The sequence below is a fragment of the Diabrotica undecimpunctata genome, chromosome 7 (assembly GCF_040954645.1).
Source record: "Diabrotica undecimpunctata isolate CICGRU chromosome 7, icDiaUnde3, whole genome shotgun sequence".
In the NCBI taxonomy this organism is placed as follows: Eukaryota; Metazoa; Arthropoda; class Insecta; order Coleoptera; family Chrysomelidae; genus Diabrotica; species Diabrotica undecimpunctata.
Window position 1 is genome coordinate 97,368,069 of NC_092809.1, and position 72,089 is coordinate 97,440,157.

At 32.8% G+C, this 72,089-nt stretch overlaps 2 protein-coding genes across 3 annotated transcripts; one reads left to right on the top strand and one right to left on the bottom strand.

Annotated features, from left to right (window-relative positions):
* Positions 1-3,059: 3,059 nt before the first annotated feature.
* On the bottom strand, positions 3,060-3,584 carry LOC140446564 (uncharacterized). Its single transcript, XM_072539127.1, has one exon. The coding sequence runs from the start codon at positions 3,582-3,584 to the stop codon at positions 3,060-3,062; it is 525 nt and encodes a 174-aa protein (XP_072395228.1).
* Positions 3,585-19,457: 15,873 nt separating this feature from the next.
* On the top strand, positions 19,458-53,215 carry LOC140445624 (alpha-tocopherol transfer protein-like). 2 transcript variants are annotated; one of them, XM_072537827.1, is made up of 6 exons: positions 19,458-19,639; positions 28,925-29,084; positions 34,593-34,839; positions 40,386-40,496; positions 48,564-48,666; positions 52,981-53,215. In XM_072537827.1, the coding sequence occupies exons 1-6, from the start codon at positions 19,501-19,503 to the stop codon at positions 53,127-53,129; spliced, it is 909 nt and encodes a 302-aa protein (XP_072393928.1). In that variant the 5' UTR covers positions 19,458-19,500; the 3' UTR covers positions 53,130-53,215. The 2 variants fall into 2 exon arrangements, with proteins under 2 accessions (XP_072393928.1, XP_072393929.1); XM_072537828.1 differs by lacking the exon at positions 40,386-40,496.
* The last annotated feature ends 18,874 nt before the right edge of the window (positions 53,216-72,089 follow it).

The following is a 72,089-nucleotide window of genomic DNA, read 5'->3' on the forward strand; positions in this document are numbered from 1 at the left end:
TTTCACTATTCTGCACATTATGCATTACATATTTTTTGTAAAAAAATTTATTTCTCAAGTTATATTATGGTTTTAAGAAAAGTGACTTAAGTTGTTTCAGAACAGAAATAAAAAAAATATTTTTTTTTTAAATTGTATTGTCTGTCAAACAAAGTATACGCATTAATCATCATTAATTGCATCAGTAGTAAGCCACTGCATATTCTCTTCAAAAAATGATCTTTTTCCTCTAGTATCTAGTCCATGAGCTTGTGTATATCTTCAATTTTTTTTGATTAATTGGTACTTTACCATCCGGATAGGCCAAAACTGTTGGTAAAAATGAAATTCTATCATTTATTTTAAGTTTAAAGTAGTAGAGAAGAGTAAAAAAATGGTGGTAGTTTGAAATCTGGAAAGTGAGTCGCTAGACAAACCCCTTTTATTTATAATTTTTAAGCAACCACTTTTTAAATTCAAAAATATTCGATGTTTCCACCATTCTAACAAGAAACTTGTTGTGTGGTGTAGAATTAATTATCATTTCTGTATATAATTTGGGGTGGTAAACACGGTCAAAGTTTTTTATGACTCTTTTTATTGCCGCAAAGTTTCTATCGTTCGGCAAAAAGGAATGGCCACGTTTTGGAAAGTACTGCTTTATGGTTTTAAAACTTACAGTATTGGTAATAAATTAGTGCAAGTTTTGAGCATTTCACATTTATTATAAAATTTTAAACAATAGTATGTATATATTTATATTTTAATGTTTGTGTGAATTGTTCGATAGCTTGTAGTGGACTGTATCGTTTTTCGGTGTGTGGCAAGCGAACCACACTCCTCGTCCCGCCGTCTAAAATTCGAAACAGGTCCGGTTTTGGCAATAGCATAGAGTCCCGGCCTTGAAGCACTGTAGGGGTTCGAAAGAAAATAAACTAATTTGGCAAGATGCAAATTTTGGTCACGGAACGTTTCAATTCACTGGTAGAAGTCCTCACAGTGACGGCACGAATAACTTGATCATCACCAGTATGTAGTTGGGAAATTCGTCCTAATTTCCATTTTAGTGGTGGGATTTCATCTTCTTTAATGAGAACCATAACGCCAACGTTAATTAATTGTGGAAAATTGATGTTTCACTTAGTACGGGTTGTAAGGAGGATACATATTCCTTGGACAACCTAGTCCAAAAATTCTGCACCATTGACTGTAGTCGTTGAAATCTTGAGAGTCGGTGTTCGGCCACGTTAAGTAACTGGCTATCAGGTGGTGCCATCGGGTTGTCTCCAATCAGAAAGTCTGCGGGTGTAAGAGAAGTTAGATCATTGGGATCATGTGAAAGAGTACGAAAATTAAGCCAGGCCTCTCTCTGACACAATACTGTATTAAATTCTTCAAAAGTTAGTAAAGCGTTACCCATTACAATTTTTAAATGTTTTGTGGATTTAATTCTAGACTCCCAAAGACTCCCAAAATGGGGAGATTTTGGAGGTATAAACTTCCACTGAATACCATCTTGTGACAAACGAATAACATGAGAAGCAGGAATATTTCCCATGAGATGTGACTCAGGTCTAAGATTTACCTTAAAACATTGTATGCGAACCACCCGTTTTACCAGGTTGCGTCCCCCTAGAGGCCAAAATCTCTCTCTCAAAGCTGATAAGAGAGCTTGTGGTCCGGTATGTAAAAGTCTAATATGTTCAGAACGTACTATAATGGTTGTAAGGTGACATTTTGAAAAGAGAGAATAATTGGGTGTCTTTTACCAAAATTAAAATTGGAATGTTAGTCACACAAGGTAATACATGTTGGTAGTCGACCTCCAACACGTATTACCTTGTGTGTGGTATCGAAGAAGGGATGTAGAGATAATAGTTTGCTTCTTCTTTTAAGAGGTTTAGAAGAAAATAACTGGTGATAATCTTCAGATAAATGGTACTGCTGCATAATACAAATCAAAAAGAAAAGCGCTTGATTTTGTTCAACGACAGTTAGAGGACCTAGCTCTCTAGAGGAGCTCTCATGAATTCTAAGATTACTTATATACCTTAAAATATAAGCGAATATACGCTGTAATTTCAAAAATAAAGAATGTTTGTTGATTAACTCAATAATATAGGCGTCGAATTTGTTGACAGTGTTAATAAAGGAACAACTTCTGAAAGTTTTTCTGTAAGAATCATAGTAGATTGTTGCGTATTGTTTGTTGGCCACTGACATTTAGTTTGAACCAAACAAGAAGGTTCATGAAACTAGAAATGTGAAGAAACTAAATTTGAAGGTGTCATCCCGCGTGTTATTAAATGTACAGGATTGTCCCTAGTATTTACATAATACCATGAAGTGACATTTGACAGTTGCTGAATGTTTGCTTATCTGTTGGCGAAAAAGGTCTTCTTTAGTATATGTGGGGATGAATTGATCCATGATAGGTATATTGTGGAATCAATCCAGTAGTAAATGTTTTGGAAGTGAAAATCAAAAGAAGAAGTTACTTTGTCAACAAGTTGTGTCAGTGAAACAGCGCTAGAAAGCTCCAAACGTGGAATAGTTAAAGTTCTAAGGGGAGCGACGCGTGTTTTGGCACAGTACAAGTTTGAAGTAAAATTTCCCAATGTATCACAGCAATGTATGTATATTGATGCACCGTAGGCGGGCTGCGAAGCATTGCACAGCCCGTGCAATTGTACTGAGGTTGGGTTTGGACAAGACACTTGTCGTGGTATTTTGATAGAGTTCAGTAATTGTAAATGAGTATAATATTTAGACCAAGTCGTATGTAAGTCAGCAGGTACAGTTTCATCCCATGATATTTTGAGCTTCCAAAGCTCTTGGAGTATAATTTTAGCAGTCACAGTAACTGGTGATAAAAGTCCAAGAGGGTCGAAAATCTGTGCAGTTGATGATAGGATTTGCCTTTTTGTAATTTTGAAAGGATGAGTTGTACCACTAATCGAGTATTGTAGGCCATCAACATTGGGGTTCCAAAGTAAACCAAGTGTTTTGGTTTGGTCACCTTCACCAATGTGCAAAGGGGTTTGGCTGACATTGGATAATGCGCCTGGATCATTTGAGATCTAATTTCTCAATGGAAATCCGTAACTTAAAAGGAGACTAGTGATTTGTTTCTTAATTTGTATAATCTCATTTACAGTTTCTGCACCTGTTAGGAGATCGTCAATATAAAAATCGTGTAGAATGATATTAGAAAATCTATTCATGTTTCTATTAGACACCTCTTGAAGTGATCTAATGGCAAGAAAAGAGGCAGAAGCTAATCCGTAAGTCAGAGTGTTTAGTGTGTACACTAGAATGTTATCATTAGCGTTGGAACGCCATAGGATCTTTTGCAGGTTACGTTGAGATTCTTGTACCAGTACCTGACGATACATTGTTCCTGCGTCCGCGCTTAACACGTAGTTGTGTTTTCTAAGGCGCAGTAATATGTGGAATAAGTTGTCTTGAACGTTTGGACCGACCAACATAAGGTCGTTAAGTGAAACACCGGGTGAGCTTTTAGCTGAACCATTAAAAACGACACAAGATTTTGTAGTAGTAGATTCAGCCTTAAGCACCACAATGATGTGGAAGAAAGAAACCATTTCTATCATTTTGCTCTTCAGCCAAAGACATCTGCCCAAGATCAATGTATTCCTTAATAAACTGATGTTATTGAAATCGCTGTCTTGTTTAAAGATGTATTCTTAATCTTTATTTCTAACTGTTCTCATTCAGAGCAAGTGTCCAACTGTGGACGTCCAACAGATAAAGAAAAATGTTCCTGGAAAATCTTTAAATAAAATTTGTACTTCACTGAATTATTATTATTATCAGGAAATTTGGAACAAAATAGGTCATATCTATTTCGCACATTCAATTTTTTGTCTAAGTAATGCTTCTCTTTCCCTCTGTTATAGTGAAATCTTAGTGGGAAAACTCCCAATATGAGTCTTAATCTGTTGTATTAAATTTTTAGACTTAGCATTCGCTGAAATTTTTTTGCACATTTATCTAGTGGTGCTTTTCCTTGTACAAGAATCTTAGAAATTCTTCGAATTCTTTCATGACACAGTGTGAATTCCCATGAAAACTTTTTTGCAAAAAATAATTTTGCCACCCGAGCCTGTCACGGAGTAACAAATGTTATCTCTTCTATTCTTTGAATTTTCATTTCGATGTCGTCTCTTTTTTACTTCACACTTTTCCATAAGCCCTTGTACGTATGAATCTTGTGCATTTTTGATAAGCATGCTTCTGAATTTGACAAGTATTTAAGCTCTTACATCCTCATTAGGACTCCGTCACTGGTACACGAACGAGAAAGACGTGGTTAAAACGGCTCCGATATTTAATTCGAAAATTCGGGTAATATCGAGTTTATTTATCCACAAAGTGTTTTTCCTGCGAAATAGTGTCTGTGTGAATCGAGTGTCATTAGAAAATTGTGAACTAAATCGAGATTTTTAAAAAATCATAACAAATAAACTAAATAAACAATCAGTGCTACAAGCTCCGATCGGTTGAAGAGGCGAGTAGCGCGGTGCGGGGAACCTTCACGATAAGGACAATAATTAGTGATTATTTACAAAACAATACATTGGCGTGTAAGTGAGAATTATAACGTCAAAACACTGTTCGGAATAAGGTAAGAGATTTATAATATTTTTAACAATATGGCCGCGAGAAGAGGATTAAATCAATGGGATAGTGAAGAATCTGACGATGGTAAGAGAAAGAGGGAGAAAAAAAAAGAAGACGACCAAGATGAAAACCCTTTCATGAAAAGCAGAAAGTTAACTAGGTCTCCACCTAAGAAAGATTGTGATAACACCGAATTGAAAGAAATGATGATCGCTCTTATGAACGAAGTTAAAGGAGTACGAAAAGACCAGCAGATCTTTCAAGAAGAAATTTGCAATTTAAAAAAAGAAAATCGTGAGTTGAAGGGAAAGATAAATTTCCTGGAAAGCAGGATCGAAAAGATGGATAAACAAATTCGGAAACAAAACATTGTGATCAAAGGACACGATTTCAAAGAAAATGAGGAACTGGAAGATGCCACCAACTTTATAGCAAATCAATTGAATTTGAATGTGAAAATAAAAGATGTGCAGAAAATAAGAACCTCTCAAGGGAAACCACCAGTGGCGATAGTAAAAGTAGATACAATGAAGGATAAAGAACTTATTATGAAGAATAAGAGTAAATTAAGAGGAACGCGGTATTTCATTGAAAACGATCTAACCCAAGCCGAAGCCAAACTACAGAAAGAGCTAAGAGATATGGCGAAAGAAGAAAAAGGAAAAGGTAATGAAACAAAAGTCGGCTATCAGAAAATATGTATAAACGATGAATGGTGGAAATGGAACCATAGTACCAAAAAACTAGAGAAAATGAAAAAAAACTGAGTCTACACAGGCACAGTGGTCAGGAAAATATGGAAACGAATAAAGCGCGGAATAGGATGATGATAGGACAATGGAATGTTAGAGGGACTTTTGAAGTAGGAGCACTAAAGAACTTATCAGATACGTTAGAGAAATATGAGATAGATATTGCAGCTATACAAGAAACTAAACAAAAAGGAAATTTTACCATGGATGTGGGAAAATACGTGTTTTTCAACAGTGGAGACAATGAACGTGTATTTGGGGTGGGATTTTTTATAAAGAAAACATTTGCCAATCTGGTGATAGATTTTGAGGCAGTCACAAGCAGATTATGTAAAATAAGAATAAGAGGAAAATATAGAAAAGTAACCCTTATAAATGTGCATGCACCAACAGAAAATACAGATGAAGACGTTAAAGATAGCTTTTATGAACAATTAGAACATATGTTTTACAAAATACCATCATATGACATAAAAATAATTGTAGGAGATTTGAATGCCAAGATTGGCAGGGAGGATATATACAAACAAATAACAGGGGGAAAAAGTAATCATAGAGACAGTAATCTGAATGGAAAAAGAGTAATAGAATTTGCTTTCGAACATAATATGCGAATTATGAGCACTTATTTTGATCACAAAGAAATTCATAAAGGTACCTGGGTATCACCAGATGGACAAACAGTAAACCAAATAGATCATTTACTAATAGAAGCCAAACATATGAGAGCCATAAAAGATAGCCGAAGTTACAGAGGTGCTGATGCAAATTCGGACCACTTTTTGGTCAAAGTTAAAATGGAGCAAATAATACCCACAATTAATAACACTAGCTGTAAAAAAATAAAAAGATATAACGGTGCACTACTTCAGGAGGGAGAAGTTAAGAAAAAATTCAGGCAGCAAATTGAAGAGAAACTGAAAAGCCAGACAACAGTAAATGATATAGAAAGCAGATGGGTACAACTAGAAGAAAAAATTCAAGAAGCAGCCGACTCAGTATTAACAGGAAACAGACAATGTAAACAAACGGATTGGTATGATGAGGACTGTAAGAAAGCCATTAATGACCGAAATAAAGCTAGAATAAATAGTATAATAAGAAATAATGAAGAGAATAAAAAAGCTTATGCCGCAAAAAGACGGGAAGCAAAGAAGATTTGTAGAAGGAAGAAGCGGTCAAGTTTAGAGCAGAAACTAGTTCGTATTGAAGAAGATTTTTTACATAAACAAGTCAGGAATTTCTACCAAGAAATAAAACGAGACCGAACCCAATACAAAACCACATCAAGATATTATAAAGATGAAGAGGGGAATCTGTTAGGTGGAACAGATGAAAAATTAAGAAGGTGGGCCAATTATTTCGAGAACATATTATGTACGGACGACCAAGATGAAAGAGAACAAACGCAACTACAACATGAAGAAGTAAGGGACCCAGATGTAAATGAAGAAGTACCTACCAAGGAAGAAATTATAGAGATCATAAAAAACTTAAAAAACAACAAAGCACCTGGTGAAAATGGTATCATTGCTGAGTTTCTAAAAGAAGGTGGCGAAATGGTGCAAAAAGAAATCGCTGAGTTAATACGCGAAGTGTGGATCAGAGAAAAAATACCCAATCAGTGGAAAGAAGCAATCTTATGTCCAGTGCATAAAAAAGGAGACGTTACAGAATGTAAAAATTACAGGGGAATAGCTCTACAAGATACAGTGTATAAGATTCTGGCCATATCAATTAGAAATAAAATTAAAACAAAAGTTGAAAATTGTCTAGGTGAATATCAAGCAGGTTTCAGAGCAAACAGATCGGTAATAGACCAAATTTTTACAATGAAACAAATTTTAGCTAGCTCATATGAATTCAACCTAACATTACACATGCTGTTTATTGATTTTAGACAGGCTGTAACAGTCGTTACTTTTATTACAATTTAAATTAAAATAATAAACAATTTATATTAAAAATAATTTCAGAGACGTAGTATGGGTTGCCTAACTTTAAGTGTTCATTTGCCCATTAAGTGTGTATTGTTAATAATTTAAGTTGTCACTCTGTTCTAATTTGGTACCATTGCGGACCAGAGAGATGACAGGAGATTAGGGGGGAAGTGGAAAAATGGCTCTTCTTGGTTAATTAACTGTGAATTAAAATTCACTTTTGATCTAGAGTTTGAAGTGGTACACACAGGTGGCAGTTAGCGAAAGAAAATCCAATTAATGCATAGAATTTCCTTCACTTCAAGAAGTTAAATATTCTAAGTATACCATAACGATTTAATTGACGGTGTTTTCGCAAACTCGGGAGGTGAAGTGAGATTTCTAGCACGGAATTGATTAGCTATCTGGTAAATAATAATTTTTTATATTATAAACATTAGAGTATTTTATCTATATCCTATTATTCAGATTCATTATTTCATATTTTAATATAGTATTTTGTCCAAGGCCATTATATTTTTACTCTATGTGAAGCAAGGTCACGCTACATCCGATTGGATGGTTTTTTTTATCTACCATAATTATCTTTTTGCTCCGGTTTCTTATGCTGAAAGAAACTTTCCTCACTTCTTCTTTGATTTCTTTTTATGAATGTTGAGATTAGAAGTAACGGGGAATTGTTTTCAGCCACCTACCATGGAATTATAAATTTCCCTCAGAACATCCGAGGGAGAGTACCACTTCAACTCTAATAAGAATCAGGGTCATTTGGGACAAGCCAGGGAGTATTGTCTACTCCACCCTCATTTTTTCTCCAGCCTGCACCTAGAGGTAGGGCAGGACAGTCATTATCGAACTAAGCCAATTAGCACCAGCTCCGTGCTAATTTCGGACCTCAAGGAGGACTTCGCTGGGACACCGAAGCTATTCGGGAGTATCCTTCCAGACAACTGTTTCACCTAGGAGGACAGTTGGTTTTTACTTCAGAACTATATATATATCTTGTTTCACCAGTTATAGGTTTTTTTTATAACATATATATATATATATATATATATATATATATATATATATATATATATATATATATATATTAATTAATATAACTCCCCTTGGTGTAAGGTATCGGTAAGTTTGAGCTCAAATTCTACCCAGAGATTATCTTCCATTGTTTTTTGTATTAACCATTTATTTCTTTATTAACTTTAATTATTTCATTATTAACTTTAATTATTTCATTATTTGTCTACTTAACTAATTTTTTATATTTCATCTTGCGTTATTAACTCCGGTTATTATCCCTTCAGGATAATATACCGTTTCAATTGTTTAATTTGGCTTGTTCCCATTTATATATATTACTTATTTATTATATTTGAATTTAGAGGTGTTTAACAATATTGTTGGTCATATTGTAGGTAAGTTTGATATATTTACTTGGCTATACGTTCTTCCAACGTTAGCATTATTTTGTTTAAGGTTGTTTTAACCTAGATGTAGGTTGTACACTCTATATCAGAGTTATTCTGTGTAGTTTTCAACTTTTTATTATAGTTGTTTTCAACATTTCTTTTTTTAAAATATTATATTGTGAAATTTTCATATACTTTTTGGTAACTTAGAGATTGTCAGAATCTAAGAAGTTATATTTAATAAACTTGAATTTGTTTTGCATATAATTTTTTTTATTAATATTTCCTTACCTTTTTACATTTACAGCATTTTTGTTTATTACATCAACTTTAATTAATATTAGCAGTATACGATACCTGGAAGAGTGACCGTTACTCTTTTTAGAGTAGTATCCCTCTTCTGGCGCCCTCAGTTTGTTTTCTTTGTTAATTTTCATTATATCTATTCATTTTTCTTATCTTCTTTTCTATCTATCATACATATTTTCCTGATTTACTGTCTTTAAAAGGCATGCAAATTGGCCGTATCCATCCTTGAGTTTCTAGTGGTCATTCTCTTGCCTACATTGCTAGCCTAGCCACATTCCGTTCAATATTTTTTTTTATACTTCTTTACTTAATTGTTATCTATTTTATCCCATATATATAGACCACTCTTCTTATACCTCTCTCCTCTTACACACCCCAGTATTTTGCTACATTGGCGCCCAACGCGGTGCCTTTTCCAAGTTTTTGGTTTTAAGACAGTAGCTTTTAGCTGATTTTTTTTTTCTTACTTGAGTTTTTGTATTTTTGCTTTTTTTTACTCATATTATTGCTGATTTATTCTATCTTTAAATTTTTTATTAATACTAAACAGGTATACTTATACTGCTGTATTGATTTATTAGTTTTATTTATTAGATTTATTAGTTATTAATATTTTGAGGCCTCAGTGATAGGTTATAGTAGTACAACTTACATTCTAGGTTGAATTTTGTATTTTTATTGAGAACTTATATTTACTTACTTACCTACACATACTTATATCGTATATTATATAAACTTTTATTCCTACAGCCAACAGTATTATACTTATAGGTACTATTAATTGTTGCATATATATTAATAGTTGGTTTAGAATAGTTATAATTTACATATAACTAGAAATTATTTTGAGTATTTTAGTAAGATAACTAAGGTATTTATTTGATTATATATATATTATTTTTGCTGGCTATTTTGATCTTGGTGGTGTGTTGCTAATAACTTGGCCACATTTTTTTTCACAAATCAGTCCCGAAATTAACTACTAATCATGAAACGTTGAATCCGCCTGTTTTAAGTGATCACAGATGGTCAACTACCAATTCTTCTTTACCCAGTAGCGTTAAACACAATTCTAATGATTACAGTAGTGAAATAGTCCCATTATCAGTATCAACTTTTAGGTTTGTTGATGATGATGATATGTCTATGGTTGTACCATATAATATTTATAACCAATCAAATACTTTAGATTTGCGATTCTTTGTTGGCGATAGAGTTTTAAAGAGAAACTTTGTAAAATCAAGTAAAGGTGATGCTATTTCGGCAAAATTTTGCCAGAAATACATTCCGTGTACGGTTGTAAGGGTAATATCTCCTTTGGTATATGAATTAAGGGACAATTCGTCCAACAAACGAATTGGTCAATTTCATGTAAAGGATTTACTGCCTGATAACACCATCGACGAGGTTAGTTCTTCATCCTCAGAAGAAGACTAACTTAACACTTTCGTTTAAGCTAATCTCTTTCTCTGTTTGTCTTTAGTTTATTTTGATTATATTTTGCATTTTGGTCTAAGATTTTCTTAATCACCAGATAACGTAGGTACACCGCTATTTTTTGTATCTTTTGGCATTGGTTAATGACTTCTATAACTTATTAGATAATTAGTATGTATGACTTATCCATTTTTTTTGTATTATAAATGATGCACTTTATAATGAATTAATGTTCTTAAGTACTAATCTTCCCAGGAGAATTACTCCTTTTAACCTCTTATGATACGATGGTTGTTTAGTATATATTTACATATTTAGATTTATACTTATAGTTAATCCTATTACTGATAAGGAACTATGGAACTATGTTGTTACACTACTGGATCATATATTGTGTGTTATATTTTTGATATTTGATTCCTTAGTATTTGTTTTGATATATTTGTTCAATATTTGCCAATTTGGAAAGATGTTGTGATTTTTTTTTTATCTTTGGTCTGCTTTATTCTCACTTGTCACGAAAATCTTAAATACTCTACAATAATTTATGTCCTGATTCCATATACAGGATGGTTCTGGAATTAGTTTGGAATTTTGAAGTAGGTAAGGATGACCGGCGCGGCGTCCTTCTTATTTCTTCTTATTTATTCTTCTGAATTTTCTGTCAATGAATCTGTCAATACTCAGCTTTAGTGAATACGTGGGTTCGAGATTGTTGCTCAGCAACTGATCACTGCTGCTCAATTAGGTTCGTACTATATGTGTTTATTGCAGAGTAGGCAGATGTTTATGCCTCATAATATTTCTGGTCAGGAAATGCTCGCGACATGTCCTAACCATTCTTGTGTGATTGTCCAAATATTCCAGTTACCTTTTCACAACTTGATAGGGAAGTTTAATTAGTTCATATTAGTTATCTTACTTCAGGTTATGTTTTTTTTCTTTAACTATCCCTACACATGTCAAGTTAGTCATTTTCATTATTTAAGAGTTTAGACAAATGAGTTGTCCTCTTAGTGTAATCCCACTTCTTTCCTTAGGCATACATTGCTGTTTAGATTTAGGACTATTCCCGGATAATTCCATGCTGCGAGAACTTGTTATAAATCTACAGTTTTGTTCAAAATTGGTTGCTTGTTCTCGACATATTTTTTTTCTTTCGTTAGTAATGGTATTATAGGAAAAGTCCACCACTTATATTTTCTTAGGATTTCTATTGGGATTTTATCGGTGTCTGGTTATTCTCATACATCTGTTGTAGCCCCATGCTATAGTTAGCGAATACCAGCACCCTCAAAATTTATTTAGCCTCTGAATTCCTTTAGTCCATTTTAGACTTTAGACTTTAGGTATTTATCTTTATCTTTGGTTTAGTTCAGTTACATATTACATTACTTAGTCTGAATAAGTGTGACAATGCTGCTTCACACTTTAGGAAATTTTGCTTTATTGTAATTACTTAGTTGGCATTGGCTCATATTACCGGATGAGGGTAAGAGCTGATTTAGTTATTAGCATTAGTGAGAATTGGCCCTTTCCTGATCGTTCTTCTTTGGATATGCTCTATTTATAAATCTGGTGTCCATCGATAGTCCGATTTTGGATTCAGTGTCTGATTCCTCACTTATTTGGTTTATTTGGTTATGTAGGTTCGTATCACCAGATGTGGGTGTACGTAGACCTCATTTAGTTTTGAGATTTAGTATTGGTGTGAATAGGTCCATAAATCTTCCTGGTCGTTCTTCTTTGGATATGCTTTTATGAATCTGGTGTCCATTGATAGTCTGACTTTGGATTAAGCGTCCTATTTCACATTTATTTTGGTTATTACGTCTTTGATATACTTTGGTATGTTTACGATTTAGATTACTATTTGTGTTATTTGGTTTGGTGAGAATTGCTCCATAAATCTTCCTGATTGTTCTTCTCTGGATATATTACTATGAATCTGGTGTCCATTGTTAGTTCAATTTTGGATTAAGTGTTCAGTTCTTAACCTATTTAGTTTATGATTTCTTTGATCTTAGTTTAGTATATCTCCGGGTGAGATATTGGTTTAATTGGCTCATACATTTGCCTGGTTGTTCGTCCTTGGATATACTTAGTCTTATAGATCTGATGTCCATGGATAGTTCAATTTTGGATTTAGTGCCCAATTCGACATTTATTTGTCAGCAAGAATTTAGTTGGTATATTTAGTTAATATTTGGCTTTTAAGCATATTGTCGATTGAGACTTTGATTTTTACTTTGAGTCATCTGAGTTTGTGGTGTCTGGCGCCATGACCATTCTTTTTTTTCCCGTGATCGTTAGTTCGTGGTTATTTTTTTTTGTGTAAACTTACGGATCAACGTGGAATGTTAGGCCAGTACACTTAGTTATTGATACTTTAATTTTATGGAAAAAAATTTTGATTAAAATTTTTTTTTCCCGACTAGTAGGGGAATGTAACAGTCGTTACTTTTATTACAATTTAAATTAAAATAATAAACAATTTATATTAAAAATAATTTCAGAGACGTAGTATGGGTTGCCTAACTTTAAGTGTTCATTTGCCCATTAAGTGTGTATTGTTAATAATTTAAGTTGTCACTCTGTTCTAATTTGGTACCATTGCGGACCAGAGAGATGACAGGAGATTAGGGGGGAAGTGGAAAAATGGCTCTTCTTGGTTAATTAACTGTGAATTAAAATTCACTTTTGATCTAGAGTTTGAAGTGGTACACACAGGTGGCAGTTAGCGAAAGAAAATCCAATTAATGCATAGAATTTCCTTCACTTCAAGAAGTTAAATATTCTAAGTATACCATAACGATTTAATTGACGGTGTTTTCGCAAACTCGGGAGGTGAAGTGAGATTTCTAGCACGGAATTGATTAGCTATCTGGTAAATAATAATTTTTTATATTATAAACATTAGAGTATTTTATCTATATCCTATTATTCAGATTCATTATTTCATATTTTAATATAGTATTTTGTCCAAGGCCATTATATTTTTACTCTATGTGAAGCAAGGTCACGCTACATCCGATTGGATGGTTTTTTTTATCTACCATAATTATCTTTTTGCTCCGGTTTCTTATGCTGAAAGAAACTTTCCTCACTTCTTCTTTGATTTCTTTTTATGAATGTTGAGATTAGAAGTAACGGGGAATTGTTTTCAGCCACCTACCATGGAATTATAAATTTCCCTCAGAACATCCGAGGGAGAGTACCACTTCAACTCTAATAAGAATCAGGGTCATTTGGGACAAGCCAGGGAGTATTGTCTACTCCACCCTCATTTTTTCTCCAGCCTGCACCTAGAGGTAGGGCAGGACAGTCATCATCGAACTAAGCCAATTAGCACCAGCTCCGTGCTAATTTCGGACCTCAAGGAGGACTTCGCTGGGACACCGAAGCTATTCGGGAGTATCCTTCCAGACAACTGTTTCACCTAGGAGGACAGTTGGTTTTTACTTCAGAACTATATATATATCTTGTTTCACCAGTTATAGGTTTTTTTTATAACATATATATATATATATATATATATATATATATATATATATATATATATATATATATATATTAATTAATATAACTCCCCTTGGTGTAAGGTATCGGTAAGTTTGAGCTCAAATTCTACCCAGAGATTATCTTCCATTGTTTTTTGTATTAACCATTTATTTCTTTATTAACTTTAATTATTTCATTATTAACTTTAATTATTTCATTATTTGTCTACTTAACTAATTTTTTATATTTCATCTTGCGTTATTAACTCCGGTTATTATCCCTTCAGGATAATATACCGTTTCAATTGTTTAATTTGGCTTGTTCCCATTTATATATATTACTTATTTATTATATTTGAATTTAGAGGTGTTTAACAATATTGTTGGTCATATTGTAGGTAAGTTTGATATATTTACTTGGCTATACGTTCTTCCAACGTTAGCATTATTTTGTTTAAGGTTGTTTTAACCTAGATGTAGGTTGTACACTCTATATCAGAGTTATTCTGTGTAGTTTTCAACTTTTTATTATAGTTGTTTTCAACATTTCTTTTTTTAAAATATTATATTGTGAAATTTTCATATACTTTTTGGTAACTTAGAGATTGTCAGAATCTAAGAAGTTATATTTAATAAACTTGAATTTGTTTTGCATATAATTTTTTTTATTAATATTTCCTTACCTTTTTACATTTACAGCATTTTTGTTTATTACATCAACTTTAATTAATATTAGCAGTATACGATACCTGGAAGAGTGACCGTTACTCTTTTTAGAGTAGTATCCCTCTTCTGGCGCCCTCAGTTTGTTTTCTTTGTTAATTTTCATTATATCTATTCATTTTTCTTATCTTCTTTTCTATCTATCATACATATTTTCCTGATTTACTGTCTTTAAAAGGCATGCAAATTGGCCGTATCCATCCTTGAGTTTCTAGTGGTCATTCTCTTGCCTACATTGCTAGCCTAGCCACATTCCGTTCAATATTTTTTTTTATACTTCTTTACTTAATTGTTATCTATTTTATCCCATATATATAGACCACTCTTCTTATACCTCTCTCCTCTTACACACCCCAGTATTTTGCTACAAGGCATAAGATACTATAAAAAGAAATAGAGTATTCGAAGCACTGGAATATTTTAAATTTCCACCAAAAATAGTAAGACTGACTAAATGCATACTCAATGATACTAAAAGTAAAGTCATGTTAGAAGGACGGGTTTCGGATAGCTTAATCACTAATAGAGGTCTGCGACAAGGTGACCCGTTATCAACAGATTTTTTCAATTTGATCCTAGAGAAGATTTTACGAGAGTGTAACATCTACACTAGAGGCACAATATATCATCACAGGCATCAATGCGTAGCATATGCAGATGATGTTACCTTAATAACAAGGAGACCTGCAGAATTAAGAGAAATCTTTACTAGAATAGAGAGAATGGCCAGGGAATATGGTTTAGAAATAAACGAAGAAAAAACAAAATATATGGTGATGAGGGGAAACGAAAATCATCAAGGACAGTTCTTTAAGATACAAAGCCCAAGTAAAGAATATAACTTTGAAGTTGTTAGCCAATTCGATTACTTGGGAGTGACACTAACAAATAGGAACGAAGAGAACCAAGAAATCATAAAAAGAATGGCCAAAGGTAGTAAGAGTGCTGGGAGCCTGACTAAGATACTGAGGTCGAATATAATATCCAGAACAGCAAAAAAACGAATATATACAACAGTTATCCGACCTACAGTACTCTATGCTAGCGAGACCTGGACACTAAATAAAGATATGGAAGTAAAATTAGATAGATGGGAACGAAAAATTCTTAGAAGGATATACGGAGGTGTAAAAGAAGGGAACATCTGACGAAGAAGAACGAATGAAGAAATAATGCAAATATATGGGCAACCAAAAATAACAAGACTTGATAAAATTCAAAGATTAAGATGGCTCGGACATATAGCAAGAATGAAGGAAGGAAGAGTTCCCAATGAATTAATAAACACGGAGGCTGGTACAAAAATAAAAAGAGGCCGCCCCGAAGAAAATGGCTGGAGTCGGCAAAAGAAGATCTGAAGTCGCTGCGGGTACAAGATTGGAAAAACTTAGCTCAAGATAGAAAGAACTGGAAGAAAACCGTTGAAGCCTTGGGCCTTTGAGGCCTGTTGAGCTGAACTATATATATACATCCTCATTAACTTTTTCAAAGCAGTTGAAGCGACAACTACAAAAAATATATAATCATTTTACGTTTTAAAACTACCATAATCTTAAAACTTACCGACAGTCTCCTCCTGGTTTTCTTGCAGGTACAACATTACCTTACCTTTATAACTTTCATATTCTTCCCCACACAGCCTCGCTTTCTTAATAATTTCCTTATAATTGTCCTTTTTACCTCTTCTTTTTACTTTTTTCTAAATTCAGATCATTATTCGTCTCATTTATTGCAGCCATCCTGATATTTTTTTACAAATGTCATTTCCCAGCCGAAACAACATCAGTCGATGACTCATGTGGTTTTTGAATGGAATGGGTATTTATTACACTGTAGTTTATAACGGCGAAACTTATGTCGTTTCTGCTTAGAACGGTGCGTTGACCTATAAAAAACGGATATATGAAGAAATGTCAATATTGCCAAAAAATGGCTCAAATTGTTTCTAAAATGTCCGATTCACTTATTTAATATCGCTCTTAAACAATGGCAACAACAGTTAAAATAATTAAACTTTGTGCGAACTTTTTTCAATCTAGTTTTTGACTTTTGGCGGAAAGAATTTGTCATTAATTCCAGCAAAAGAAAGGCGTTACGTTTACATTGTAAGAGGTGTAACACTCTTAATAAAAGGTTGTTTTTGACAAGAACAAAGTTAATCTGAAAAGAAAAATAATGGATGTCTAAATTCTTCAGCGCAATACCTCTCTAGGAAAGGTTTGTGGTACTGGATGAAGTGGGTTGACAAATGACAGATGTGTATTTCGTTAAAATACAATCTCTTTGGAATAAAAATCGACCTGTTTCGTCATTTCCACAAAATATAATAAACATTGCCGTATATCAGGATGTTTCAGAACTCTTCTGTATAAAACAACACGCATAGAATGTATTAAAAATGTATAGAAGTGACAATTATCGTATTCAGGTTTTGGATGATTTCCAAAAGTTACCGACCATTACTAAATTATTAAAATAACGGATTCGACTATAAGCAGAGTTAATACGAAGGAATCCGATATTAAAAGGAAACCTGCTGACAAACGAAGACCGGAGATTCCTCAGATAATTTTATAACAATTTAACCCAATTAACCTAGTCCGAAAGTGCTTCCTAAGGAAGATGGGACCTTGTAATTCTTTTTTTTAAATAATTTCAGAACGCCTCTATTTAGAAAAACGAAAACTGGTACGATTATTTATCCTTTAGAGTGAAATCGAATAATTTTTAGTACCGATCATATTCGTCCGTTTTGGGTAGGTCAACATTTATTTTAACGCATAACTTTTTTGTATTTACCTTTTAAGCATTCGTAATACTAGATTATTAAATTTTTAATTATTCTAGTACTAAAAGCCACTCATACTATAAGTCGATAGGATACACCGTTTTCTAGAAAAATCAATTTGAAAAATTTTCGTTTTTTTGTCATGACAGTTAAATTAATATTGTGTGCACTAGTTGGCCATTACCTGTCAACAGAAGTATAACCTACGTTTTTCGTTGTCAAATTGTGGTCAGTTCGTGAAGTTTATCTTTTGATTTTTTACTTTGTGGCAGTCAAATAGAATAATTTCAATTCTACAAAAATTGTTTTTACTAATAACGAATACGCTGATATGCTTTAGTCTATTGCTAATTGAGGTGTAATGCTCGAGCAGCACAACGTAGATACCCTGAAAAATTTCACAATCCCACTCACTCAGCATTTACAGCTCTTCAACAACCATTAAGAGAAACAGGTTCAGTGGTCTCAAAAAATAATGAAAGTGGGGACGTGATGATGTAACAGTAGCACATGAAGATGTTATTTTAATGGAAGTTGAGAAAAATCCAGAAATTAGCATTTGAAGACTATCCTCCATGTATCATACAATTTCAAAATCTTTCGTAGAAAATATATTACACAAAGAAAATTTATATCCTTTTCATTTTACAAACGTACAAGCACTGCTACAAGAAGAATTCGCTAGATAAATACAAAATCAGAAAAATCAAAATGAAGATTTTTTTCAGATACATTTTGTTTTGTAACAAAGATACATTCACAAAAAATGGAAATAGGAAGAATGGAAATTTTTAATGCGCATAATGTACAACAGTATTCGTACGTTGGTGAAAATCCCCACGTTGTTTAAGAATTATGCCCTTATGTCCCTCAGCATCAGCTAGGTTTAGCATAAACGTCTGGATAGGAGTAGTTGACGATTATCTACTTGGGCCTGTGGAACTGCCTGCTCGTTTAAATGGTGCTGATTATTTACATTTCCTGCAAAATATTTCACCTGATTCGTTAGATGATGTGCCTCTAAATATTCGGCAAAACTTATGGTTTTTAAATTTAACTTTCTTGATAATAACTTCGAAGACTACTGAATTAGAAGAGGCGGTCCAGTTGCTTGGCCAACAAGGTCGCCGGATTTTAATCCTTGCGATTATTGTGTTTATTAAGTGTTAAAAGGCCAAATTTATGCATAGAGACTAATGATCATCAACATCGAGCACCTTTTGTACCTATCTACTTTTGATACTTGTTCTTTTGTGTTAGTTTCATTCCATCGTAATAAATAGTTTGTTTTTAAAACCCTTTAAATAAATTTTGTTTCAATTTGATTTTTTGCTTCTTTTCCTAAACTTTTTTTCCGAATTGTATGCCGTTTTTATTGAAACAAAAGACAAGTAATAAAATTAATTAAGGTACCTATTAATTTAACTTTCATGACGAAAAAACAAAAAAATTTCAAATCGATTTTTCTAGAAAACGATGTATCCTATCGAGTTAAAGTAGAAGTACATTTTAGTACTCAAATACCTAAAAATTTAATAATCTACTATAACGAATGCTTAAAAGTTAAAGTAAAAAAGTTATTCAATAAAATACCCGTTGATCTACCCAAAACGGACGTCTATGACCGGTACTAGCAATTCGCAATTAATGGAATCCATTCAACTCTGGATGATAAATAATTGTACCAGCTTTCGTTTTTTTAACTAGAAGCGTTCTGGAGGTATTAAAAAAAGACTAATTTCAAGGCACTATCTTCAAAGAGCTCTAGCTCCCTTAGGAAGCATTTTCGTACTAGGTGAATTGGATTAAATTGTCTTAAAATTATCTGAGGAATCTCCGGTCTTCGTTTGTCAGGAGAGTTTCTGGACACCCCGTATAGTCCGAAGTTTGTAAATATTTTTTTCATTGACAGTAGTTAACCTCTATATAGGCGATTGCCTTGAAATATCTTAATATCAAATATTTTTCAAAACAAAATATTTATTTTACCTACGGTGAATCATAAAGAGTTTAAAAATGGATACAAAATATTTTTTTAAAACGGACATTGATAAAATCCTTAGTGCCTTTGGAAAAACAAATGAAGATGTCAAGAGGGATATTGAGACAATAAAAACGTGGCTTGCATCTCAAAGGCATTTGCCGGAAATACCCGGTAAGTATCATAATCTGGTTATTGATATTTATTTTTTTACGTGACGATTAGAAGTTTCAGAAAGTAAATAAAAATATTAAACTTGGATTCTCATTAATTTGGTATTTTTAGTTCACTAGAAATACATGTGCATAAAGACAAGGATAAAAGTTGTTAACTACAGTGCATTTCACGAATTTGTGACTTTTCTGAAATAGGGATGAAAGGTTTGCAAGGTGATTTTTCGTTTTCTATGACGTACATGGCCTTTTTACCATTGGTTACCGAGCATTTAGCATGGTTACCGAGCACTGGCTTGAAGTCAACGACCCTTTTTGTGTAGAAAAATATACCACAATTGCTAGGTATGATCATCCAAGTTCAGCTCATAGTAACACCCTAATTCTTTTTACAAATATTGATTTCTCTTCTATAACAAAATATGACTTTTTGTTAAATGAATCCTTTTTTGAGTTTTCATTGGTTTAAAACAAGAATCTTAATCTATATATTCTTTGCATTTATAAATCACCTGATTTTTTCACGAAACTATTTTTTCAGAACCTATTAAATTTGTTAGACGACCTGCCCAATAAAAGTAGAAAGATTCTATGCGGTGACTTGAATATTAATTAGGCTGTTGTTTGTGCTACCCAATTATCCTTGGTTAATATATTCGAATCGTATAGTTTCACAATGCACGTTAATTCTCCTACAAGAACTACTAAAATAACATCTACCATAATTTATTATATTGTCTCAGATTTCTCACCCCCTGATGTTAAACAATTCAAAAAAGGTCTCGAATTCATTATTAATAAGACCAGTTCATAAATCTGAACTGATCCAAACAATCAGTAGTATCAAAAGCAAATCTTCCTGTAGTACTGATGGACTATCAATAAAAATTTTCTTAAATCTCCTAAAAAATGTGTTGGAAGTCCTGGTCTGACTAATTAAGGATTCTTTTGAAAAAGAAATATTTCCAAAAGACTACATTTCTATAAAACGGAATTCGAGGTATTTCTTTGACTGAGCTCCAATTGTACTTAAGGAATAGGAAACAACTAATAAGAGCAAATGGTACTGACTTTAGTCACAAAAGCAGTGTATTTGGAGTACTAAAAGGTTCAGTAGTGGGTCCTCTACTTTTCCTTATCTTTATAAATGACATCACTAACATAAAAATAGATAAAACATTTTTTCTTGTTGCTGATGATACCAGTATTACCTGGAGGATTTCTAATATTGCAACTCTTAAAATAAAGACCTACTCTGACTGTAATTTATTCTCTTTTAACGTGGTTAAGAGTGTGGAATTATCCTATAAAGGAACTCTTCAACCATTGCTTCTTCTTGGTATTTTTATAGACAGCAATCTTAAATAGTCCCTTTATATCGATTTGTTAAGTAAGAAACTAGCCGCAGCCTGCTATGCAATAAGATCTGTTTCGAAGGAAATCAATTTAGCATCTTCCAAAATAACATATTTTTTTTTGTTCAGTTTTATCTTCGATATGGCCTTCCTTTTTGGGATTCTAGTACAGCTGCCCAATCTGATGTTTTTAAATTACAAAAAAGAGCAATGCGGTATCTTTTTGGCCTCAGTAGAATAACACATTGCAGAAGCTACTTCAAAAATCACGGGGTTTTAACTCTTCCCTCTTTACATATTCTACTGTTTGCTTAATTCGAAAACACCTACATGTTTTTTCAGCAAGACCTAATCATGACTACTCTACCAGAAATTCAACCTCTGATGTAGATTTACCGATCCCGTCCACTGAGTTAGTAAAGAAATCTAAATTATATTCGGCAAAAAAATTATACAGCAAACTCTCTTTGTAACTTTAATCTACAATTTCTTTCCTTAAGTTAAGTAAATTGACAAAAGCTTATCTATCTGAAAGACCATATTATTCAGTGGAAGAGTTTCTTAACGAATAACTAAGAAATTACAGTACGTTTAGGTACAAGCAATCCAAGTATTTTTTTATATATATTTGGGTATCACATGCAGCAACTTAAACTTATTCGTAAACTACTTCGTATGGTTTTATTAGCAATTTGTAGTTTAGTTAAATTTTGCACTGAATTGTATATTTTATTATCTTTTATTTTATTTTATATTGACGATTTATGTAATTTTAGTAAATTTTAAATGTTATTGTTACTTTTTTGACTTTTTGTAAGCTTTGTCCATATAATTGTACAATTTCAGTGACAATAAAGCATATTTCTGTTATATTCTATACCGTTTAGCAGCAATTGATGTGCTATCTGATTTGGAGTTACTGAGCATGTCTGTTTTGCCTTTGTAGAATCATCGATAAATATTTTTTGGTCATATTCGCAGCCTGCTTACTGCTGTGCGTCATGTCCATTTTATTAAGCTTTTGTCTCACTATATTGTTTTTGTCTTAAGACGTACAGTCTCTGCTGCAATATCTTATCTAACTCCTCCGTAATTTTGCTAAATGAATCTTTGCCATATTCTTTGGTTTATTTTGCCAATAACTATATTATTTGTTTCATCGTTAAGACCAGATATAAAATGTTGTTGACATTATCTTTCAAGAAGCAGTATAGGATGTTGAAGCTGGAATTCGAATTAACGGAGAATATATCAATAACATCAGATACGCGGATGACACGGCGGTATTCGACAGTTATGAAGCTCTTCAGGAGTTAAATAGAATCACAGAAGTGAGTCAGAGATATGGTCTTTAACTGAACATTAAGAAAACAGAATGTATGCTGATCTCTAAGAGGAAACATCAAATTAAAAGAATCAGTGTGAATGGTCAATCATTAGAAAGAGTAAAAACATACACCTACATTGGTACGAACGTAAATGAAAATTGGGATATAATACATAGATAAGAAAATGTAGGATAGAGAAAGCAAGATCTGCATTTCAAAAAATTGTTAAGCTATTCAAATGCGACGATTTGTCAGTACCAATAAAAATCAGGTTACTACGATATTATATCTTTCCTATACTGTTGTACGGAGTTGAGTCGTGGACTCTCACAGACGCTATCTGCAAGAAAATTGAGGCTTCTGAAATGGATTTATCGTGGAAGCCTAAAGACATCCTATACCAACCACGTTACTAACCAGGATGTTTTATTAAAAATGCAAAAAGGAAAAGAGTTGATAACTGGCCAAAACGGCATAAAAACAGCCAAAATTGTATAACTCGGTCACAACATGAACAGCGAAATATATGGGTTGCTGAAATTAATTCTACAAGGAAAAGTAGAAGGAAACGGGGACTAGGAAGGCGATGAATTTTCTGGCTGAAAAATCTAGGTACTACGTAGTTTAACACAACAACCATAAATATTTTCAGAGCAACAGTTTGCAAAATACCGATTGCAATGATGATCGCCAACTTACGAAACGGATAGGCACTACAAGAAGAAGAAGAAATTCTGTGGATATGTGCTTACAGGAGGATTGTTTTACAACATTGATGAAGTCATCATAATTTTCAGTATCCAGGACTATGCTTTTCACTTGCGCTTCCAATTCGTCAGTAAATTTATTGACATTAATCTATATACCATAGGAATAACTACGAACGAAATGGTGTTGAACAGAATGGGAAGAGACAGAGAACTTTTGACCACCATTAAAAGGCGAAAGACAGAATATTTGGGCCACATACTTAGAAATAATAAGTACGAGTTTTTGCAGCTGATTATGAATGGTAAAATCGAAGGAAAAAGGGGTCCTGGTAGACGACAAGTATCCTGGCCGAAAAATAATCGCGACTGGACCGGGTTAAAGACGCTCTTAAAAAAAGCAGAAGATAGAGACGAATGTGCAATGGTTATAGCCAACCTTCATTAGTGGAGACGGCACTAGAAGAAGAAGATAGGAATAATGTATTATATATTTATATTGTATACTAAAAGTTAAAGATCGTACAATGTTTTTGTCAACAGGACAGTATCATCTAATTGGCATTTTTTAATGAAGCTTCCTTTTCAAGTGAGTTAATTTTAGACAATAAACAGCAGTGATGACAAGATACATGCATATCTCACTCTACTTTTAACCCTTTTTTCATCTCTGTAGTGCAGTTTTATCGGTAAAATATAGATACCTTCTATGAATAAATGCATTTATAGAGGTAGCCTGTGACTGTTAACTAAAAACACAAATAAAATATGCAATTGGACACTGATATTTGAGTAGGTAGTTTTTAATACTGGTTTATTTTCAAACTATGGTCCAATATGCACATCTAGTCCACTCAAAAATTATATTGAGATTACGTTTTTGAGAGGACGCAATTTTATTTTTTTTTGTGTGTGGGGGTGGTTAGTATAAGCTTAAGTTCAAGTTTGTGGGGTCGCTACCCTTGTCTCGCGGCTGTCATCTTGAAAAAAGAGAGGCAAAGCTGTATCTAGTAAATTAACAACCCTACAGAAAACATTATTTGTAGCAAATTAAATTTTCTATTATCTTTATTTTATAACATTTTGTCGTCAAATTGCAAATAAAAATAAAATTTTTAAATAAATTTTCTGTTGGTCTTTTTTTCTAAATATTTTACAATTTTCACCCCAAATTTGTAAGTTTGTTTAATTTCATTTATTTCTTGGGATTTTATAGCGCTCCGAAGTTGACCTGGTTCTTGAATACTCACCATATTGGAATAAATGGTGCAAAGGGTTTTCGCACTGTATCTCGTAAACTAGTAGTCCTAGAGAAAATTTTATTAAACAATATTTGTAGCAAATTAAATTGTTTAACACTTTATTTATATTAATTTTTATCGTAAAATGGAAAATAAAAAATTATTAACAAAAATATCTAAAAGTTGCTGAACAAATTTTCTTTTAAACTTTATACTTTTTTCTGGCCATTTCACAATAAAAATGCATTGGAGCAATAATATAGAAGGTTTTCAACGAATAATTTTTATTACAAATGTGTATAATTTCATTAATGTCTCTGGGTTTTACAGCACTCCAAAGTTGACAGGGTTCTTGAATACTCATAGGAATAGTAAAAACGAACCATTAGGCTTAGTTTTTTTTTTGCGCTGACCAGACCAGTCAGCAATATTACACTTTTGGCCAAGAAACGCATAAGCGCCCGATACTCCACAAGGACGGATGGGACTACTGTATTCAATTTTTCACATGCGAAAAATAATACTCGGTGTATTTACTTATAAAACTTTTATAAAAAAATTTATTTATAAAAACAATATTTTGCTGTATTAAATTCTAATTATTATCACCCTCAATTTTAAATCATTACCTAAGCGAAAAGATATTCGCTTAGACTATCGCAAAGCGTTCGACAGGGTCAAATGTCAAATAAGCAGGGACTTATGATAGATACTAAAAGAAGTAAGCCTACCACAACACTTAATTTCGTTTATAACTGAACTATACGAATACACTACTGGAACAGTTAAAGTGCTTGACACACTCTCAAAACGACTTTGATCCAAAACAAGATATCAGACAAGGATGTATACTGTCCTCACAATTATTTAATATATATGGGAAGCATATTATGAGAAGATCGCTTGAAGCAGGGAAAAAGGGCATCTGAATAAATTGACAAAAAATAAACAACCTACGTTTTGCAATTAAGACAGTTCTAAATAGTCAAGAAGAACTAATTGATCTCATATGACTGATTGAAAACGAAAGTCAAATATTTGGTCTGCAGTTAAACATATCAAAGATAAAGATCATGATAGTGGATAGACTACATAACAATCATCTACATATAACCACGATTGACTGATTTGAGGTTATGAGCTCATATTTATATCTGGGATCATTGATCACAAACACAGGGTCACGACAGGATCTAGCAAAAGTCGCTGTAGGAAAGATGGTCAAAACACGAAAGGACTCTCAAAGTTCACGAGCTCTAAAAATGAGACTGATCCACTGCTTAATATTCCCAATATTGGCATACGGATGTAAATCATGGACTCTACGACAAGCGGAATAAAGAAAAAAAGATAGACGCCACTGCAATGTTTTGTTGGAGAAGAATGTTACGAATTCCGTGGACCGACCACAGGACAAATATTTCAATTTTAAATAAGCTAGAAGTTAGCAAACGGCGATCCAGCAAAATCCATTTTCAACAATTAAAATACTTTGGACATGTTATGACAGCAGACACAAAAAAAATTAAAAGATTTATCATTCAAGAAAAGGTAAAAGGTCGAAGATTACGAGGAAGAATTTCAAAAAATTTAAGGCATATGCAATAGACCTATGTATGAGTTAACCCTCTACCGCATGCGAAACCTTTTATGGTTTCAAAATTTCAAAGTGTTGTGTAGTTATGCATAACATCCACCACCTATCGAAAATGCTGACTACATCATACCTAGTACTGATTATACTACGCATCTGTATGTTTGGTTGCCTACCAGCCGAGAGAAAGATCGTTATAACCTCATTCGTTTGTACACGAGTAGTGAATCAACGGTACCTTATGTATGACTCCAATTTGAGACAATATTTTTTATCAAAGTAGACAATTTATTTGTTGGAAATTTTTTTTTGAAAAAGTAAGTATTATTTTTTATTGTATAAATATTTTTCTACATCAAATTTCACATTATTATCTAGCTTTATGATGTCATTTATTATCAAACCATTTATGGTTTCGTATGGGTTCCGTCTAAATTGGTATAAATCCGTAAAATCCATAAATAGTTTCAAATGCATTCAATCTTATTTTAGTTATACCGTTTTTAGAAAAAATATCATTTGGTTTTTATTTTCAAAATGGATCCAGGGAAGTTTTATGGGTCATCTATATACGTTAACTGTATTCGTGGTGATGGAGAACTAAGTGAAGACGAATTATGTTCAGATTCCGATAATGAGTATATTCCTCGATGTTGTTAGTCCCAGTCTTATGATAGTGATAGCTGTAAACAAAGGAATTTACTTGTAAATATACCTATTTGCTCTGGTATAAATAGAATTGTCAACAAAAAAGAAACCTAAAAAATTGTATGGCAATCAGGTTATTTGAAACATTTTAATAAAAGTGATTATATATTTAAAGGCATTGTAGATCTACCAGAATGTATCCTTGAGTTATAAACTCCTGAAGATTTTTTCTTGTTTTTGTTTTCGAAAGAATTAATATTCATGATTGTTGCACAATCAAACGTAAAAGATCTGCAGGATAACATAAACAAACCTTCCAATATTACCGAAAACGAAATTTAGTAATTTATAGAAACTGTAATATTTATTTCATTGGTGAAATTACTACCATCAAGACTTTACTGGAATACAACTATAGATCAACCACAAGTATTTGAATCTATGACCTGCAATAGATGGCAATTATAAAGAAACACCTTATTTTAGTGATCATAGTAACTCCAATCTTGTTGGACCTCTATTAGACAAGATTAAACAACGCCTTTTACTGGTTCCTAAGGAGAAACATCTAGCTATTCAACAAATTATCCCTACGAAATACCGGCATCACTCTAAACAATATAATCCGGCAAAACCTCACAAGTGGAGATACAAAAATCAAGTAATATTAGTGTACCAGGTTTTAGCTATGACTCTGATATTTTTGCTGGTAAACAGAACAATACTTTTCCAAATGGAGCGCATGATTTAGAAGTCAGTGGAAATGTCACTAGACTGACAGATATAGTGCCGAAGAATGTTAATTATAAAATATTTTTCGATAATTGGTTTAATAATCCAAAATTACAGATTTATCTTACAAAAAATGGATTGTTGCATTTAGATACATCAAACCGTGTTCCAAATTCAGGAATCCCATCCAAAAAAGAACCAAAAAAAAATAATGTGGTTTCATTGTAGAAAAAGTTGCCCTTGTTGAAGACGTAAACATAAGTCTAATAACGGTTCGATAATAAGCCAGTAAATATGTTATCAACCTACGTTAATAGTGAACCTAGAACCACAAAACGTACTTACTTCCGAAAAGAAAAAACGTACAAAGAGATTCCATGCCCTAAAGATGTTGAAGTTTATAATCACCTGATGGTAGGAGTGTACTTATTGGACTTGATGTTGGGGCTTAACAGAATCCTTCTAAGATCAATAAAATGGTATAAATGAATTTTTTTTCATATGTTGGATCTATGTGTTGTGAACGCATGGATACTGTTGCCTAGAAAAAATGAACAAAATTGCTGTATGCCATTATTTGACTTTAAACCAGCCATTTTTGAACATTTATGTAAATCTGGGAAGTCACTACCAAGAACGAGAAGTCGTCCAGTAGGACAAAATGGGACTCCAACGTCTAGTCATCAAGGAACTCCAACGTCTAGTAGTCAAGAAACTCCACCTGTGTTAACCAATGGAACAATCCCAACACCAACAAAAAGAACAAGAAAAACTCCTGCAAGACATCAAGGGATACCGTTAAATTCTGTGCGTACTGACAACATTGGGGAAATGCCAGAATGGCAAAAATATAGCCAACAGTGTCAAATATGTACAAAAAAAACTTACACAAATGTATAAAGTGTAAAGTATTTTTATGTTATAATGAAGAAAGGAATTATCTATCACAATTTCATAACTAATGTATTTTTGTATGTCAATATTTTATTAAAATATGTTCGTATAATGCATGCGAAACCACATATTATGGATTTGCAAAAAATCTTCCAGTTTACAGGGCTTACAAAAATACTTTTATATATAGGACTAAACAGTTATTTTAAACCTTTTATATGCCTTAATAAAAATCACAATACATAAAAGTATTTTTTATTTCATATTTGCAATAATTCATGCAGTAGAGGGCTAAAAGAAATGACCAGAGACAGAGAGAGACTGGAGACTGACAATACACGACATCACGATGATTACTATACTCCCTCCGGGGGTCAGGGTTAAAGAATAAGAGAAAAGGTAGACGCTTTTGTATCATCCTCTCTTAGTGAACGACTATTTACATCTTTATTTCTAGTTTAAAAACCTAGTTCTTTATGTATTTCGCTATATGCTGTCTTGGACTGACTCATATGTACATTAAAATTTCCTCCTATTACGACTTTTTCCTCTCATAAAATATCATTCAGTTTGTCTTCTAATTGATGGTAGAAAGCTTTTCTTTCATTTTCTTCCAGCACTGTTTGGGGAGCATACACAAACAACATTCAATACTTCTTTATCAATTCCAAATTCCCCTGAGAGTGTTCTACAACGTCATTCTAACGGAAGCACGTTTTTCGTCCGGAATATATATTTAGATATTGTTACAAATTATTAAATTACATGATATTTTAATATGTTACAGATGAGATTATGATTCGACATTTTTTGGTAAATAATCATTTCAGTATAGAACGAACAAAACAAACCTTGGATATGTATTACTCTGTGAGAACGATAATTCCAGAGGTCTTCCAGAATACTAATCCAACATCTTTAAACATGAAAGACGTATACGATTCAGTGTAGGTAACAAACAACAAATTAGTTCTTAGATAGTCTTGGTCAAAATTAAGGCATCAAGAAACTCTCACTAATATAATTAAATATAGAATTCTTGATTTACTGCTGAACAAAACAAGCTGGATATTTGATTTAAACGACGAGCTCCCAATGCTTATGCTATCAATTAATTTATTTTTGTATAGGGTAGACTGGGGCTAGTTGTGCCACTTTGGACAAAATAATTTTTAACATTTTTTTCGTAATTTTTAGGGCTGTTAGATTACTTTAATGAGGTACTATTTTTAATTGGGAATCATTATTTGGGAACATCAGCAATTTTTAAGCAATACCTTACAGTATGTAAATAGTTTTACAAAATGCACATATTGTCACAATTTGCCCCAATATGGGGTAAGTTGTGACGAACTTGGGGCAGGTTGTGACAGTAAATATTTTTAAATATAATAAACTTTAGTTGGAGAATAATAACAAAGTTTCCATAATAAATTTATTTTATAGTTAAGTATAGATACATAAATGTTTGATAAATGTTTCTGTAAGAAACAAATGTGTAGAAAAACATCTAGTGAATTTAAAGTAAAATAAAAAACTTAATCGCTATCGTCAATTTGTGCTGATTCTACTTGTAGTTCTGAAGAGTGGCAGTTTATACAAACATAATAAAGATCATCTTTTGTGCACTTTACATGAGCCCACCTCTTGCATTCCATACATTGCACCCAGTCTTCTCCTAACCTAGACTTTTTATATGGTCCCATACAAACTAAGCAAAAGTAATCTTCTTCCTCTTCTTCTGAGCTGTCTTCTCTTTTTCTTGTTGCGGTCTCTTTCTTTGGCGCTGCTTTTTTCTTAGGCAACAGTTGTTTTGAGTCAAATAATTTTTTCTTTATTTTATCCTCTTTGCACTTTATTGTTTCCTTCCTCTTTAACTCTTCACTGCGAATTGTCTCCTTGACAGGTGTGCTAGTCAAAATTGCAGATGTTAAGCTCTTGCGTTTTTTATTTTTTCGAGGACCAGCTTTTGGCAGAGGTCTTATATCCATAGGGCTGACAGGCAGAACTTCGGCATGGAATGATCCTGGTAGGTTGGCCTGCGATGATCCTTGTTGATATGGTCCTGGTTGATAGGTATGGGAGGGTCCTGGCTGGTTAGCATAATATGACGACGGTTCAGGTTCATCGAGATGCTGAAACTCTTTAAGCTGCCCAGCACTGGCTTCCTCATTACCATCTACGATGTCAATAGGCCTATTCAAAGGTCGGTCGGTCACCGAAGAACACAGAAAGTCTTCTTCATTAAAAATGTTTCTATTGAATTCCCATATTCCTGTAGAACGAAATCCTGCCTGAACATTTGTTGGTGTTACAGCTTTAGGTAATGCTGTTTTCACTATACTTGGGATGTCATAAATTGAGACTGTGTTTCCAGGATGAGATTTCATCCATCTACACATGGCGTCGTTTAAAAACTTCTTAAATGGACCAAAAACGGAAACATCCAGTGGTTGAAGTCTATTTGTTGTATGGGGAGGGAACGATAAGAGAGTAATACCGTGCTCTGTACAATAGTCAAGGACTTCGATATATAGGTGAGCACTGTGGTTGTCTAACAGAACTAAAACCGGTGATTTCTTTGAGCACCTTACTTTTTTTACAAAATGCTTCATAAAAAACAAAAAGTCCGGGCCTGTTATCCAGCCACTTGGGTTAGCAGTACCACAACAACCTACTGGCCCATCACGTACAAAATGCTCCTTGTAAAACTTACGTGGAAAAACGAACATAGGAGGAACTGAGTTACCCTCTGCGTTAATAGCAAGAACCATAGTAACATTGGTCCCCCTCTCAGCTGAAGTGACACCACCAACTCTTTTCTCGCCTTTCTTCGCTATGATTTTTACCGGTTTTTGGACAGTCCCAGTCCCTGTCTCGTCTATATTCCAAATATCATTAGCTGTAAAATGGTTTTGACTTAATACTAATTCGAGGTTATCAAAAAAGAGTCCGACATTGTGCTTGTTGAAACTTGTACTCCGACTTAAGCTGGTAGCCTCAGGAACACGAATAGACACATTATTGTTACGTTGCATGAACTTTGTAAACCAATCATTACTGGCGTGTTTTGTTGCTACCCAATTCTCAGGCACAAGAACTTTGTTCGCTATAGCAAATTCAAAAGCTAAACTTTTCATTTCTTTTGGGCTAATACCATAAAATATTTTCGCTGCCTGAACAGCATATTCACAGAGCTCTTCTTCTTGTTGTTGTGAAAATATCATTCGAGGTCTTTTGTAACCCATTTCTACCACTCCATCTGGATTGGTTTGTTGTTTTTTTATATATCTAAGTAAGGACATCCGGTTAACGCCATATTTTTCAGCTGCTTGCCTTAAACTACACGATCCAGACTTAACATCTAACGAAGCCGACTCGTAACTGTTTATATTACTCCGACCACGTTCCGTTTTCCTTTTATAATTTCTCACCATTATCTGTAACAAACCCATAAACATGCATTAAAATTAGTAGGGGCATGTTGTGACACTGTCACAATCTGCCCCAAGCCTTTCGTCACAACTAGCCCCACCGTACGCCATTTTACATAAAGCCACTTGCACAGACCTTGACACGTCGTATAGAAACCAAACTGTGTCTTACTAGAGAGAAATAAACAAACTATCTACTACAACTAGAATAAGTTTCTTACCTTGTGGTTTGAAAGTGAAATAACAATTCAAAGACAACAGCAAAATTTTACTTCGTTACAACGAAATGACATATAATTTTATAAAGCGGCAGAAACGCATAGCATCACAACCAAACTACACAAACAGACTGAGGACATGCGGACGTGGAATTCTGGGTAACCGGGCGACGCTGCTACCTATGGTTAGTCTATAAAACTATTTGTCACAACATGCCCCTGTCACAACTAGCCCCGATCTACCCTACCTAAGTTTTGGCAATATTTTCCATATCAATTTTTTCATTTTACTATTTTGTAGGGGTATTTAAGAAATTCAGGCTTTTAAAACTGGTTAATCGTTGAAAATAAACTAAATAAAACCTTAAACAACAATAATAAACATATACTAATATACAAACAACCTAACTTACATGGAATCATCTGATATTTTGTATTATTTTAACCGAATTTAAAAAGACCAACCAACAAAGTCAAAGAATATTTATTTTAAAGCAATTTAATCACCAATACAAAAAATTAAAAAAACTCATAAATGCTTAAAAAATAATATTGAAATTATTTGTTTTAAAAGCAATAGCATACAAAATTTCAATGTACAAGGAATGATGTTTAAATTGTTTTTTTTTTAGTAGTGGATGTTAATAATACTAGGCCTCAGGCAAGCTCCAATTCGCGTGGTCACACTCCTAAACAAATTGTCAATATTTTATTGTGGTAGGTTATTTCCTTACTTTAAGAGCATTAACTTACGTAAGAGCATTAAGAGTCTAATTCTGTTTTTAAGCATATCCCACCAATGCTCTACAGGGTTAAGGTCGGGTGAGCAAGCATGTTTTAAAAAAGCGTTTGTCAGAGTACGCCATGATAAGCTAAAAGACATTCTTGAAAGAAAGGACATAGATAATAAAGATCTGCAAATAATTCTCAATCTATATTGGAATCAGAAAGCTAACATCAAAATAGAAAATGAGATATCACAAGCAATAGAAATTCGTAGAGGAGTACGACAGGGATGCATTTTGTCACCTCTGCTATTTAATGTTTATAGTGAAAGCATCTGCCAGGAAACCCTTTTGCAAACAAACGAAGGAATCGTAATCAATGGAGAGGTTGTAAATAATATTCGATACACAGACGACACTGTACTAGTTGCAAGAACAGTAGAAGAATTACAACGATTACTTACAAATATAAATATTGCCTGCAACAATTATGGCATAAGTAGGTATCAATATTTAAAAAACTAAGTATATGGTCTTCAGTAAGAACATGACACAACCAGCACATATTAGTATAAACGGCATTGAAATTGAAGAAGTATCAAGTTACAAATACTTGAATACTTCAATAAACGAAACTGGAGACCAAAACAATGAAATAAAAAGACGTATCGAAATTGCCAGTGTCACTTTCATAAAGATGAGAAAATTATTCTGCAACAGAGATATAAGCATCCCTCTTCGATTAAGAATGCTAAGGGGCTACGTATTTAAAACGCTATTATACGGTGTAGAGGCCTGGACTCTCAAGCAGAACAATATAAAAAATATTGAAAGTTTCGAGATGTGGTGCTACCGTCGAATGCTGTGAAGATAAGTTGGGTTGAAAGAGTTACAAATTTTGAAGTAATGCGAAGGATAGGAAAAGACATAGAAATTTTGTCAACAATCAAACGAAGAAAACTCAAATATCCGGGTCACCTGATGAGAGGACATAAATACGCATTACTTCAAAATATAATGCAAGGAAAAATAGAAGGAAAACGGAATCCAGGTCGTAAAAGAATGTCATGGCTGCGTAATTTGGGAGAGTGGTTTGGCTGTACCACTAATGAACTCTTTAGGTCAGCTGTAAACAAGGTCAGGCCAATTTTCGATAGGAGTGGCACATGAAGAAGAAGAAGAAGAGCAAGCATGCCACTACAGAATCTTCTGCTTCAAGGAAGTCTGCAGTGACTCTGATGGTATGTGGAGGTGCATTATTATGCATAAAAATTAAATTTTTTCCACTGTACTTTTTCAGAGTCTAACTAGAGATTCTAGAATCAAATAAATATACTTGCGAGCCATTAAAGTTGGTTAAATGAGAATTAAAAGATTTTTTTACCGACCATATTACTCCCCCCGAACATCACACTTCCTCCTCTATGTCTGTGAACAGATATGGCTGTTCCCGTTCTTGCTTGCTTTCTCGCCCTCTAAGTTGACGAATTCATCGGTCATATGATTTTACACAAATCTTGGCTTCGTCTGAAAATATAACAGTTTGCCAATTTCCAATGTTCTAGTTTTAGTATTGAAGACACCATTTTAGGCAAACCGTTGTTACTTTTTGGCGACTCTATCTTGGACTATTCTTAAGCGTTCCTAACTCCTGATACTTAGTATAGGTTTTTGACACAATGCCCTGTGTTACGCCTTTCACTGCAGATATGCTCCTCTGAGACATTCTTTGCTCTACAAGGCTAATAATCTTTCTCCTTTGGATATCCATTAACCCCACATAAGGCATATTTTCGATTTTGAAAGCGAAAATTAGTTTATTTATTTTCGTTCAATTTAGAACTAAAATAAATTATCTATACCCTGCCAAGCTCTGTTATCTGATTTTTTTATTGAATTGTTTTTTTTTTCAGTCAAAAACCGTTATTCTTCGCAAAAATCTAAACTTTTTTCAAAAGAAATAAATATTGATTTGAAATACATAGTGATTCCATACTTTTGGTTTGGTTGTGTGTACGCGTACTGACGAAATAAATGCATTATATAAATAACTTAATAACTAAATAATTATATTTTAGAGCATTCTCTCCTTTGCCAAATTTAACCCCAAAATTACAAAGAATAATTTGCGCCAGGTATAATCCAATTCCCGAAAAGTTCAACAGCGATAAGGGTGTTGCTATTATGGCCCAAATATACGAAGTGAGGCTCTGGGAAGATCTTTCGTTGGGTGATATTTTTATTTTGGATTATAAACATTTAAAGATGGGACACTTGGCCAAAGTAACACCGAAGATGTTAAGGGAAATTGCATTTATTTTCGAGGTTAGTATATATATTGTGAGCAAGTAAAAATACAACAGTTTTCATAATTTAAACACAAACGAAAAATAGTGTTTGTACTAGATAGTATATTATACCATAAAATATATATACCATCAACTTCATAGGGCCCAAGAAATGTTTTATCCAATTTCCGAACATGTCTCAACTGTGTCCTCAATATAGCTACTAATTCTACATCTTTGTATTTTCTAACTTCTTTTTTTCTCTTGTCAAAACCTGTTTTATTATCTTTTTGAATATTTGCAATCAATTTCTTAGCATTAGTTCAAAACTTTGGTTTTATAACTCTTCAACAACTTTTGTTTCAATTAGTTTCTGTATATGTATATATGTAAATATGTATATATGTATATATGTATATATGTATATATGTATATATGTATATATGTATATATGTATATATGTATATATGTATATATGTATATATGTATATATGTATATATGTATATATGTATATATGTATATATGTATATATGTATATATGTATATATGTATATATGTATATATGTATATATGTATATATGTATATATGTATATATGTATATATGTATATATGTATATATGTATATATGTATATATGTATATATGTATATATGTATATATATATATATATGTATATATGTATATATGTATATATGTATATATGTATATATGTATATATGTATATATGTATATATGTATATATGTATATATGTATATATGTATATATGTATATATGTATATATGTATATATGTATATATGTATATATGTATATATGTATATATGTATATATGTATATATGTATATATGTATATATGTATATATGTATATATGTATATATGTATATATGTATATATGTATATATGTATATATGTATATATGTATATATGTATATATGTATATATGTATATATGTATATATGTATATATGTATATATGTATATATGTATATATGTATATATGTATATATGTATATATGTATATATGTATATATGTATATATGTATATATGTATATATGTATATATGTATATATGTATATATGTATATATGTATATATGTATATATGTATATATGTATATATGTATATATGTATATATGTATATATGTATACATGTATATATGTATATATGTATATATGTATATATGTATATATATATATATATGTATATATATATATATATATATATATATATATACATATATATATATATATATATATATATATATATATATATATATATATATATATATATATATATATATATATATATCGTCCTATCTCTTCATTTCTTCATTTCCTTCCAATCAAAGCTGATTACATCTTTCAAATATGCAGAGAGATAGAGGAACATAGCTGTCGAAATAAACCGAGGGATTTATTTAAGAAGATCAAACTCTTTTCCAGAGAATTTAAATCTCAAACATGGTTTGTAATGGATAAGAAAGGTAATCTAAAGACGGATACTGACGAAATATTGAAAACATGGCAAAACTACTGTGGCGAGCTATATAAAAATAACGAGGTACCAGCAGAAAATCATTTGCCCTTTGACTACCATAGAGAAACTACTGTCATACTCGCTGAAGTCAAAGATGCAATTTAATCGCTAAAGAGAAATAAATTCCCAAGCATTGATTCAATATTAGCTGAAATACTACAATTACTAGGTAACAAAGGATTACATATCATCTATTCTATCTGTATTGCTGTTTGGCATTCAGGAAAGTGGCAATCTTATTGGTGTACCTTAATTTATATCCCGCTATAGAAAAAAAGAAACTACTACCATATGTGAAAATTACCGCACACTGTCACTAATAACACATGCTAGTAAAATCTTGTTGCTTATCGTCAAAAACAGATTAAAAACCTATCTAAATTACCCAATACTTCAGGAACAAGCGGAGTTTGTAAAGGGTAAAGGTACACGGAAACAGATCCTGAACCTGAGACAACTCATTGAAAAGTCTAGAAAATTTCAAGTACCTATGATTATATGCTTCATTGAGTACCAAAAGGCATTAGATTGTGGAAGATGGATAAATCTGTGGTCCATTTTAATCCAAATGGCCACACCAATGCACCTGGTAACACTTATGAAAAATCTGTACCAGTCCAATAGAGCAACAGTACGATTAGATCAGAAGATCTCAAACCAATTCAAGACCGAGAGAGGTGTTAAACAAGGATGCGTGTTGTCACCTACTTATTCAACATTTATGGTGAACATGTCGTGAGGATGGCTTTAGATGGAAGGGCCGGTGGAGTAACAGTGGCTGGTAGAAAAATCTCCAATTTAAGATTTGCTGATGACACTACACTTATAGCAGCAAATGAGCAAGAAACATTTAATCTCTTGCGAAGAGTTGAGTACGAAAGCAATAAAGTTGGTCTGAAAATCAATACAGCTATACATATAACAATACTCAAAAGAAAATTTAAGAATAAGAAAGTTCTCAATCCGAGAACTCTGATGGTTCCGACCTATATGTCATTCGAATTTAAACAAATTTAGTATCCACTTCGTTTTGCAATCGCTGTTACGATAAACACATTACAAAGCCAATGCTTGAATGTTCCTAGGCTAAATATAGAAAATAATATTTCCATCATGGTCAATTGTACGTAGTATATTGACGTGTAGGCAAATCATCCACTTTATCTATTCTCGTGCCTGGCCACACAATATAATACAGTATATCACAAGGTCCTATAATGAAACTTATCGACACCAGTGTAAACCTTCTTCTTCTAAATGTGCCTATCTTCTAGAGATGTTGGCGACCACATTGACCCATCTTATTCTATTCACAGCAGCTCGAAATAGATCAGTTGACTTTAGACCAGTCCACTTCCTAAGATTAGCCAGCCAGGATATATGTCTACGTCCAGGGCCTATTTTACCCTCAATCTTGCCTTGTAGAATCAACTGTAGAAGTCGGTATTTATTATTACGCATGATGTGGCCGAAGTAAGCCAATTTTCTGTTTTTTATGGTGTTGATAATTTCTTTGTCTTTTCTTAGCCTCTGGAGAATAATGTTACTTGTGTGGTGTATATATGGGACCCTAAACATACGTCGGTAGCACCACATTTCAAATACTCCAGCTTTCTACTCCATAGAGAAGGACACTAAAGACGTAACAGCTAAGAATTCTTATGCGTATATTGATACATAAAGATAAGTTGCAGAGAATCTTCCTAAGGCTGTTGAAAGAGCTTCTGGCTTTTTCAATACGAGTTTTTATTTCGTAGCTATGATTCCAAGTATCCTTAATATTGCAGCCCAAATAGCATATTTTTTCCACTCTTTCTAACGGTGTATCGCCTATTGTAATTTGGGCGTTTATGTTGGTGTTCTAATTAATGATCATTATTTTTGCTTTTGCTTCTTGCAATTTAGTTTTAGGCCGTATTTGTTACATGCTTCTACAACGTTATCCATCATCCTTTGGAGCCCCTGCGCACTATCTTCCAGCAACACTGTATCATCTGCATATCTAATATTGTTTATAAGTTAGCCATTTACAGCAACCCCATCTTCTGATTCGTCCAAGGCGTCTCTAAAGATGTAAAGAGTCCTTTTTCGACTTTGGAGATCTCGGACAGTTCATTTTCTAATCGTACTGTTGCGTTTTATTGGAGATGTAAGTTTGAGATCAGTCTTATGTCCTTACCATCGAGTCCTGATGTTTTTAGGATATCGATTAGTTTCCCGTGTGGGACTTTATTAAATGCCTTTTTGAAATCAATGAAACATGCATACACATCGCAGTTGACATCCCTGGCTCTCTGTATTAGAACTTGCAAACTAAAAAGTGCTTCCCTTGTTCCGAGTCCTGCTCTGAATCCAAATTGAACTTCACTCAGGTGTTCTTCTAATTTGGTGTATATGCGCGAGTGAATGATAGCAAGTAATACTTTAAGTACATAGCTTATCAAACTAATTAATCTATGTTCTTCACATTTTCTAGCTTTTGGTTTTTTAGGAAGTGGAATGAATATTGATAGTAGCCAGTCTTTTGGTAAGTAGCCAGTCTCTTAGATGTTGTTGAATAGTTTCGTAAGAGCTGTGATTTAGTGTGCCTCTAATAGCTTTAAAATTTCACCATGCACCTCATCAGGTCGTGGTGATTTCCCATCTTTAATCCGCTTAATGGCCATAGTTACTTCTTCGTTTGTTATTTCTGGGCCGTAGAGATTGTTTATTTCAGTCGAACTTCGTGCTGAATCTTCGAATAATTCTTGCATATATTCTTTCCATCTTCGTAATTTATCTTCAATGGTAGTCAAAATCGAACCTTCAATGTCTACAACTATGCCTATATTGCGTTTTTTTCTGGTATTCTGTACCTCTTTAATTTTTTTGTGGATATGGAAATCGTCATGTTTGCGTTGTAGTGTTTCAACTTCCGTACATTTCTGCGTCAGCCAAGTTTATTTTACAGTGCAAACCACCCAGCGCTAATATTTAATTTATTACCACGTAGCTTTTTTCTTAACTTTAACTAAACTTTTGGAACCCCAAAAGAGATTCAACAATGTTTACCCTTTTTACCCCCAGGATTTCCCCTAAAACTCACCTCGTAAGGGGGTAAAAATGCAAAAAAAAAATTTAATAAAAAATGTAGCTGAAATATTTTAAACAAAAATGTTTATTAGTACTTTTTCTGTAGAATGAACCGTTCACTCACAAACAACGCTTAAAGCGAACGTCGGTTTTGAATGCCAGTTACGCGCGCGAAATTAATGTTCAATAAAATTTGTATCAACTCAACGGTAAAAATTGGATATCTTTTGATTTAAGTGTTCTATCGACAAAAATAAAGATGCGTTTTAAAGGTAAAAAGTTCAGATTTCGTATGCAAATTTTGTATTTTGCCAAAAAGAAACTTAGATTTAATAAAGGTATTTGTATAAACAAATCGATTTGTTTGCGTTTTTACCCCCCTACGAGGCAAGTTTTAGGACGAAGACCGAGGGTAAAAGTATTAAACTTTTTTGTTTTTTTTTAGGGTCCCAAAACTAACATTCTCGACAAAATGCAGCTTGTTCGTATGATTTTTAGGGGTCAACTCTCCGACCACTGGACTATTTGTACATTTCTTCACTCGAATTTTTTCACTATTTCTATTTTTTTTATACTAGATTTTTTCGATTGTGTTTAAATTTGGATACATTCATATTAAAAATCAGAGATTTTTAGAAAAAAAAAAATAAAATGCTTCATTGAGTTTTACTAGCACGAGTTGTTTCAGTGACAAAACACTATAAATAATTGTTTATAAAAATTATTGGTCTGATATTGCTTTATTAAAATGTAATAAATGAACTGTTTAAATGTAAGTTAGAAATAAAAAAAAATTAAAAAAATGATTATCATGTAAAAATACATAAAAACTAAAAATAATATTTACTATATAAAATAAAATATTTAAACATATTATGCCAGTAAAGTTTATTAAAATTATTTATTATATTAAAATTGCACTAATATTAAAATAATTAATTTACATATATTATAAAGTTTCACATTCTTTATAGGAAGTATGGAGTAAAAGAATCCAGGAATTTCATGTTATCAATGCTCCCAGTATTGCTGAACCTATCGTTTCTCTATTTAAAAAATGTTTCTATAAAGGATTAAAAGAAAGAGTAAGTGCTATAAATATTATAAATTGTTTAACAGTTATTTTCTTATCTAGAAAACATGTTACATACCACAAATATAATACTGGTATATCTTCTTCTGCTTTCTTGGCTCTACAAGTCTAAGTGAGTCTTGGCCGCGTTTAATACTTTCCTCCACTCTTGCCGGTCTTGCGAAACAATCTCCCATGCATACTTCCATCATTCTTTTGGTCTTTTATCATTCGATCTCAGCACATGTCCTGCTCATTTTATACAATTTCACTTATTGCATCGTACTATGTTTTCGTCGTCTCCATAGACTGCTTGGAGTTCCTATGTCTTCGTCTATACTCTCCCGTTATCTCATCTCTACAAGGCCCAAAGTTCGTCCAGAGGATCTTTTCTGTTCTAAGACTAATAATTTTACTGTTTTACGCTAGGTCAGTGTTTAAGTTTTACTTTTTTGTTTTAGCTTTCCAGCGTAGCTTGGAAGTAATACGACCTATTTCCTGAAATGATTCTAGCTGCTTCATTTTTTGCATAACTGTTTTCAGCTTTTATCACTACTTTTAAGTATTTGAATTCTTTGAGAACTTCGAAATTGTAGTAATTTATCGAAATGTTTTGGCTAATTTTTATTAAACTAACAGTACATTCGGTCCTTGCATTTCGTAAGCAATTTGTTAATTCTGGTTGTGCTTTCCTAAGTAAGAATTCTAAAGCAAAGTTAAATAACAAATCGAAAAGTGGATCAAATTGTCTTAGACCCGTTTCGATATTAAACTCATCTGATGTACTGCTGTTAATTCAGATACATGCAGTATGATACGTGCGTGAAGAATCATTAGAGGAATATTTTCGAACTTCGAGTTCATCGTTTAAGAGATGCAATAAATTAGATAATTTAAAATCTTTAACATGGCATTACACGCATTACATCAAAAAACTTACGTTGTAATACGTGCACGGCCAAATCGACCGTATACATAGTTTTGGTTTTAAATTAATAAAAAAAAACAAGTAGAACTTAAATATAAACCAAAAATCTTTTATTTTAAACTTACGATACAATTTATTCATTTCATTTCATTCAATTCATTTATTTTTTGCTTTTATAGCATTCAGTACAAAGCTGGGAAGTATGTTCTGGGTATATATACTTTTGACACTGTACGCATAGGGTCATTAGGGTCTTCGTTTTTTCATCATCAAAAATAATATCTGTCTGTAACGTCTTGCTTACTATGTTGCGTAGATACCTCCGGGATGTCCAATATTTCTTTTATACGACTTCTCATAGTTACTGGTTTTTTCTCGACTACGTTCAAGTTGTGGTGTATTGAGACTCATTGCTAATGATTTCAAAAAGTTTCGGCACGTACGATGAGTAATGTTATTTTTGTCAGCAACGATATGGCTATTTATTCCAGATATATTTAAGGAAGTAAAAATAATGTTAGAGGCCATGGGCAACTTTTTCGTGACACAGAGTACGTTCCTTTTAGCTCAAATACCTCCCTTTGTTGCATTGTAAAATGTAATCGTTGTTGGCTTGTATGCATCGCCACTTTCTGGATCAATCTCGTTTTTGTAATGCATTGTTGACAATAATGTAACTATTTTGTTTTGCTTGGGCTTGTAGGATAACAAAAAAATGGTCAAAGTAACTTTAGGCACCTTTAACTTTGTGGTAAAAATCTCTGGAATTTCTTTTTTATTTTTGCGAATTGTGACCGTAACAGTTAGTTTGTGTTTATTTAGCAAGTCTAAATTGGCTAAAGGTATTGACGTAAACCAATGATCGAAAGTTACATTTCCTCCAGTTCCAGAAATTGGTTTAATTAATCTTTGTACGACTAAAGAGGCGTTATTGTCAACTTTATAGGGCCCATATGGTTGAATCACAACATACACCTCTAGATTATAAGTGTAATATGACGTGCAATTAACAAGCGCTATTATTTTGATTTCATATTTTGCAGGTTTATTTAGTATATATTGCCAAAATCTACATTTGCTGCGAAATGACTCAAGCATTTCATCAATTATCAAAAAATTCTCTTATAGGATATCGCTTATCGTACTGTTTCGGTTTCTCTCTATCATCAAGATCGTCAAAGTAAAGCGCTTGCAACAAAAATTGAAATTGACTAATTCCCATTGTAAGACGAAAAATCTCTACGCCGGTTCTCTCCTGTGACCACAGATCTCTCAAATGTAGGTGTGATGACGCAACTCCAGAAGATTGAGTCACTATCTTTCTGCTTCTATTTTTTTTTTGAAACTGCTACGGAAAATTTATTCCACAACGTCTTTTTGTCTCTTCTCACAAAACACAGACGAGTATTAAGATCTTGCTGAGTTTCGTTAAAATCTGGTAGCACTTCTTCTTCTGATTGCTCTGAATTAGAGTCGTGATCATTGTTCTTCAAAACGTCATCTTGGTCTTCAGGATGTCTACCTATCTCATTGTCACTCTCGATTTCAGCCCATATGGCTAAAATACGCTTTATTTATTTCTCGTAAGAACACATAACCTGCAAATAGCAAATAAAAAATACTATTACAAATCACCATACATGTGACTATATTTTCCACTAAAATACTAGACTTAAGACATATTATAAAAAGAACCACACACAGGGTTCACTTACCGTATTATTAACTGTAAAAAGCACACCAATATCTAAAACTGAAACTGCAACACAAATATGTTTGATACTTATGTACACGCGCACGATTAAAAGCACCGACTACAAAAATATTAAACTGTATCTCTCAAAGGCCAAATAAAACAGAAATATTATAACGCCAGTCGGTAAGGAGAAAACCGGTTGGAGCATTCTAGGAAGGCCAGTACCACCACCACTATACAAGCGGCGTCATTTTACAATTTATCACGGTTCGGTCCTTTTGACCGACACGCGTGTAGTCCCGGGTTATGGCCCTTAACTCGAGTGTTTTCAGGTGAATACTTGACTTTCCCACAGACGTGTAGGCAATTCGCAGACAAGTAATTCTCACATTTGATAAAAAATGCGAATATAGCCAATTTTAAGGTGGAACATTTGCGATTACATGAGGTCATATTTTGAAAGTATTAAAAATAAGAGGTACAAAATATTTAAACAAGTACTTTTCCGAACAACCAGTCTTTTTCAAAACCAAATTGAGTACAATTTTATATAAAAATATACATTATTAACATTTAACTCTAATGAGAGTTTTGATTAAGTAATAAAAACTATTAACTTCCCGTGTGAGGGGTTTGGAAGCAAAACTAGCAATCTCCACTTTGACAAATTTTTCAGAAAACATAATTTCTTTAAAAAATTTTAGCGTTTTATTATAGTTTAATTTTTGTTGTTATTTTTATTTTTTTGTACATTGGCTTTAGTTATTCACAAAATTAACCTAATCATTTCATTAAATTTTAAGTAATTAACAATTTAAGTTTAGACATTTCTGGTTTTGCTTTAAACACTTGATTGCCGATTTTGTAACAGAAAAAAACAATATATGAATGCAACAAAACAGACATCTTTCTTCAAACTAAATTTTTATTGACAAAATCTTAAAACAAATATTTATGGAACAAAAAAGTAAACAACCAAATCTGAAATTTCATCACAAGCATCAGCTTCTTTTTTAATATTTTCAATATTTCCTTCAATTTCTTCAGAAACAATAATGTTTTCTAGCAGCATTATTCCTGTTTAGAGCGTTATGGTAAAACTTAAGATTTTCTAAGTTTTTCCACTCTTCTCCAAAATGTTTTGTTAGGATTTAATTAACGTCCTGAAGTTTCAAGGGGTTAACTTTACGAGCCCCCAATTTAATAATATCAGGATTAATCATCCTGATCTTTTTCAGCCTTACAAACACTTATTGGTTTTCTAATATCGCTTCGATCGTGCGGCTCTCCCCAGACCAAAACGTTTCCATGTCTTAGTCCAAAATTCCATTTTTTAGTCTTGGTTAAAATAATACGTTTAATAATTGAAAACTCAAAGTGCCAAGAGGCAGTGTCTTTTATCACTCTATAGGATTCTTATTTCCAATTAACAACTTTAAAATATTTTCCCATACGAATTACTTTACCAAATTGACTGAATACCTCATTGTATTGTTCTGGCCTGATAATAACTTCTATTTTATACAACACTTGTTCGATTCTGCCAAAAACGCGATCGCTAGGAAGAAATGAGTGACCTGTGACTGGGTATATGAGTTCAATAGAATGTAAATTTTGTGGATTATCCAAAAACCATCTAGAGCATGTGGCGACTATAATGCAATTTTTATTTTGATCTCTGCATCCATCCGGAGACCAATCTCAAAGTTTTAATGCCTTCCAACTTTGTTTCATTGTTGTCGATGAAATAAAACGGAACTTACCTTACTGGATCTTTTATAAAACTCATTTTCGGTTCATGTATACATAAAAGTTTTTTGGTTTGCTTATTTTTTGACGATCCTTGTACAAAGAAAAGGTTATAAACATACAACTGTCGGCTATAGTAATCGTTTTGATTCGGGACCTTTGGCAGTACTCGATTTTCTTGACAGTCAAAGCTTATTGTAATTAAATCATCTTTAGTCTCTCGTAGTAGTGAATAAAAAGTCTTTGCTCTTAGTTTATGAACGCGTTTGTTAATAAATAGGTCTTTCTTTGTATGCACATTATTTGTTTCAACTTTGATTTGGTCATCCAATGACAAACAAGTAGAACATTCATCCGTTCGTGGTGTTCCAAACCCCAAGTTAAAACATTTGTTAAAACTATTTCGAAAATAATAATCTTTAGCTTTAAGATTGTCTGTTACCTCGTTATTAAACATTCTTTTCATTTTTTTATACTTAACTCAGACGAAAGATATTGCCTAATAGTTGTTGCGCTTTTTGTGTAGTGAGCTTCTACACATTTGAATTTTTTAATAAAATTCATCACCGACTTTTTTCTACTTTTAAACTTAAAGCTAATTCGGTTCCCTTCCTTTTTTTCCGATGGTGATTGACCCGTCATACGATAATTTTCAATTACGCCTTGAAATCTGTTTTTCTTGATTTGCAAAATATTTAAAAGTGTTGCTTGACAAACGGGAAGCAAAATACCATTTTGCGCTCTAATGAAACATTTAACTGTGGATGGTTTATTAGGAGCATGACGGTCATTTTTGGGAGTCTTCTTTTACAAGGTGTAACTTTACAAAATCTAGTAAGAAATGCATATTGGATTTGTTTATTTCGTGTGGCATAAAATGTCTTGTGAAAATCAGTAATATCTGCTATTTTTAAGCTAGCACATCGATAAGATTTCGTATTATGGTTGCATATAGGGAAATCTGAAAGTCCCACCGGTGCATATCTGTAAAAAACAAAAAATATAGTGGTAACTATTTTTTGCTGTTTCCAGTTAAATATTAAATAAAAAGTGGCAAATCTAATAAAGCAAAGATTATTATGTCAACAATTATAATATTTATATTATTTTTATATTAAAAGGAAACTTTACTAAACGTCTCTAAACCCTATCAGTTGAACACACTTTTTTGTGTCCCGAAACAAATAATAATAAATTAATAATGAAAATCCTGCAAAAATATTGTTTCTACTTTCATCGAATTTATTTGTTTCATATATTTATTTCCTACATACTGTATTAGATAAACACGCCAAACGAGCTCTTGTTGGTGGAACTCGAATAGCTTTAGCCTACATTTTCAATTTAACACCACAAAAGATAATACACCCAAAACTATTTAACTCTTAAGCAATAAATTTAATAAATACGTAATACTAGTAAGAATATATTTTCATCATTTGAAATACGTAATAATTCTCCTAGTAAAATCTTTAATAACACTCAAAGACGTTGCAATTTCTGGCTGAAGCATGTAAAACGCTGTGATCGGTCAAAATGAAGATTGCCGGTGTTGCCATTCATGGACCGATGGAGATTGCTGTTTTGTCTACTAACCCTATTTTTTTGACGTTAAATATGCACAAGATATTGAGGGTTTTGCTACACAATATTTTGTAAAGTTCTAGAGATGAACACAAAGATATAGAATGGCAGCAATAACTCAATTTGGAGAAAATATGGAGATTGCTGGTTTTGCTTCTATACCCCTCGTATGTCTTTACAGTTTAGCGTGAGCAAGCAAGCAAGCAATTTAATTAAACCCAGCCTGTGAGACATGTTCACCCCTAAGAATTACGTTCGGGTATAACAATTCATTGGAACGAGGTGTATTAACTCGAGTAAAAACAGGAGTCACTGAAGCGCGCTCCAATGCTCTACCCTATAGCACTCTGATGCGCGATATGGGCACAACTATCAGCCAAATGCTCTTCATGTGGGAGTCCTGGGTAATAGAACTCCAACATGGTTTCCTAACAGAATTCAAAACTCAGGACAGCGCATTGTCGCTATAATTCTGTTATCTTACTGTGGCTTATCCGCGAACTAAAATTGCTTACTTGGGCCCTAGGTGCCCGGGTTTTTAATGGTTTTTGTTATTATTTTTTTGTGGCTTGCGCCGGTTTTTCTTAGTAGTTTTTTGATTTTTTTGTTGGCCGAAGCCGTTTTTTGGATTTTTTTTTGTAGGATGCCTGAAACATAAAATCAGATTTAGTGCATATTAGAATAATAATTATCTACTTAAAATTAACTGTGTCCACGCTGTACGTTGCGATTGTCCACGAGTTTTTTGAGCTACGCACTATCTTCTTGGTGCGTTGTTTTTGTTCTTTTTTGTAGTGTTTCCTCTCTGGTGTTTTGTTTTCTCTCTGGTGTATTTACTGATTTTCTCTGTAGTACGTTTGGTTTTATTCTACTATTTGTTATTTGGGTCTCTTGTGCTTCCATCTGTGAAAAGCGTCATACTTCATGATCTCTCGCAATATGTGACTAGGATGGTTCTCTATCTGCGCGAAGTTTGTCTTGCTTTTTCCTTCATTATATTAGTCACTCTAATCGTATCTCAATACGTTGACTGCTTCTCTTAGGCTGCTGTTATGTGCCGCTTGTATTTTCTTTTTTGTTGTGTTACATATGTGTCCCCATGCGAGATATGCATATGTTAGTATAGGAAGAATTATACTATTTATTAATCTTATTTTGGTTTTTATTCTGAGTTTCCTTTTTCTTCCTGCTAGGCCTCTTATTGATGCTCTTGCTATGTTGGTTTTTTGTATTGTAGCGTCTACGTCTTTACTAAACGTTAAAGTTTAGCGTGACGTGGACTCTTTTGATTATATCCTGCTTCCACTATGGCCCTTCATATATTTTCTTTCGATAGCTTAGGTATTTTTATTATAAATACATAATTATGCATTTTTGATTTATAATTTATGATAAATTGCCGTCGAACTATGTATTATCTTATGTTATTTTCCATGGATATAAGTAATCGTATATTTCCATAGTTATTTGTCTGATCGTTTAAATTATTTATATTCTCATAAATACAGGGAACATCTTAAGTAAAATATTTTATTATATTTTTTTGGCATATTTAAACATAAAAAATCGTGAAAAGTAGTAACCCACTAACTTCATTATGTTTTGATACGTTTTAGGTAGCTTTAAAACTGTTTAAATACAAAAATCGTTGTTTTTAATATTAAACAATGCACCAAAATTACAATCACTATTTTTTCAACTTATTTATCCTCTACGAGCGAATTCGGTGCCGTATGACCTATGTATGACGACCTCCAGTGACGAAGAAAACCTTGATAAAGAAGATGTAAATAAGAACAAGATGGTAATATTGATCTCTAACTTCTGTCAAGGAACTGGAGCCTAAAAAGAAAAATGGGAACTCTACGAATATAATGTTTGAGCCCTATAGTCAAGAAATAATCGCCAAGACACTTGCAATTAGCTGCTAATTTGGTTATCTAATGTGACGTCTAAAAATAATTTTAAAAATCAAGATTGATTTTAAATTACTTAAATAATTTTCTTAATAATCTTCTAGTTAACATCCCATTATTAAAAAAGAAAAAATTGTTTCAGGCTTGCATTCATATGTGTGCTGATTAAAATATAATATTATATGACATTTTCTTTATATGTTGTAGATCTATCTTCACAAATCCCTTGAGGAGTTACATTTACATGTACCACAAGACATGCTACCAGTGGAGTATGGTGGTAAAGAACGATCTCTTGATACTTTATACGGTAAGTAGTAAGAGTTGAATAATAAATGTGATCAAATTATGGCTACAAAATGGCCAATTATAAGTTCGGAAAAAGCCAGTGTGATATTATTTAGTAGTTTCAATCAACGAACAGTTGATGATCATCAAATAACGTGAAGTTTAACAGGTTAAGTGCCATGAGAGGCCAACACAAACTCAACATAAAAGTTATATACGGGCCGCTTGATGCTAATGGAAACTCACGCGATAGGTCGACAGAAAATTGTGTGTAGCTCAACAGCGGTTTCTTGAACTCATTTAAAATACACGGGGACATTTCGAGCCCGGGCAGATGGTCTATAAATCATACTTGGCCTGTGCTTCTGAGATGTCAATGAGGACTCACATGGCCCTTAATATTAAGAAGTAACAATTGCGTAATTATATATTTTTTGTTATATATTCATGAAAGAACACATTTTAGGCAAAATAAGCTTTATTTTCACAAAACAAAACGTAATAACATTATATCTAAAGGACTAATTTAATTTTTTGTCATGGAATGTATGACAAAAAAACAGCCAAGGCAATAGAAATTTTTACAGCCATCACATGTCAATGAGGTGTTAATTGCTTTCCTCTGCTATGCCTCTCCTATCGGAGATTGTATATCATTAGGGCGATTCTAATTTTATTTACTGCTGTTTTGAATAATTCTCTCTCATTCACACATCAGGTGGCCTAAGTATTCAATGTGACAATATGTGACCTTCAGTGTGACAATAAAATTAAGTGCCGTGCCAATCAGGAGCTCTATCGATACGATATCGATCAACGAAGCTTTTATATTTATTTTATTCGACGACATTCTTTGGTTTTATAACATTACCGCGTGCCTTCGGCATTGTCACCATTTCGTCAGCAAAGTTTGTACTAATCATCAGCACATTTCGCTTGTCCCTCCACTTCTGAACAAAGATGTCCGAATTACTTTGTTCAGCTACATGTTCGCCTACTTTTAATGTTTTGGAAATGACGTTTTTGGGATTCTATTTGCGGTTTGCACGTAGTGTACCGATCATATAAGTTTTTCGGTGTAGAGTAGGAGTTCATGTGTGACAAAACTGTAGTAGTTATCAGTCACAAGTGTTCGTTCTTTATCAAGCATTCCATCCATAAGTTTCACCACTACATTTGTTGATACGGTGCTACCTTCAGCATGTTCTTTTTCACAATATACGTTAAAATGGTAGGTATAACCACCTTCCAGACAAAGTTTAAATAATTTTATCCCAAATTTGTGCCTCTTGTTGGCAATATTATGCTACACTGCTTGCATTTTATTCTCCCTTGAAAAGCCACTAAAGTTTCGTCAATGCACACGTTTTCTTTTGGAACGATGGTAGCCTTGAATTTATCCTTTAGTCTGCTAACCAAGGAACGATCTTCTGCAAACGGTCATCTGTTGTTACAGAATTCTTGATATTACTTTTTTGATAATATTCACATAAAGATCATTCTTTGACCAGTACGAATAAAAAGATGGAAAATGACATAGTCCCATCCATATAATTATACCCAGGATTCGTTTTATTTCGGCGACATAAGTGTTGTGCCACGCGGTAATACGTGCGCTTTTTTTTTATTGCTTTCCTGACACTGCAGGGCATAACGATTTGTTTATTCGACCTAACAAAAAAAAATCAAAATAAGTTGAACAAAATAAATTAAATATTTACCATCACGGATAAAAGATCATCATCTAAAAATAATCGTAGATTTAAAAGGCGATTTGTTGTAGAAGTTTATGTATAATTGTGTTTGAAAACCTGCAGAACTATAGTCCTTAAATGTAAATTTCTATAAATTTTTGCTGTTGACCGACCCCCAGAAAATAGCTTCATTCATTGTATTGGATACTATGAGTCTTTCTAAAATTTTCAGATTATATAGCAGTATCAACATGTTCTTCGACATTAGTATATTTTTGTTTCTTTACTGGTTAACGCCGATACTTCTTATCCCTACGGTGTGGGATTTCCGACCACACGTTTTCTATTCTGTTCTGGAATACTCAATTCATTTTCACTGTCACTAGAATCAGTTGGCTGGTACTTATCCGAAAAACATGTGTCGCCAAACTCATCTGATTCTTCATCTGACAGAATTTCTTGCCAATATTTTTCAAGTTTTTGTTGCTCTTTCTCGTATGGCTGCATTGTACCGCTCTAATCTAAGTACTAGCAAAAAAAAAAAGCAGGCCACGGCGATGTCCTTTCGCTTGTTAAATTTGCCGGCACGTTATCAACAGGAATAGACAAGTCAAGGCGTGATGCCACGTTGGACTCTCATACCCATGTTGTGATAAAAATCTTGCTGGTGGCCGCGACACTCCAACGTGGACTAATATTTTAAAAAATGAAATTTTAACCAAAATTCGCTTTTTAGAGTATTAGATTTTAATTTGAAAGTTAAAAAAAGTCATAGAAATATATTAAAAAAAGTTATCGGCTAATGTAGACAATAAAATTTTTAACATGGTGGGACTTAACCTGTTAACATGATCAAAAACATTTTTTTTAGAAGATCATAGAATTACATATTATTTCTAAGACAGAAATAAAGAAAAAAAATTGAATATTATATAGGTAATGATATGCACACATTATGAATTATGAAAATTAACGGTAATTATTATTAAGGTTGGTTCATTCAGCTCACTAAAAAGTTTATACAAAATTTAGGTAAATTATTTTTAAAATCGTATGAGAACAAGTAAAAAAACCTGACTCTTCTCAAGCCAAGAAGATTCTTCTCTTGGAAGCCTTAACGCCACTGGGACTCGTCCGAGTGAAAGCTAGAAGCCTCACTCTTCTAGCACCAGTAACTTAACATTTACTTCAAAATCCAGGGGAAAAAAATCAAAAAAAACTCCAACTAAACTAAACTCCATCCAGCACCCAAATTCAAAATAATATTAATTGACTGTTATATTATTTCTTCTTTCTCCAGCGACTAAAAATGAAATCAAAGAAAGCTCTCATTAGTTTGATTCTGATTTGATAAAACCACAGGGCGATTGGGACAGGAAAAACTAGACCGAATACTGATAATTAGTGAAAGGTTTCTTACACTTCCGATAAACTTGGAAAAATTAACCGAAAGCTACGCATTTATAAAAAGAATATTGGGATTTTACTATAAATATTTCAAGGAAGAAGAAATAAAATTTAACTTATCTTGACGAATATATTATATACAAATAGTAATGAAAGATCTCATTACATTACCGAATTGATTGGATATTGATCTCAGAAAATGTACTTAGCAGGATTTCTAACAGAAAGAATTTTGAATGTGATTAGACTGATATAATTAGGGTAAAATTATTGAATAATAAACAATGGTATTAATTTGAAACTAACAATGGTTAAAAAAAATTATTCACTTTAATTAAAATGAAACTCACCCAACGCACAATATTCCACAGTTTTTAAACTAAAGCCTTCTCTTCTTTAACTTAAATTTACTTCCGAATAAACTTAAAAATTTTCCTAACTTAAGAACCACGTGGCGTTGGTCGCTGGAGAATACTTCTTTCCCCTTCAGAGTTTGAATATAAAGTGCCTCTTTACACTTTTAACTGGTTGACTTATGTCAGTTCCAAGCTAAGCGGAAACGACAGGTAAGCAGTTTGACCAATTGATAAACATACCTTTTACCCAAAGATACGTAGATAATTTAATACAAGTCCATGTATAGTTGATTGTATACTTTACAGGCAGAATTAAGTTATTTTATGTCTCTAAGTAACGATAAAGTAATCTTATCGTTACAGTTGGATGATTATTCCGACTCTCTATTACATACTCTCTTATTTAGACTTTCTTGTTCTTAGTAGGACAGTCATAGCACGCGCTCTCTAATTAAACATATTATCCAGTACGTAGTGGCACAAATTCACCACGGCGCTATTATTCACGCTCTCGTTCTAAGTTAGGAGAACAGTACACTTTCTCTAAGAAAATGATTTTCTCTCTAATCCATAGTTAAAATTACATATATATCGCCTTAGTGTACATTTTGCTACCTACTCGATATAGCAAAGCGGTCAGTTGAACTTAGTTATTTTCAAGACAAGTTGTAAAATAAAAGTGTAAAATTAACTGTGCGGAATATAATAAAACTACTTAAACTCGCAGTCTACAATATTACTTTAACATCGAATTGTACCTGCCTCGACGAAGATTAATTAATCAGTCATTCATAAGCAACCACTTAGAAGTTTGATTCTTGTCTTATGTTGAGGACGTTTTGATTCTTGTCTTTTGTTTACTTTGTTTTTGTATTATAGAATTATGGAAAGAAAAATTGCAGCAATACAAATCTCGTTTTGATCTACTCGACAGAATGTTTGTCAACGAAGAACTACGAACGTCTCCATACAAGAATTGTGATGTATTGGGTTACTATGGCAACTACATGCAATTGGATGTGAACTAATTTAACAAATACAGATTACACAGATTTAGGAAAAGAACCTTATTGTTATAGAAAAATTTATTATGTTAATTTTTTGAAATCTAAATAAAAGAACAATTTTTTGCTGTGTGAGTTTTCTTCACCTCGTTTACTGACTTTCTTTCTCGAATGGTGTCCTTATTAACTGTGGATTTGTGACTTAATTTACTGTTGTAACGAGGACCCTTAAGCCACCGGGAACAAATGAGCGGAATTCAATTTAACCTACGTAATATTTTTTCACCCATTTTTCACTAATTTATTACCACTCTAATAATTTTTCACCACCAAACCGACCTTAGGGGAAGCGATTCTGCTGGCTTAAGGTTCAAGCTAGCAGAATTCAAAAAAACAAAACTTTTTGCTTATGGCATATTTTTTCACCCATTTTTCACTAATTTATTACCACTCTAATAATGTTGTTGTTACCAAACCACCCTTAATGGGAGCGATTTTGCTGGCTTAAGGTTAAAGCTAGCAGAATTCAGAAAAAAACTTTATGCCGATGGCATATTTTTAACCCTTTTTTTACTAATTTATTACCACCCTAATAATTTTTCACTGCCAAACCACCCTTAAGGGAAGCAATTTTGCTGGTTTACGGTTAAAACTAGTAAAACTACAAAAATAATATTTATGATATACTACAGTGATATGCTAGGTTTTTATGAATCTATTAATACACTAGTAATTATTCACTTCTTAACTACTCCTTATGAGAAGTCAATAATTCTGTTGGGTTAATATTTAAGGTAAAAATCTATTTTTACAATTTTGCTGTACTTCGCTGTACTTGTAACTGAAAGTATAAATTGCTTGCCAGGTTTTTACTAAATTTTATTCACCCTCATAATTTTTGACCCCCTACCACAGTTAATGGGAAAAATTCAACAAGCTACGCATTCACGCTAGCTAAATGCGAAATCTTTTTGGAAATACAAAAGTGTTCTGCTAGAATTTTACTATATTTTTACCAGCCTATACATCGTCTCAAAGTGACTAGTATGTATAGGGTAAGATATGCAATGCTAACATTATGGGAATTTCGCCAAGACACAGAATTTTTTTAAAGTTTTCCACATTTGTTTTGGATTGTTTCTATACCTGTTTATTTTGTTAAAATAGAACTGCTCTTTTTTTAGCTTTAACATATTTACTACATACGTCAAATAACTGTTAAAGTGAAAATTTGAATTTAAAAGTTCTCGGATAAAAATTATAGTTTTTAATAATTTTAAACAGTATTGATTTAAAATTTAAGTGCAAAAAACATAATAAACGAGCCGGTTTTCTAATTAGTATTGTGATTCACTTTTTATGTATAATTATGATTTTAATTTTGACCATATAGTTAAACGACAAGTGTTTTACGGTTGTAAACTTATATTTTGTTCCCACAATGGGGGACACTAGTGTAGGGACGTCCTCGTTGACGCAAATGTTAATAGATAATAGTGAGGACCATTTAAAAATAACTAATAATCATAGCATGACCATAAAAAATGTCAACAGTGTAGGTGCTGTCATGGAACCGGAAAAGAAAACCTTTAATTTACGCTCAGATAAGTATAATATTAAAAATATTTGGGTTTATATTGAAAAAGTAAATGTTGAAAATTTAGGTAGATTACATCCGATGACTGTTGGTCACATATTATTCAAAAAATTAAAACTTACAAATATTTCAGAAATTAAAAGCATAGGTAGAAATCGCATCAAGGTTTTGTTAAGGTCTTTACTGGAAGCAAATAATTTAGTAAATAATCAAGCATTAAAATTGGAAAATCTTAAGGCGTACATACCTAATCATTTGTTGGAAATCAAGGGTTTAGTACGGGACGTAGATACTCAGTATGACGTAGATTATTTAATAAATACTATAGAGTCCTCTTCTAAAGTTATTAATATATATAGAACTAAACGTAAAGTTGTTAATGATAATAAAGTTGAATTCATAGATAAAAAGACAATAATTATCACATTTGAAGGCAACGTTCTACCGAATTATGTTTCTTTTAATAAGGTATTTTGTCCTGTTGAACAGTATATTGGAAAAGTCGTTCAGTGTTATAAATGTCTTAGATTTGTACATGTATCCAAACAGTGTAAAAGTACACAAGAACGGTGTATTCAATGTAGTGAAATTAAAGAAACAGATCATAATTGTAATAGAGAAGTTGTATTTTGTATTCATTGTAAAAGTAGGAACCATCTGTCCATATCTAATAAATGTCCACAATATGAAAAATAGAAAAAAATAAAAAATATAATGGCTGAACATAACATATCTTTTGTAGAAGCACGTAATTACTGTGAAAAGTCCTTTTCAAATTTTGTAAGTAACAATTCCTTTGAATGTTTAGCGGAATATGAAAGGGATTTTCCTAGTTTGCCTACAACTAGTAAAATTATTCCGGTATCGAAACAAGTTTCAAATAAGCCAAATTCTGTTTTTATTCATACTGATTTAAATATTACGAAATCTCAAACAAATAAAAAAAGAAAAGTCAATTCACCAACTACACAGTCGTCTACTGAGAAACCACCGTTTCCTTTTGTTTTTGAACCTTTTTAAACCTTTACCTGTTAATCGAATTGTACCAAATTATGAAAACATTGAAATTAAAACAAATGTAACTGAAAGTCTTTCTACTTTTATATATCAGCTTTTACAAAGTATACAAACTTTTGATGATATACGATCTATAGATAAACAATTAATAGTCAATAATATTGAACAGGTATTGGAGGGTACTCTGATTAATACTAAATAAAAAAATGTCTTGTCAACCTAAGTTAAAAATAATGCAGTGGAATGCTCGTTCTGCTGTCTCAAATAAAAATAGTATGATGCATTATTTAGTAACTAACAAAATAGACATAGCTCTTATAGTAAAACATGGTTTAAAAAAAATGTATTATATGATTTTAATGGGTATAATCTTGTTCGTAATGATAGGTTGGATGGTTATGGTGGAGTTGCTATACTTATAAATAAATCAATTTGTTTTACTGAACTAAAAATTGAAAATAATAATTACAATAATGAAATACAGTTATGTGCTATAAAAATTAAATATGGAAATAGTCAAATTAGTTTTATGTCACTATATAGAGCCCCGAAAATAAGATGCACGATAAATGATTGGATTAATATATTTTCCCAGTTACAAAAACCAATTATAATAGGAGGTGATTTTAATGCCCAGCATACTATTTGGGGTTCAAGTACAAATGATGGAATCGGAATACAGCTGATTAAAATGGCAGATGATCTTGAATTTACAGTTTTAAATAATGGACAACCAACAATACTAACTCAACCTAACCAGAATTACTCAATGATTGATGTAACTTTCTGCAGTCCGGATCTTGTTAGTAAGACTGAATGGTCTATCTCTTCAGACACGCTAGGATCAAATCATTTTGTGATACAGTTGGAAATTTGCATTAAAGCCGAAACAGAAAAAATATTACCAAAAAATAATTGGAACATCAAAAAAGCTAATTGGCCTTTATATACTTCTTTAGTACAAAACTTTTTTATCCCAAATACTGAAATTCCAAATAACACATCAAGCAAATATGAACATTTAATTAATCGTATAAATTATGCTGCTCACATTGCAATACCACAATATAAACCTTTTAAGCCAAAAACTCGAAACCCGCCACCTTGGTGGAATTCTGAATGTGACACTATTATTAAAAACCGGCAATATTCACTCATGAATTATAAAAAAGAACGTAATTTTGAGAACTATATAAAATGCCAATCAAACATGACAAGTACAAAAAAACAACTAAAAAGTATTGCGAAACAAAGCTGGGTCAATTGGGTTTCTTCTCTTAATAAATCAATACCATCATCAGTACTTTGGACTCAAGCTAGAATGTTATACAGAAAATTACCAACAAAAAAAAATCTTTTGAAGATATTTGGATAGAAGAGTTTTTTTATATAATTGCTCCTCCAACAGTGATATCTATGCCTAATAAACCTAAGAAAATAGTAACCGACAAAAACCACTTTTTATTTCAACCGATTAGACAGACAGAACTAAGCTATGTTTTAAATAATCGTTCTAGCACAAGTCCTGGTTATGACCACATTAAGTATCCTATGCTTGATCTGCTTCCTCCAATCGCTAAAGATCTTTTATTGGAAATATTTAACGAATTTATGTCTGCAAGTACGGATGAATTTAAAGAAGTTATTGTTATCCCAATTTTAAAGCCAATAAAGGATCCGAATCTGGCAAAATCATACAGACCAATTTCACTTATGTCTTGTGTTCTCAAAGTATTAGAAAGGATACTAAAAGTAAGACTTGAATGGTGGTTAAGTGAGAAAAAACTACTTCCAAATTCTCAGTTCGGTTACAGACAAGGATGTGGTATTTTGGATGCACTCGCTACCGTAGTAACTCACATTCAAAATGCATATTCTCGCAATACGTATGTTCCACTATTATGTTTGGATATTAAAGGTGCATATGACAGTGTTAATTTAGATATGCTAAAAGAAAAAATGATTCAACAATTCCAAATACCTTTCCTGCTTGCCCAAAATATTGTCAATTTCTACTTAAACAGGAAAATAATAAATAAATGTCTTCCACAGGGCTCAGTTTTAAGTCCGCTTCTATTTAATCTTTACACAGCCGATTTTCATAATATTAGATCAAAAAAATTTCATTTAATACAATACAATATGCAGATGACTTCTGTATCTATACTGAATCTAAAAAATACAATGACGGCTTAAATACATTGGAATGTGTTCATGAACATTGCTGTAGGTGGTTTAGAAAAAATGGTTTTGAGTTGGCAAACAACAAGTCTAACATTTGTATATTCACTAGAGATAACTTGCCTCAAAGAGAACAAATAATATTAAATGATAATTATTTTGCCCTCTGTAAGTCGATAAAATATTTGGGTATGATTTTGGATACAAAACTGACCTGGAAACTGCATGTTGATTTTATGCTTGATAGGTGTAATAAAGCACTAAACTTTCTCAAATCAATTACAAAAACTTGGTGGGGTGCTGATGTTGAAACATGTCTTCTATTTTATCGTTCTTATATCAGGTCCATTATAGATTATGGCTCTGTACTTTACGGATCCGCTAGTAACAATATTTTAGGTCGTATAGATGTTTTTATAAACACAGTTTTGCATGGGTGCTATGAGATCTACCCCTATTGAACCACTTTATGTTGAGACAATGGAACCGCCCAGTAAATTTAGAAGAGAATATCTCAGTCAAAAATTTCTCCTTAAAGTTCGTTGTTACAACACTTGTTTATATAAAGATATTAGTGGTTTAAATTATTTCGACTTAACAAATAAATATTGGACTCACAAGAATTCTTCACCCTTATGAGAAGCATTTCGAAATACTGCAAATAAAGATACTGAACTTACAGTTGCAAATAAAGTGGTACATTTTAAAGATTTTTTTGAGTTACTGGTATAAAGTATAAATACTGTTTGTATTTATACAGACGCATCTAAAAGTTCAAAGGGTACTGGTTGTGCCTTTTATATTCCAGATAAATTTATAGAAAAAATGTTTAAGTTGCCCACAAATTTCTCTATTTTTAGTGCCGAGGCTGCGGCCATATATGAAGCTTTAATTTATTTTAAATTTGCATCATATAGTTCAGCAGTAATTTTATCTGATTCATTATCTGTACTTACAGCTATTCAAAAACCGCAACTACCATGTAGTACTTCTAATCCCTACATTTTTTTAATTAAAAAATGCTTATTTGAAATTAATAAATACACCCAAAAAATACAATTGATGTGGATCAAAGCACATTCAGGACTTACATATAATGAACACGTAGACCAGTTAGCTAAAAATTCCATCATTCATGGAACAATAACCAACTATCATCCTTGCATTATAGATGCTTTTGCTTGTTCAAGAACTGAACAAATGAACAACTGGAAAGCACACTGGGAAAAGTACTGTAGTATTTCAACAACACAATATAGTTTGATACAACCAAATATTCCAAAAAAACATTGGTATAAGAATTTCATTCTCCCTCGCAAATATATAACTACCATCAGTAGACTTAGATTTGGTCATGCATGTTATCCTGCTCATTTATTTAAAATAAATATATTAGATTCCGATATTTGTCAAGAATGTCAGATTAAAAGTGACTTAAACCACATATTTTTTGAATGTCAAAAGTATAAACAACCCACCAACAACCTAATTAAAAGAATGATGGACAAGAACATCCCACTTCCTGTTAATATTCTCTTTATACTATCACTTAATGAAAAGAAAATGTTTGACTGCTTGATAAACTTTTTGTCTGATAGTAAAGTATGCCTGTAATTAGATTTGTAACCTATGTTTAGAAAAAAATTAAAAAAAAAGAATAAAAAAAGGAATATAAAAAAAATACTTAAAAAAATAGATAAAAAAAATAAATTAAAAAAATAAATTAAAAAAATAATTAAAAAAAAAAATAATAAAACAATCACTAAGAGGATCTAAACCTCCGAGGTGTTGAATCGGGTTTATGTCCTAACGTAGTGATTAAAAAAATATATTACCATAGTTGTATTTATTAACATAGTAGGTAGATATTTTTATTTGTAAGATGTATACACTATGTATTTCACGTCTGTCAATAACTGAATTATAATAAAGGTATAATATAGTATTTATTAACATAGTATGTACATTAGCTAAGTACGGAATAATTATATTATTATTATTATATTAATCATGTTTCACTAATTCTTTAAATATTTATATGCATATTTAAATTCGATAATAAATATCATGCTGATTGTGACTGATTGAATGACGATTGTCTAAGCCAAGAAAAAAAAATTTACTACCTCATTTCTATGACTCTAAAAAACCTGCCATTTAAATTGTCAAAATAACTGTCAAACTTAAAATGTACGTCCTTAAAATCCTTAATCCTAACCGAAGGTAGCATTACCCATATACCTAATGTGACAATGTTTGGAAGCTACTCCCAAACGAGAAAAGTCTAATCTAACCTTAAATGAAGAAGATAAACAAATGGAAAAGCTAATCTTTCAGTATCACCCAGTTGTCAATTAGCAGTAAACAGTAACCTTAAATGAAGAAGATAAACAAATAATGGAAAAGCTGATCTTTCAGTATCACCCAGTTGTCAATTAGCAGTAAACAGTAACCTTAAATGAAGAAAATAAATAAATGGAGAAGCTCATCTTTCAGTATCACCCAGTTGTCAATTAGCAGTAAAAAGTAACCTTAAATGAAGAAGATAAACAAATGAAAAAGCTGATCTTTCAGTATCACCCAGTTGTCAATTAGCAGTAAAGTAAACAGAAGTAGAAATTTATCCCTGGTTGTGCATTGCCTAGAGCAAGACGAGCATAACCTTACATGTACTGGGTAAATGATTATATAATCGAAACCCAAAAACAAACGAAGAAGAAGAAGAATGTGAATTTTTGGATTCTCCCCGAAAAATATTAATTTTTGACGGTTTTCTGAAGATAATTGTAATTGTGCTAACTTATTATTAATCTTCTCGAAATTTGGTATATTTAAATTGAGTTTTGGTAAATAAATAAATTTTTATTTATCCAGTCAATGTGAAATAAAAGTGAGAAGTGAAGAGCAAATGTTTCCAACAGGGAACGGACCAAGATCAAATGATTTTCAGTACTCTACAGTGCAGTTTCCAACTGTAATGCAGAACGAGCCTACAAATCTAATACATCCGTATTACCAAGTAAGTCAAATACTTAAGATCCACCATTGTACTCAAATCAACCAACAGTCAACCAAATGATGCCTTTTGATAATTATCAACAACAATATCAGGTGCAGCCAGTAGTTGCCCAGCAAACCAACTTTCCTCATTCTACATCAAAATCTCAAGCTCTAACTTAAACTTAAAAAACAATCCAGAAACACAGAATGAATATGATTCGATGTCAGATGAAGAACATGAAGATTCTCAAAATAATAAACACTCATGGCAAACAGTAAGATCAAAACGAAAAAGGCTTAAACGTCAAGATTCAAGAGGAGAAGAAGAAGCACCAATTACACTTTCAAATAGGTTTCAGCCACTTTCACAGGAAAACTCCCTAAATGATACGAATTAAAATTTACCAATCTCAAACCCCCCCCCCAATTTTTATATATGGCGTGAATGACTATAGTAAAATGATAGATAATTTAGCTCAAGCAGTAGAAGTTAAAACTTATTTCACCAAAACCTTAACAAACAACACAATAAAAATTTTACCAAAGACACCTGAATTCTACAGAAAACTAATACATCACGTCCGAGAGGAAAATATCGTCCACCATACATACCAACCCAAGGAAGACAGATCATACAGAACAGTTATTCGAGATCTACATCACTCTTTTCCGATAGATGAAATAAAAGCGGAAATCCAGAAAAATGGTCATAAGGTAAGGAACGTTACAAATGTCAGACATAGATTGGGCCGTAAACCATTACCATTATTTTTTATGGACCTCGAGGCTCAAACGAACAACAAAGAAATATTTTAACTACAGTATGTACAGCATTGAACAATAAGGGTTAAACCACCGAGATTTAAAAGAAATATAACACAATATACACGATGCCAAGAATATGGTCACACTAAAACGTACTGTGCAAAACCATATAATTGCGTAAAATGCGCTGGATCACAGAACACAAAGGTCTACAAGAAACCAAAAAACACGCCAGCAACTTGCACTAACTGCAATGGAGACCATCCTTCCAATTACAGAGGATCTTCTGTTTATCGTGAACTACTAAATGTCAGATACCATGACAAATCAAATCAAATCACCACTTAAAATCCTGTCAACAATTCCAATGTAAATATGCCTACTCAACATCCACCTATCTATCAAATTTCCTAAACGAATTCAAAAATATGTTCTCTCAATTCTTAAACCAAAATAGCATGATTTTAACCATGTTAACTACAGTCATTAACAAAATAACAAAATAGCTTTCAAGTCACTACGAATTGCATCGTGGAATGCTAATGGCATTTCAAACCATATATTAGAGATATCACTGTTTTTAAAAATGTATAATATTCTTCTACGGCACTACAGCCCAAAATGAGCCTTGGCCTCCTTTATTTTTTGCCTCCACCCTTGTCTGTCTGTGGCTGCTCTTCTCCATACACGGACTCCTAAAAGTGCTTGTGCGTCGCTGCTTACTGTGTCTTCCCAGCGCTTTCTTGGCTTTCCAACTGGTCTCTTTCCCTGCATTCTGGCGTTCAGTGCTCGTTTTGGTAGCCTATCCTCTCCCATTCGTATCACATGTCCGGCCCATTGCAATCTTTGTATTCTAATGAAGTCTGACAGGGGTGTTTCCTTATACAGTTGATAGAGCTCGTTGTTATATCGAATTCTGAAGATTCCGTTTTCCCTCACAGGTCCTAGTATTCTCCTCAGTACTTTTCTTTCGAATGTGTCGAGTTTGTTTTTGGATATTTCTTTCAGGACCCATGCTTCGCTGCCATAACATGCTATTGGCCGAATTAAAGTTTTATAGATTCTCATCTTTGTATTTCGGTGGACACTTTTAGACCGAAATATATGGGAGAGGGCAAAATAAGCTTTGTTTGCCTGCGTTATCCTTTTTCGTATTTCTCCATCCTCTGCTCCATCGGCATATATTTCTACTCCCAGGTATGTAAACTTTCCAACCGTTTCAATGTCATCTTCATGCATAATGTTTTGTGGGATTATATTTCTTCTCGTCTGTACCATTATTTTTGTTTTTTCTGTGTTAATTTCCAGACCTAGCCTTTTCGTTTGTGTTTTTAACTCTGCGTATGCTTCCTGTGCTCCTGTTGATGTTCTACTCATAATATTATTATCATCGGCGTAGGCAGCCAGTTGAACCGTTTTATTGGTCAGTAGGTTTTCTCGTCCAGTTTGCATTTGCCTAACCGCATACTCCAGTGCCAGGATAAACAATGTTGGTGCCAGCCCATCTCCCTGCTTTAGTCCCTGCGAGATTTTGAAAAAGTCTGTCCGGTTGTTTTGTATTCGTACACATGCCTGAGTTTCATCCATTGTGGCTTTAATGAGTCTAATCAGCTTATGTGGTATTGCTAAAGAAAATGTATAATAAAAAAAAATGTATAATATAGACATTTTATTAATATCTGAAAGCCATACCACACAAAGAACGGTTATGAAGATACCTTACTGTACTGTGTATTATGCAAACCATCCAGACAGAGGAACACATGCAGGTTTTGCCGTTATTATTAAATCAAAAATTAAACACTATGCACTCCAACCTTATATTACGGAAAAAATTCAAGCAGCAATCATTTAAATCGAAACAAACACCTCTCTCAGTGTATCATCAGTCTACAGCCCACCTAGACATCCAATTTCAAGCGAAGAGTATCATGATTTCATACAAACTCTTGGATCCAAATTCATAGTAGCAGGAGACTGGAATGCCAAACACACCACATGGGGTTCCAGATGTATCACGCCTAAAGGACGAGCATTAATGAATATTCTACCAAATACCATTCTACAAAATAACTTAAGATACTTATTTACGGGAGAACCCACATACTGACCTACAGTTGTCAACAAAATTCCAGATTTGGTAGATTTTGCTGTAACAAAAGGGATATCTGATATCCACAGTGCAATAAAGTCAAACTTCGATTTAACATCAGATCACAGTACAATAATAATAACTTAAAGTACACACGTAATATGGAGAACACCACAACCCAAGCTCACAACTAAAGAAACAAACTGGGATGTTTTCCAAAATTCTGTAAACACAAAAATTAGACTAGATATTAGGATAAAAGAAAACGAAGATGTAAAGAAAGCAGTAGACTAGTTAACAACAGTTTTACAAACATCAGGATGGGAAGCAACACCACAGCGCCAAAGAAGTGTGCAAGAAAACCATAATATCCCCCTTCATATAAAGGAACTGGTAGCAGAAAAAAGAAGAGCTCGACGCATATGGCAACAAATGAGAAATCCACTAAATAAAACGTACCTTAACAGGATAAGTTATAAAATAGAGCATTACATGAAGAAAAAAACGACTCTTTGCAGTTTTATGTTTCGAATTTTTCATATGAAAACCACTCTATATGGAAAGCTACAAAAAAGTTTAAACGACCAACAATAACAAATTCACCTTTAAGAAAAACGGATATGACCTGGGCCCGCACAAACAGAGAAAAAACAACAGTATTCGCAGAGCATCTTGCAACTGTATTTGCAGCACCAGATACTAATAACGATGAAGATGATGATATAAGATTATACCTCAAAACTCCATGTCAACTATCTCTTCCTCTGACAAAATTTACTCCAACAGAGGTTCGACAATAAATAAAAATGCTAAATCCTAAGAAAGCTCCTGGCTACGATTTGATAACAGGGGAATTACTTCAGTAGCTACTAAGAAAAGCAGTGGTGCTATTAACAATAATATACAACAGCATACTACGTCTTCGATACTTTCCAATACAATGGAAATTTGTTTAAGTTACTATGATTCCGAAACCTGGTAAGCCCGCAACGCAAGCAAATTCATATCGCCCTATAAGCTTACTACCAATAATGTCAAAAGTATTAGAAAGGCTGCTATTGCATAAAATCGAGCGAGTTGTTTCCATAAACGAAATTATACCACATTATCAATTCGGATTTAGACGTGAACACTCAACCATCCAACAATGCCACAGAATAGTAAATATATGTAATTAAAACAACTCTCGAAGAGAAAAAGTTTTGCGCTGGAGTGTTTCTAGATATACAACAGGCATTTGATAGAGTATGACATGAAGGTCTCCTCTTCAAATTGAAATTATACTTAACAGACCAACTATACTTTATACTAAAATCATATCTTACTGACCGTTACTTCCAAGTTAAAATTGAAGACAGCTACTCAAATTACCACATTATACAATCCGGCGTACCTCAGGGTAGCGTTTTGGATCCATTTCTGTATCTGATATTTACAGCTGACGTTCCAATCAGCAATGATACCTTCTTAGCTACATTTGCCGATGACACGGTAATCTTGGCAGTGGATATCGACCCTAATGTAGCATAAAAAAAGTACAAAATCATTTAGATCAATTACAAAATTGGCTTAAGCAATGGAAGATCAGTGTTAATGCTAGCAAATTAGTACAAATTACTTTTACAACAAGAAAATCCACATGTCCACAAGTTTATACATATTAATAATACTCCCATTCCAATAAAACCAGCTGTCAAATACTTGGGATTGCACCTGGATGAAAAACTTACATAGACAACGCACATTAAAACTAAACGAAAACAACTAGATCCTTAACTAAAAAATATGAACTGGCAATTTAACAAAAGGTCTCAGTCATCTCTTGAAAATAAACTGCTTCTGTACAAAGCTATACTTATACCAGTTTGGGCATATGGAATAGAACTATGGGGCTGTAGTAAACCGTCAACTACGAAGCTACTTCAAACATTCCAATCCAAAATACTCCGTATGATAAGTAAAACGCATATTTCTCATCTCGTCATCGATGTTATCAAGGAACCTTGTTCTGGGTCTTCCTCTTCTTCTCTGACCAATGAGTCTATCAAGGATCGTTGTTCTAGCTAAGTCATTTTGTTCCATCCGCATTACATGACCTATCCACCTCAGACGTCCTATCTTAATACGTTTTACGATATCTGATTCCTGGTATATTCTATAAAGTTCGAAGTTGTATCGTCTTCTTTACACTCCATTGTCATGTACTGCTTCATAGATTCGCCTTAGTTTTTCTCGATATAATTGTGGATTTAAGGAGGAGATTGAGCCCAAAATAGCATCTGTTTTCCGTGCAAATTCTGCGTTTTATCTGTACGGTAGTATTATTTTCAGTGTTAAGGAGGGCTCCCAGGTATACAAATTCGTTCACCGTTTCGATGACGTTTTTTATAACGATGACGTTTTCTATAACAAGTAGTTGTAGTATTTGTAGTTGCGTGCTTATTTTCAAATACTTGGTTTTGTTGGTGTTTATTATCAAACCCATTTTTGTAGCTGATTATTTTAATGCTACATACGCCTCTCGTACATTGTTTTCCATTCTCCCAACAATGTTGATATCATCAGCATAGGCAAGGATTTGCACTGATTTATTATGTATTGAACCAATGGCTGTGATTTGTGATATACGTATTATATTTTCCAGGGTCAGATTGAGCAGTATACAGGAGAGAGTGTCTCGCTGGCGCAGCCCGTTGTTTGTTTTAAATGGTTTAGACAGGTCCCTCTGAATTCGTACTCTACCTTAAACTTTTTTAAGAGTTAGTTTTGTTAAATTTACCAACTGATTTAATATTCCTATAGCTCTTTCATTGCTTTGAACATGTCTCTTCTATTCACAGAGTCGTAGGCTGCTGTTTAGTTTATAAATATGTGATGAGTATCAATGCCATATGCAAGTGTTATTTCTAAAATATGATTCATAGTTGCAATATAATGAATTGTCGATTTACCACCTCTAAAACCAGCCTGGTATATTCCTACTATCCGTTCTGCATATGATGCCATACGGTGAGATAGTACTGTGGAAAATATTTTATACGCTGCATTTAGAAGCGTAATTCCTCTGTGGTTAGAGCATTCAAAGATATCTTCTTTTTTGTGTATGGTGCAAAATATTCCAATATTTTAATCATTGGGGACGGATTTCTGTATCCATATTTCTTTTATAAGCTGTTGTTATGCCATTACCGTAATGCCATTACATTAATGGTATCGTGACCACCTTATTTATATAGTTTATCTCGAAAATTATATATTCTAGGTGATTTGTTTTTGGTTAGTTATTTAACTGCATCTTCATAACTTCAAGATTCGTTGGTGTTTCCTTTTCCCTCTCGTCTATTACCCTTATCTAATCTCTTTTGTCTTTCAGGTTTTCTTTTTTTCTCTATATTAAGTGCCTGGTTAAAGTATGTCACCCATCCATTTAATACATATTTCCTTGTTGTTAATAGATCGCGATTCTTAGTTCTGCATTGTCTTGTGACTGCCTTGAATTCTTTTCTGTTGATGTAAACTTTCTTATATAATTGCTCTGAATTCTTTGTCTCTGGTGAGGTTTTCTATATATTTAGCTTCCTTATTAAAGTGGTTTAATTTTTTTTGTTCTTTTTTTCTTGTCTTCTCTTTGTCTGGTAATTCTCTATAGTGATTTTAGTCCGTCAGGTAAGCATATTTCTGTAGGCTTAATTTTTTTCTTTTGTTACATTCTTGCATTCATCTTTAAACCAATGATTTTTACGGGCACAAATTTCTGTTCCTATTTCATCTTTCGCTGCTGCTTTAATGTCTTCCTTTATTCTGGTTCAGTAGGAGCCTAAATATATCTGGCCTATTTGTTTTGCTTGATTTTGATATGTTAAGAACATTTTAATTTTATATTTATTTATGTACAATAAATATGATTAGTTAACATGTTGATTAATTTGTCCTAGCAAAACCTATTTTTAGATTTACTTAGGGAAGGGAAGATATGTGTTCCCTTCATATTAAATCATAATATAACATCGACTAGTGTCATTATAATATTTAAATTACTGATGATTTTTATCCAATACAAAGGTTTCCACATCTAATTACGAAGCTAGTTTCAACTACTGTGAATGTTTTTAACTGATGATGGTCCCACTGGACCAAAAACGTTTTGAAGATTTGTAAACATTTTGGATAAATTTTAAATAATTTTTATTAATAAAATATACCATTATATTTCGTTCCTGTAATTATAATAATAATAATAATATCCTGTGGGAGTTTTTATCAGTTCTTCTATCAGGTGCGGCCCCCCGCGAATGGGGGATACTCTGTGGGTATTTTTAGCACTGATACCCAGAGGGTAGCAGGTTTACCTGCCGTGGAACAAAAACTGACACCTGGCAGTAGGTATAAAATGCACACGCATGAAAATGGAGAATAATAATTTATGTTTTGGGGTCGCTGCCTGGGGATCGCCAGGGCGCGTCTCGAGCCGGCGCTGGACGTGACAGCATGCGGGTCGTCGGTGGCAGGGTGTTGGAAGGCGGGCCCATGGCACACAATCAGCTACAGCCCAACAACAACAACCACAAGTGAGCCAAACAACAACAAGAGCTCCCCCGCTGAAGGTGCTGCGCTGGAACATCAGCCGGCGCTCACTCAAGTGGGACGACCGAGGCAGCGCATGAAATGGACTATATATATATATATATATATATATATATATATATATATATATATATATATATATATATATATATATATATATATATATATATATATATATATATATATATATATAATTTAGCTCTCCAGGCCTAGAAGGCCCATGGCTTGGGTTACTATTCTTTTCCATTCTTTTCTGTTTGTTGCTTTATTTTTCCAGTTTGGTATTTTAAGTTTTTCTATGTCTTTTTCAACATCCTTCTTCCACCTGGTTTTCGGTCTGCCTTTCTTCCTTTTCCCTCCTATTCCTCCCATTAGCATTCTTTTTGGCAGTCTCGTGTTTTCCATCCTTTGGATGTGTCCCAACCATCTCAGTCTTTGTGACTTTATGATCCCTACGATATTCGGCTCTCCATACATCTCCTCTAATTCCCAAATATTTTCCTGAGGACTTTTCTTTCCCAGACTTGCAGCAAGACTTGCTCGGATTTGTTCATTGTCCATGTTTCACTGGCATATAATACAATAGGTCTTATTACTGTCTTATATATTCTTATCTTAGCCCTTCTAGATATGTTGTTGCTTCTTAATAAATTGTTTAGTGCAAAAATACAACGGTTACCGGCCATAATTCTCGCTTGGATTTCTTCCTTCATATTTGGTCTTCTCGTGAATGTCGCTCCTAAATACTGGAATATTTCTACTTCTTCGAATTTATATGTTTTTTCATCTGTTATTACTGTCAGATATTGTTCTTGTAGGTAATCTCTTTCTGTCCATTCCATATATTTGGTCTTTTCTTCATTTATGTACATCCCTTTCTTTCTCGCTTTCATTTCTAATCTTTTTATTATTTCTTTTAATTCTTGCTTACTTCTGGCTATCAGTACAATGTCGTCAGCGAATGCTAAGCATTGGTGTTTTCTTTGATATATAAGTCCTGACCTGTTGATTCCAGCTTCTCTGATGGTAACTTCGAGGACGATACTGAACAACAGCGATGACAGTGGGTCTCCTTGTCGCACCCCCTCACTAACCTCAAACTTATCTGTTTCTTCGCCATTTATTTTAACCCTATTCTCTGTTTTTCGGAGTGTCATTTTTACCATTCTTATCAGTTTTTCACTAATTCCCATTTCACGTAGTGCTTTGTATGTGCGCTTTATCCTATCGAACGCTTGTTTAAAGTCGATGAATAGGGCCATTGTATCTTTCCCATATTCGTAGCTTTCTGCTTGTATTTCGCGCAGTAGGAAAATTTGATCCACTGTGCTGCGTCCTCTTCTGAATCCAGATTGATATTCCCCTATGTCATTATCTATATTTTGAGATAGCTTGTCTTTTATATATACTGCAAGTATTTTATATGCAACATTTAGTAGGGCTATTCCTCTGTAATTGTGGCATAAACTTTTGTCGCCTTTTTTGTGAAAAGGGCACAGTGTCGCTTCGGTCCATTCCTTCGGTAATTTTTCTTGTTCCCATATGTCTTTTAGCAACTTTTCCAAATGCTTAATTAGTACTGGTCCTCCATATTTAAACATTTCAGCTGTTACTTCATCTCTTCCTGGGCTCTTATTATTCTTTAGTTTCTCTATTATTTCTTTTATTTCTTTTTCGTTAGGTGGTCTTTCCTCTATTCGTTCTTGATCGACATTTTCATACACTTCTTCTTCCTCTTCATATTCTGTTGTGGGAATTTCATTTAAAAGTTCTTCAAAGTATTCTTTCCATCTTCTCAATATTTCTTCGTCACTTACTAAATTTCTTCTATTTTTGTTTTTGGAGTGTACAGGTTTTCCTTGGTACCCCTTTTTCTCATTTTTCACCCCTTGATATAAGTTTCTAATTTCTCTATTTTTATAGTTCTGTTCTATACATTTTAATTTATCTTCATTGTATTTTCTTTTCTAAGATCTTATTATTCTTTTGGCTCTTTTCCTTTGTTCATTGTATTTTCTCTCTATCTCTGTTGTTTTTTCTTGCATCATTTTCATTCTTAATTTATTTCGTTCATCTAGTTCCATTTTACATTCCTCGTCAAACCATTCTTTGTATTCGTGTTTTATATTTCTATTACTGGCCTGAGCTGCTTTGGTCATACTTCCTTTTATTTGCATCCATGTTTGTTCAATATCCCCACTTTCCGCAATATTATCTAATCCTCTACTGACTATTCTTTCATATTTATTTTGTTCCTCTTCTGTCAGTAGTCTCACAGGTTTAGTTGCTTTATACTTTTTCTTCCGCTGGTTTCTAAGCACTGGAATAAGTTGTTTCATTTGTATTCCAACTATAAAGTGATCTGAATCTGCATCTGGACCTCTGTATGTTCTTATGTTCTTTATACATTTTTGCATATCTTTTTCGACAAGCACATGATCAATTTGGTTTATGGTTTTCCCATCCGGTGATCTCCACGTTCCTTGGTGTATTCTTTTGTGTTGGAAGTATGTGCTCATAATGATCATATTTCTTTCTTTCGCGAAATCAATTAGGAAGTGACCATTTTCGTTCGTTGTTTCATGCAAGCTGTATTTTCCTATGGTGGGTACATATATTTCTTCTTTTCCTATTTTTGCATTACTATCACCTAGCACTATTTTTACATCGTATTTGGGGATATTTTCGAATACTGTATCTACTTGATTATAAAAGTCTTCTTTTATTTCTATACTTTTGTCTTCAGTCGGTGCATGTATATTTATAAATGTTATTTTTTGGTATTTTCCTCTTATTCTTAATACACATATTCTCTCTAAAATTGGTTTGAAGTCAACGATTAGATCTTTCAGCTTTTTATTTACCACAAAGCCTGTGCCTAACATTCTATTTTCTCCCCCGCTGTTGCAAAAATAAATAGTCGTTTATTTCCATTAAGTTTTGCCCTAATTGTTTTGTTTCTTGTAGTGCTACTATTTCGAACTTGTATTTTTTGCATTCGTCGATTATGTGTTTTAGTTTTCCTTCCTCGTACGTTCCTCTTACATTCCATGTCCCTACTAATATGCATTCGTTTATTACTTTGTTTCCAGTAATGATCTCTACATTTTGTTCATCTCTTGTACCTTTATCTTGCCAAGTCGTCTTCGTTATTTTAGCCTGTTTAAATTCTGCTGTTAGTTTTTTGGTTTTACATTTTTATCTTTTACTAATTGTCGTTGGCTGTTATTCCATGTCCATATTTCTCCATCTATGATTAGCTTCTGGAATCCTATTTTTACATTTTATCCATTATATCTCTCTGCCATAGCCTTACTTCTAATTTCTTTCTGGATAATTCTTTCCTCCTTTGACATATCATCATTTATGTAGATTCGCTCGTCTGTTTTGTTTTTTAGTTTATTTTTATTTTTCATTACTTCAATTTTGTTCTTCACGCTGTTAAGTTCTACTAAGGTAGTATTTTGTCCTATTTTTCTCGCTCCATTTACATCTACTGACACTTGTAGTTCTTTTTCTAGAAAGTTCTCTACGGCCTCTCGCAATAGTTTTTGATCATTTGTGTCAATGTTTAGTCCTTGTATTACTACATTTTTCCTCTTTTTTTCTCTCTCCAGTTTCTCTATTTTTTCGTTTGCTGCAGTAATTTCTTTCTCTAATTGGCCTATTTGTTTAATAGCTTTTTCGTTTGTTTCTCGCATCTTTCTTATTTCATCTTTGTAGTCGCTTTGTTGATCTTTTAGTTCTG

Excerpts from the sequence above, each read along its gene's own strand:
- LOC140446564 (XM_072539127.1), bottom strand. The coding sequence starts at position 3,584 with ATGGTTTCTTTCTTCCACATCATTGTGGTGCTTAAGGCTGAATCTACT.
- LOC140445624 (XM_072537827.1), top strand. The coding sequence starts at position 19,501 with ATGGATACAAAATATTTTTTTAAAACGGACATTGATAAAATCCTTAGT. Across the intron at positions 19,640-28,924 it reads GCATTTGCCGGAAATACCCG|ATGAGATTATGATTCGACAT; the intron begins GTAAGTATCATA and ends AATATGTTACAG. Across the intron at positions 34,840-40,385 it reads AAATTGCATTTATTTTCGAG|GAAGTATGGAGTAAAAGAAT; the intron begins GTTAGTATATAT and ends CATTCTTTATAG.